This window comes from Nothobranchius furzeri, chromosome 9 (assembly GCF_043380555.1).
Source record: "Nothobranchius furzeri strain GRZ-AD chromosome 9, NfurGRZ-RIMD1, whole genome shotgun sequence".
NCBI classification, from domain to species: Eukaryota; Metazoa; Chordata; class Actinopteri; order Cyprinodontiformes; family Nothobranchiidae; genus Nothobranchius; species Nothobranchius furzeri.
In genome coordinates, this window is record NC_091749.1 from 40,671,456 (window position 1) to 40,742,492 (window position 71,037).

General features: G+C 42.5%; 3 protein-coding genes and 1 long non-coding RNA gene across 6 annotated transcripts in view; 1 reads left to right on the forward strand and 3 right to left on the reverse strand.

Annotated features, from left to right (window-relative positions):
• Positions 1-17,599: 17,599 nt before the first annotated feature.
• On the forward strand, positions 17,600-38,194 carry fn1b (fibronectin 1b). 3 transcript variants are annotated; one of them, XM_015953459.3, is made up of 46 exons: positions 17,600-17,935; positions 18,099-18,224; positions 18,404-18,535; positions 18,657-18,788; positions 18,958-19,095; positions 19,177-19,323; positions 19,407-19,562; positions 19,674-19,856; positions 19,969-20,145; positions 20,545-20,700; positions 20,798-20,926; positions 21,013-21,156; positions 23,613-23,734; positions 25,118-25,286; positions 25,370-25,546; positions 25,645-25,773; positions 25,861-25,950; positions 26,034-26,228; positions 27,315-27,593; positions 27,670-27,933; positions 28,035-28,129; positions 28,611-28,779; positions 28,935-29,021; positions 29,207-29,398; positions 30,051-30,329; positions 30,973-31,164; positions 31,243-31,332; positions 31,601-31,867; positions 32,258-32,374; positions 32,467-32,628; positions 32,714-32,869; positions 33,041-33,157; positions 33,348-33,617; positions 33,702-33,889; positions 33,978-34,065; positions 34,185-34,364; positions 34,479-34,568; positions 34,974-35,162; positions 35,278-35,367; positions 35,649-36,070; positions 36,156-36,294; positions 36,386-36,547; positions 37,033-37,158; positions 37,249-37,355; positions 37,439-37,531; positions 37,608-38,189. In XM_015953459.3, exons 1-46 carry the CDS (start codon positions 17,794-17,796, stop codon positions 37,683-37,685), a joined length of 7,332 nt encoding a protein of 2,443 aa, XP_015808945.3. In that variant the 5' UTR covers positions 17,600-17,793; the 3' UTR covers positions 37,686-38,189. The 3 variants fall into 3 exon arrangements, with proteins under 3 accessions (XP_015808945.3, XP_015808942.3, XP_015808943.3); XM_015953456.3 differs by lacking the exon at positions 30,051-30,329 and having other exon boundaries at positions 27,670-27,939; positions 37,608-38,194; XM_015953457.3 differs by lacking the exon at positions 30,051-30,329 and having other exon boundaries at positions 37,608-38,194.
• A 1,806-nt stretch (positions 38,195-40,000) lies between these two features.
• On the reverse strand, positions 40,001-45,078 carry atic (5-aminoimidazole-4-carboxamide ribonucleotide formyltransferase/IMP cyclohydrolase). Its single transcript, XM_015953460.3, has 15 exons — positions 44,921-45,078; positions 44,638-44,764; positions 44,423-44,566; positions 43,683-43,771; positions 43,383-43,534; positions 42,317-42,473; positions 41,987-42,112; positions 41,807-41,914; positions 41,649-41,734; positions 41,473-41,562; positions 41,111-41,236; positions 40,915-41,007; positions 40,669-40,851; positions 40,385-40,540; positions 40,001-40,299 (listed from the first exon to the last, which is right to left on the reverse strand). Exons 1-15 carry the CDS (start codon positions 44,937-44,939, stop codon positions 40,180-40,182), a joined length of 1,776 nt encoding a protein of 591 aa, XP_015808946.3. The 5' UTR covers positions 44,940-45,078; the 3' UTR covers positions 40,001-40,179.
• A 14,592-nt stretch (positions 45,079-59,670) lies between these two features.
• mnx2b (motor neuron and pancreas homeobox 2b) lies at positions 59,671-63,849 on the reverse strand. The gene is made up of 3 exons (XM_054732371.2): positions 63,112-63,849; positions 61,792-61,952; positions 59,671-61,218 (listed from the first exon to the last, which is right to left on the reverse strand). Exons 1-3 carry the CDS (start codon positions 63,533-63,535, stop codon positions 60,802-60,804), a joined length of 1,002 nt encoding a protein of 333 aa, XP_054588346.2. The 5' UTR covers positions 63,536-63,849; the 3' UTR covers positions 59,671-60,801.
• A 7,150-nt stretch (positions 63,850-70,999) lies between these two features.
• The window catches only part of LOC129153287 (uncharacterized), a 2,803-nt gene continuing 2,765 nt past the window's right edge, over positions 71,000-71,037 (reverse strand). Inside the window, exon 3 of the long non-coding RNA XR_008559469.2 lies at positions 71,000-71,037. This exon is cut by the window's right edge and continues 26 nt beyond it. This is a non-coding gene — a long non-coding RNA (uncharacterized lncRNA).

Sequence of the window (71,037 nt, forward strand, 5' to 3'; positions counted from 1 at the left end):
ACATCAAATTTGGTCAAATGAGCATTTCACAGATTCTGCATTACAGGAAAAAAACAAACAACTAAGTAGTACTAGACTGGCAGGCCAGGCTAAAGTAGTACAGCGGTACAAACGTGCCATGCGCCCTCTGGCGGTCGGGAATTTACTCTCAATTCATTTATTAATAGGTCATGTAAAATAAATGTATTTATTTACAAATGTATATCATGTTTGTAGTTTCTAAACAAACACATCAGTTAAAAACTAACAGTTATTTGATCAAGACCAACAACGTTCATGTTTTTAAGATCAGGCTCAAGACCCACCTTTTTAAGTTTAGCTTTTACAGTTTTTCTCAATTGTTTACACACATTTTCTGAAAGCACGCCTCATATTCTCAGAACTCTACACACAAATCCAAAAAAACACACACATTAGGCAAAACCCCTCAATTAACCTGCAAAATGAAACTTCACATTCAAAACAATGTTATTTCTCCTCACAATGTGATATGTTGTCAAATGACACACACAAACCATCATATGAATAGACATTTATAAAAACCAGCTGGGCACTTATGTGCTCAATGTAAAACACTATGATGAATGGAAAACACGTCTTCTCCATTCATCATAATGACTTAAGCCTTTTTGGTTCTGTGTTACACTAACTACAGCCAGTATATACATAAATGTGTTGTAAAATATTTCAGAATAGTGTTTTTACACTCTGAGCACACAAATACATGGAGTGGTCACTATTGTGAACAGGGGCGTCGTACTGGGGGGGGGGGGGGGGGTACCGTTTACCCAGGGCCCACTGCAGGGAGGGGCCCTGAGACAGCTTTGAATAAAAATATTTTATTGTTGTTGTTTCCCCCCCCAACTTACTTAATGTCTTAATAAACTTCTCTTTACCTGGATAAAGAGGTTAAGAAACAGAATTTCGCCTTAAAAATAATAACTGAATAATCTCTGAGGCATTTATCACCCCTTAAAAATGTGCAAAGTGGTTCAGTCCACACCTGCGGCCAGGGGCTACACAGCCGCATGTACAGCTAATGAGACATCGCAGATGCCGACAGCCAGAGCTGGAGGCAGGAGAGTCAGTCATGTCTTTTCCCAAGAAAGGGGAATCTGGCTTCCAGAAAAGAAAAGAAAAGAAGGAGAAAAAGTTAATTGAACAGAAGCAAGTATTGACTAGGTTTTTCAAGAAGGAAGGTGAGCAGCAGCAGCAGAACACAGTTTTAGCTGATATTAGCTAGCTCTCAGAAGCTGCATTCATGTTAGGTGTTCAGTGTTAAACGCCTTTAGTTTCACCATCAAGATCAAATATAAATTAATTAGTGTTATCAGTGAACACACTAATTAATATATATATATTAATCAGAATTATTATCGCGGGCGGCCGCCGCCAATTAATTCGCGGACCTCGCATTTAAAACAGGTTCACTGTGTGGATATTTCAGCTCCTTCCCAGTCATGGACCAGGACAAACTTGGTATCGATGGATTCGTGGTAATCTCAGGAATGAGAAGCTGCCACTGTTTTTCGTATAGCATGATGACACTGGTGTTAGAGGATTGTTATTGACTTGGTTAGATATTTTAAGGCCTATTTTAAATTTCTTTATATTTGATCTTGAAAACGGACAATCTCATAATTTGGCTGATAATGCAGGGATTATAAAATTTAGAGTACATTTCATTCACAGAGAGAACCTGGTTTATTTCATGTCATATGTATTTAATATATCAATACATATCAGCAAAACTTAACACCATGAACCATGACAGACATGACTGAAGAGCAGATGAAGATATCATGCCAGGCACTGATGAGAAAATATTACAAGGATCTCACAGCTGAATTTGAGAATGAGATGTTACACCTGAGAACAATTTATGGTGCCACATTTCCACACATTCGGTCTCCTCTTGAGCTGCTTAATGCCATCTACAGGATGCAATTACAGGGCATTTTTGGAGAAGTTTGTATTAAACTGAGGATTTTTTGCACACTACCTGTGACTGTTGCTGGGGGTGAACGGGCTTTTAGCAAACTGAAACTGGTGAAAAATTATTTGAGATCAACAATGTCCCAGGATAGACTGAACAGCCTAGCTCTTCTTTCTATTGAAAGCCAATTAGCCAAAGGATTGGACTTTAAAGATCTCATAAGTGATTTTGCTAACATGAAGACCCGTCAGTGGGCATTTACTGGAAAATGAATTCCAGGATTTTTGTTTGAACACATTGTTGGCAAATAAAAATAATTATATGTGAAGTCTGGGCATTTCACTTTTATTATGCTGGCATTTGTATTTGCTCAATATAGAGGTTAAACTAAGACCATATTTATTATCTTGTCTTATAGCATGACAAAACATGTGTAAGAGAGATATTAAGTAATTGAGCTTGGGGGCCCACCTAGAAGACTTGTACCTAGGGCCCAGAATTTGGTGCTACGCCCCTGATTGTGAAGCACAATCAGTATGATTATAATATGTATAATTGACTGTACACAGTGCTGAGTGTATGCATCAATTGTGGGACTCACATAGTTATATCGCAATTCTTAGACTCTTTCTGAGTTGCCATTTTCAGCGCCTTGGGCTTCCTGACAGGGTTGCGGAAGGCGCTTTATAAATAAAGCTTTGATTGATTTTCTAGTGAGAGAAGATTCCTTACCTATTCTCATTTCGGAAAGTCCGGATGATGGATGCTACAGTGTACCTGCTCAACTTTGGCTGTATCTTTGCCCAGCCTCCCTCATTGTAAGACCATGGTTGACCACATGATCAACCAAAGTGGCTCGGATCTCATCAGAGATTACGGTCCTTGGTCTTCCTCGTCCTCGTCCTCCTCCTCTTACGCTCACTCCTCTGGCTCTGCCTCTGTTTCCAATGTTGGGATCCATTGATCCAAAACAGAAGAGCTCACCTGTTGCCCTTTTATGCTAAAGCTCTGATTGCTGATTGTGAAACTATGTGATGGGTGTTTGCCCTTGTGATGAGTCAGTGTGCATATTTGTATAGCAGTGTGTTCCTTGTGAAAACAAGATATTTTCTGCATGAAAATTGTGCCAACAGCAGAGAATTGTGTGGTGTTTTGAAAAAAGTGTGTTTTAGATTTGCAGTTAGAGTGCAAAGCAGGAATTATGCTTGTAGTTTAGCAGAATTGGTTAATGGGGTTGGTGAATAGGTTACATGGTGTGGTCATTTTGTCTCAAGTACCAGATAATGTGTGTAAACAACTGAGAAAAACTAACTGATTACTATTTATTGCATTGCTTGTTTTACTTATTTATTTATTTATTTTAATTACTGTTGTGTTCCACATTTGTTGTTTTATTTGTATAAGCACATTTCATTGGATATTTTACATAATACAGTTTAGATATTTTCCATATTAGCTCTTGTTATTTTACATGTCACATATTTTAATCCTCTCATTGTTTCCTCTGTGGAGCCCTCTGCCTCAGGACCGGTGGTCAGTGGCGGTGGCTGGGGCGCTCCTAAGGTAGTGGTGGGGGTTGCCACCCTCCCTCCCAGGGCGTCCTGGATTGGTGTCTTGGCTGCTGCCGTCGATCTGCTGCTGTCAAGGCAGATGGCTCCCTTAATGGCGTGTTTTTCATTACCTGTCCAATCTGAGCTCAGCCTAGTGTTTACTGTGGTCTTTTAATGTGTTATGTGGACGAATGTGTGTGTGTGTGTGTGTGTGTGTGTGTGTGTGTGTGTGTGTGTGTGTGTGTGTGTGTGTGTGCGTGTGTGTGTGTGTGTGTGTGTGTGTGTGTGTGTGTGTGTGTGTGTGTGTGTGTGTGTGTGTGTGCCTGGTAATGGTTTGTGGATTGGTGGTGAAACTGTCACAATTATTTTAAGTGTGGGAAAGGGAGGGAATGTGGGTTATATGGGCCATTTTAATCTGTTAAGCACTTTGTGTTGCATCCTATGCATGAAAAGTGCTTTATAAATAAAGTTTGATTTGATTTGATTTGAAATTCCCAGCAGCTACACCGAAAAAACATACAAAGCGACTTTCATACAGCAATAATTCTTTAGAAAAATATACAGATTATTGTTTTCAGCAGGAAAAGCATTCTTTGTCTAAATAAACTTTTAATTACTTATAATCTGTCGTTTGATTTGTTTGATGGCCTCATACTCTGTCTACAAGGATTTCTTTGTTTTATTTAGGTCAACTGGATGGAAACGCAGATTTTTGCCAGTAAGAATTTTCCACCCTCTGCTGGAGACAAACCGTTACTACAACTTCAAAAGCTAAACTCCAGATTCCATCAAATTAAAACATACCGTTTGATTTAGGTCAACTAGATGGAAAGATGGGAACTCAGCCCTTTAAAGCTGCAATGGCTTATTTAGAAAACAAAATAGCAAAACATTTATTTCTTGCTTCCTAACCTTCTAACATTGTAAATAGTTATTGTGGAGATAAAAACGTGATTCTCTTTTATTTGTCTAAAAATATCCACCAATAACCTGACCAAAAGCAACTACTGACCATCCAGTTGTCTGTCTCACTCAACCACCTTTCTGCACTTTCGTGGGTCCTCCACTCATTTCACATATTTAGCAACAGAACACCACTGGTGTGAGAGGTTCTCTTCTCAAAAATGTCAGAGAAGGAGAAACAGACGGCTTCTGTTTCTCTGGCCTGACAAACTACCAGAGTCCCAAAAAGAAAAACACCACTTAAAGTCATGGGCGACATGAGATGTTTGGACCTAGGAAACAGCGACTGGTGTTTAGCCCTCTCTCGATTCCGCCGTCATCGCGCAGACGCGCCTCAGGGAAGATACTCAAGAGGAGGCGTGTGTGTTCCGTGACCGCGTTAGTGTTAAAAACTAGCTTGTTTGCAGATTTGGTATAACAGCTTTAATATTTGGCTTTCTTTAGAAACACATTTTTCTGCCCTCTGCTGGAGACGAGGGTTACTACAGCACCCATGATAAACGCGTAAATTCCTTCAAGGTAAAACATACCACTTATAATTACTATGACTTTTATACGTGGGTTAAAATTATAGTAATGTCTATGCTACAACCTCACTGGAAGTTTTTCATTAACCTTATTGAATGCGGGCCTTGATGCCCTCCAGTGGTGATAAAATAGAACTACACTCTGGTTCTGAGTTTAGAAGAGAAGGGAAGACCTAGCATCTCTAGCATTGTGGCTTTTCTAGACCTAAAAGTGAGTACAGCATCAGTTTGCCTCTGAAGAATCACATTTGCAGAAAATAAATTATGTTATTTCTCTTTAAAAGAGTTTATTCTACTCGTCAAAGCACACTGGGGCCTTTGCATCACTCAAAATGGCTAAAACTGGACTTTCTCTGCCAGACTAATCATGCTATTTTTGCCCAAATTCATGTCCTCCCCTCTTAAAAATAATAATTTAAAAATCTCACTCCTTCCAGTACAGACAGTTTGGACGGCAATGCACCTTCTCAGGGGGCTTCAGGTAATGAAAATCTTGTTCCTGTCCAGGATCTCTGCAAACCTCTGGAAGTGATTTAGTTTCCCTCTTGGCGTGCTCTGAATATTTTCAGTTTCCAAACGGTAAATGCACAAACTCTATGACGAGAAATGTTCTGGTCTGTAGATTTTAGACTGGAGACATGCCACGAATGCCTTCTGTCATCTGGGATAGGTGAGAATAGAAAACATTAACATGATGAGGAGAGTTTTTAGACTCAAAAGAAGAAGAAAAAATCCGAACACCTAATTAATGATAAATGATGATGTTCATGCTTTCTGAACAATGAACTATTGACTTTAGCAGCATTTGCAGATTTAGTTTCTTTTCTTTTTAAAAAGTCTAGACCTAATCTGAATTTATAAACCAGTTGGAATATGCATCATATCCTGTCATCAGTTATACTTTTCCTCAGCTGGCTGACATTTAGCTTTGAACAAAGTGGTTTTGCACATTAATTGTTCTTTGAAGCAGTGCACCTAGTGGTCGGCCATGACACACTCGCTGAAGTGCAACAGCAGCAGCTGATCTCAATAAGATGATCTCTAATGCACATTCTAGTGCTGCAGCTGGCTGATGGGGGTCTATTTCTTGTTTTGTTTCATTGCAGCCAACAGAAAGCTGTACAGGCCCTAATAAAAACCCACAAGGCTAAAATAGGCTGGGGTGAACTATTCTGTCGTATTTTTACTAATGTAAATAAAAGATCCTTTTTGATTCTAAATACAGAGACATTTTCAGACGTGGTGTAGCATATTTGTTTGAGGAAATGTCAGACGATGTCCCACTCAGATTACAGACTCAATCCAATGGAGAAGTCTCTCAGAGGATTCAGTGTTGTCATCAGTAGCTGCAATAGAGGGCTTCCTCCCAGAAACACAAATCTGAGTCAGATTTTCCCTCTGTTTTTGTCTATTTCTTTTTAAGATAAAAAGTTTAATGCAACCAGCTGACTCTTTGGCCTTTTCCCGAGTCCCCTCTGAAGCTGGTTGTGCTTTGTAGCATCCCTCCTCAGTTATTCTTCATGGCATGAGCATCAATCTCCTCATTTTCTGTTGCAAAGCGTCTTGTTGAAGGTTTAGTTCCTTGTTTCCTGAGTGGAAAACCCTTTCCAGGAAGATGAGTTAAAGAGTTGTAAACAAGGCAAAGACTTTAATAAACACTAGTGTTATTATGGCATGGTTCGAGAGGACAAATTGCTCCCATGAGGCCAACGTCAGGAACCCAACAACCTGCCCCGCCTCGCTGGATGGAATGCAGAAGATGAGATTACGGGTTTTATCTTGAGCGTTCGCTCTCGGATCTTAGTTCAAATACACTTATGAGTCTCAAACACATGTGGCTGGTTGCTTTCTGGCTGTCGTTGATAAAATGCACATTCAGAATGAACGAGGTGAGAAATGTTCACCATGCTGCACCGATGTGAGTGTTTTTGTTAATTATTGCTGATTTATCAACATTCTGACACATGCTATACAACACACATCTGGAGGAGTGTCTCTCTAATAAAACTTCCTCAAAGAACCCCAAACTGCTGTCTTTATTTACACAAAGCACTTTCTCTCCCAACTGCACTTCACTTTTCTTCACAGCCCATCAAACATGGCTGACCAGAGAGCTGTTCAGGCGTTTTATTGTCCTGTAATCTGTCGGACAGCTGTGTTAAATCAGAGAGCCTCACCATCAGTCAGCGTGCCCGTAAACTCCAGAGATCATCAGCCAAGAAATAAACATCTCTACTCTCTAGCCCGGGTGATATGTATACAATGTGTGATGAATGGTGGAAGCTAAGGTGAAACAGGAGGCATGGCATGGAGCAAATCAGAAACGTAAACTGGTTTTTCTCTGGGATTTACGGTAAACACTTAGATTTTGAGCTTTTGAAGATGTGGTCAGACTGAAACATGGGTTTCTGTGCCAGCCAGGCTTTATCTTTCATGGCGGAGTCTGCAGAACCACTGTTTCCCATAATTACTGGATGCTCTTGTAGTGTTGCACAAGCAGAGCATATGCTTCCAGTCCACACGAGAGACCGACGAACAAATAAGCTCAAGAGTTCTCTGGACATCTCTTATCTACCATTAGTAACAGAAAAACTCTCGACCCTCACAGCGTTTCTGTCAAAGCGTCTGAAGAGGCTGAACACAGCTACGTAAAGGCCATCTGAACCATTCAGAACGTGTTTTTTTAATCTGATGCAAGATTTTAGAAAAGATTTTAGAGGATGAAGCAATTTTTCTCAGATTGTTCATGCATAGCTGAGACGGTCCTCATTTCCAGAGACCAGATTTCCACTTAAAAAAAGTAATGTTACTCAGTGGTCCTGGAAGGATGATGTCACTTTCCACCACGGCAGAGCGCCTGTGGAGATGAAGTGTGTGTGTGTGTGTGTGTGTGTGTATGCATGCGTTTGCACAGGGAAAAGGGTCGTTCTGAACACAGCCACAAAGAGAAGTGCTGTTTTCACTGGTATGGTCTGCAGGGAACGGCTGTCTGGGATCGTGTTATTTAAGTCAACAGTGGACCCGAACATCCGCTCACACAAACACAACCCGAGCGTGTTCAATAACTCTACACGATCTACAGGTTTAGGTTACACTCTGTTGTAGCAGAAAACTGAGGCTCAAATGGTAAGAAGAGATCAGTGATGTTTAGACTTGTCTAAAAGTAATGAATTAATATCAGAACCTGACATTTAAGTCTGTTAAACTACCAGACAAGCCTAATCAGGGACGGGAGATGAAAATCTGCTACAACTTGTTCTGTACTGTATTGGAGGACAATGTCCCTGTTGAATAACAAATAAATAAAAATACTTTGCTTCCAGAGCAAACAGACCAATCCTTTTTGGAGCTGCAGCTGTTTTCTGATCAACTTCTTTAGATGTTGGCAGGTTCTCCCACACTTGAAACCCAAATTCAGATGATAAAGATACAGAATTTTTCCTCACTCTCTGTGCAAACTGTCTCAGTGTGGGACACATTTGCATCTGTTACGATCGAGCTGCTAGAAGGAGTTGTGATTGATAATCTGAAGAAAATGTTGGTTTATAAAAATGCAAAACCTGAACTGCTATCAGCTCCTCCTGACGCTGACTCAAAACAGCAGACAATGTTTAATCATCAGACGCCACAGAACATTTTTACAGATGGCTAATGCTCGGGGCTGCATGGCAGCATAGATAATGTACGGATGAAGTCATGTTATTATGTGAGGTGATAATAATAATAATAATAATTATTATTATTATGTGAGATAAACAAGTTTAACTTTTCATTTAAACATCTCAAACATCTGCTGCATCCTCCAAAAAGCTACAAGGGCTTAAAAAATATTAAGGAATGGAGCCTTCTGTGCATCATCCACCCACTGCTCAAAATCACGCCGCTGCGACACGTCTTTGAGCAAGGAGCAAGAATATTTTCTATATAATTTCCTGCACCTGTGTTAGATGTGCCCAGGATGTCCAACAAAAGTTCCCCAACTCAAGGTCCATATGTTTCTCGTCATGTTGACGTCCAAATGGGGTCATATTTAGACATCTGCACAGTGGACCTGGTTTGCACGTCCAACAGAAGTCGAACTTGGACTGACGGACTCTAATATAGACATGATCTGCATGTCCATGTGATGTCAATTGCTTAGTGGTCGGTGGTCCACAGCCAGTGAACACTACAAATAAGAAGCTGGAGCTCTCACGAAGGGACTCACGTTTCTACGCTGTATGTGTCTTCATCAGAGATCTCTGCAGAACGCCTCCGCGTTAGAACCTGGAAATGAAACTTGCTACTGTGCTGCGCTCTTTAACTTCCTCCTTCCATGGATTTCCTGAACATCCTGACTCTTTCACCCCAGTGACCTCCGAAAGTGTCAGAACTTCACTTTCACAACACCTCACCATGACACTGTCACTTCTGCAACCACAGACGTGTTGAGTTGTGAGTGAGTGTGTGTGTGTGTGTGTAGATAAATCAGAGGAACTTGACAAATCAACAGGACAATCGTAGGGCCATCAGTGTCTTTCTCAGTGTTTGTAGGCAGTCGTGTGAACAGCTGATCACATAAGCGTTGGTAACAAGTAAAGACGAGAGAATGTTCCAGCTCGTTACTCAAAATACACCAGCTGATGGTCTATGATGTCACGGGTGGGATGGCTTCAGGGGGAGCTACTAGTGTAATTACAGGTTAGAGACATGGTGAGGACATCAGACCTGTTTACTCTCATCGTCTGTTCAGAGCTACAAAACTTCTATGATGTTTTTGTCTTTTTGTAATGTTGCTGTAACGAATGCAGTCTAAAAATGGATGTTTATGTCATTATTAAATGAAAGAATGAAAAAAAATGTTTTGCTTGGGTTGTAATCCTTATGTCTGGGGTCAGCTGTGTAAGAGGAAAACTTTTATGGATATTTTTTCCAGGTTGCTGTTAATGTTTTCTCCCTGCTGGGAAATAATACAATAAGATCTGCGCCCGTACTCAGACCATGAGTCATTCCGTCACAGCTTTGTTATCCGACATCTCTGAACACGGGAGTCATGCCAAACCTGGACAATCAAACCAAAACTCTGATTTTATTTGTGCACATTGATCCTTTAGTTTAAAGTTGAAATATTGAGACATGCTTCAGCAGTGGTTTTGGCTGCAGAATTATGTCCGTTCTTAATAAATTTCCAGTACAAATAAAAAAAAATTAACATTTTTTTGCTCTGGAATTTGAAGTAAAATTAACCGTAATTGGATGCAAAATGAGTTTTTTTAAGTTTAACTAGTTTAAATTAGAATTTTAATTCAGTATCTGAGCACTCATGATTTTTTTTATAATGAATTTTTCCCCCAGAAAAGTGAATTTTACTCTGTTTTCACTTCAGATAAAGTCTGATGGATACTGTTTTAAACCCACTCAAGCCTGTTGCTGGACCCCATTGTCTTTTATTAGTTCTTCATAAATAAACATTATATAAAGCAAAAAAAAAAAAACCCCCAAAACAAACAAAAAACAGAAAACACTGTATCAAGTAAACTTCTATGCAACATTTATTCAAATATAACTTTGAAACTGACTTTGCAAGTTTACTGATATTTACAGTACATCCCAACCGTCCATAACAGTGAGTGAACCTGTAGAACCAGAGCCAGATAACACATTTTACATGTTTTAATCTACTTTAATTCAACTTTCCCTCCAGATTGGAGATTTGTGCATGACCCCAGTGTCAGTGGAGAACAAACAGGAATCTGCAGGCTGTGTTTGCTGAGGTGTCTGTGTGTTTCTGTGCATGTGTGTTTGTGGAAAAGTCTGAGTATGTGTGTGTGTTGGTTTGGAACGTCTGAGTGGTCTGGTCAGGTTGTTTGCTTGTCGTTGTGCAGACACCAGCCTGTGAGCCACACTGCTGAGAGTTCCCACTTTAACTCTAAACGAGATGAATCCTTTCAGTCACCTCCTGTAACATTGCTATAATGGAGATCATCAATTTCCCAAAACAGGCTGACTTCACCTGGGGTGAGGCAGTTGGGTCTCAGGTGAGCTGGCACGTCCACGCTGTCTAGACAGGAATGAGTAACGGTGACTTCTGCAGCAGAGTACACAGTTAATGATATTTATCCTCTTCACTTTGGAAAGTACATTTGCATCATCAAGCGTGATAGTCTTTGTGGGTTGCAGGCAAAATGTGTGTGTGTGTTTACTTGTTGCACATAAAATGTGTGTATTTCAGCAAATGTGAGTGGCTTTGACATAGAATGACTCTTTTATGTGATAATGGTGAACAACCGTAAAGTACAGACAGACTGAGCAAACTTTCTGGAAAGTTTTCATTTAATAGAGTCTCACAGACTTCGACCTGAGATGTTTCTGCACACTTTAGTCTCTAAATGCAGGTTAGCCCTGAAAAAATTCACTTTTTTATAGTTTAAAAACATTTTCTGAAGATAAGTCAAACTTCAGGCCTACTCAAAACACTTCTTTGTCTTCCGGGATCTTCTGAGGACAACTCGGTCTGAGACGACGTGACAAACCATTTGTCTCACATGCACGCACACACACACACACACACACACACACACACGCATTTTGAAAATCTTCCATGTGTGTGTGAAAATCGTCGCCTTTCCTCCAAATCAGGAGTTCATTAATTTGATGGAGTCAAGTCTCTGCACAAAATAATTAGCTTAAGTCGGCGTGACGAGAGGAGAACCAGAGACGCCGTCACATGGGTACCACATTCTGTTCGTGTCTGCAAAGCTAATGTTGCAGCGCTAACAAAGTGGCTATTTTTCAGCCTGGTAAATAAACAAGATGCCAGCTTGTTTCCTCTACTTTTCCCTTTACCCGTGTTAGAGTGGAGGGCACCGTCTGGGGAGTTAACTCTGTGGGAAAAGAACAACTTCTCTGGGGCCAGACTGTGAGCACAGATCAAACCTGCAGAGAGACGTCGCTTCCACTTTTTGATCAAACCCAACGTTCTCTAAACCTCTCATGAAAACATTCTGATTCAATGCAAAGAAGGAAACAAATTTGCCTCCTCAGGGTGTGCTTATTTACACCTGAGAACACGGACGGGGTTTCCAAAGCTCTGGCTGAAAGAGCAATGGCATGGACTGCCATCCTGGGAACTGGTGCAAGTGTAAACCATGACTGACCTGAGGGAACACAGCTGTCTGGGAAGGAGAAGGGTGTGGTGTAGCATGCTGAAACCCTGAGAAAGGTCAGACGGACCACGAAGCAATAACTGATCCTCATTACCTTAAAATAAAAATAGTTGGAACAACAAATTTACCGGCTAACAAAACCTGCTTGCAGCTTAAACCTAATTTTTAACCTCTTTTCTCGTTCTTCAGCATAACTGTTGAGTCATGCACAAGTGACACATTTTCCAAAATGCTGTGAGTTTTTTCAGTTTTATTTAGATGTTTATTCAGTCAAATTGAAACTGTGCTGAACTGTGCTTTCAATTGCATCCAGTCAACATTTAGACATTAAATTTTATTTTATCTTCTGTGTTTAAACAAATTAAGGTAGAAGAAAAACACCAACATGTCTTTGAATCACTGCTTCATGTGTTAAAGGTACTACCGATTCAATAAAATACCATTTTATCAGAGCAGTGTGTGTGTGTGTGTGTGTGTGTGTGTGTGTGAGTGTGTGTGTGTGTGTGAGTGTGTGTGCTCCTCTGGACACTGACATTGTCTCACAGGAGTGTGCAGTGTCTTGTGTGACTCGGGATTAGTGGATGACGAGTCTCCATCAGGACCCAAACCCTCACTGTCACTCCAGGAGTGACCCTACCCCACCTGGTTTCCATGGCAACGCTGTTTTGTTGCACCATGTTGTGGAATCTTTGGTAAGTGCGACGTCAAAGTGCTCGTCTCTGCAGGAGCCGCCTACCCAGAGCCCCTTCTAACGCGCTAACAGCTGAACAACAAACGCTGTTCACATCCTGAGCAGAAAGTTCTCACTGATTCAGCGGTTATGACGCCAATCAGGGAAAATGCTGACAGACTTAACATGCATTGCTCAACTGTTTCAGAGACTGGGGCATGAACCTCTGCAGGCTTATAGTTTCTTTACATGCATTTTTCTTCTTATCTTCTAAGCTGCAGATTCAGCTTCTCTTTAGACAGAACAGCCCTCCACGGGTGTGACAGAGAGACAGTTATGGATGCTGTTCGTCAGACCCTCCTCCCTCCAACTGGATACATTTCTTCTGCTCCAAACCATCTCAGCTAACCCTCTTTTATTACTTCACCCCCTCTCCATCCTTCACTCCCTCCCTCGGCTCTCCCATTCAGCTGTGGCCATCTGGCTCTCCCTCTCTGGAGCCGAGGTTGACTGAATTTAGGGTGGAGAAGCAAGCTTTAATATCAAGCAGTCCCGAGGCTCTCTATCTCTCTGGAATGCAGAAACTTTAGCAGATATTGGGATTGTTGGCTAATCCTCACAACTGTACTTAGTCTCTTGTGTAAGCAGTTGACAGAACGTGAAAGTACTGTTCTGTTACTGAGATGAGACATTTTTATTTGACTCGTCTGTTGAAAGATTGTCCTGTAAGGGAATTTGCCAAGCAGACTGAAACACTTCCAAACAAAACCGTTGATCCAGTTTCACACTTGAATTTTCTTTTAACCAGTTTCTGACTAAAATGATTTTTGTTAATGTCAACAGTGGTGAGGTTTTAGTGGATTATGTGGTGTCAAACATCTGCAGAAATAATCTTACTTTACCTCACACGGCTGTTTCAGACAGAACCCACATCAGAAGTTGTTTATTGGAGCTGTGGTTTTCATTAAACCAAAGATATTATGTTGGTTATTTAACTGCACAGCTTGAAATTAAACACGCTAAAATGCTGCCGACTTCATTTGTCAAAGTTTACACATAATTGGTTAGAGTTGTAAATGTGAATTCAATGTCAGTCACTCGTATTGAGAAGGATGGAGGGGGAAAACTGTGGAACGAGCTTCTGGTCCGGGTGGATCTCACGAGGGAGCAGAATTAGTCAGGGATGAGAGGAGTACTCTGTAATCTTAGCTGTTCACTTCCTGGTCCTGGAGCTGCAAATGTCCTGGAATAAGGGCAGATGACAGCCAACCACCTTCTCATGGGCAGTGAGGAGAGGTCACACAGAACCAGATTCAGAATCTGCATTGAACAACTGGAGGTTAAGAAGACAGGAAACAGACCTAAACCAACAATAGTAGATGTGTCAAACATCTCACAGAGAGACAGAAGAAAACACAACTTTGCAACAATGGGAAACTTTTTCAAGGTGATCTTGTCCATCCGGGGTCAGGTTGTGGGAGCTGCAGCCTAAGTGGAGTGGTCCAACTTCCCTCTCCCCAGCTACTTGATCCAGCTCCTCGGGGAAATCCTAAGGCGTTCCCTGGCCAGCCGAGAGACACAGTCCCTCCAGTGTGTCCTGGGTCTTCCTTTAGGTTTCCTTTGGTTGGACATGCCGGGAAAACATCACCAGGGAGGCGTCCAGGAGGCATCCCAACAACATGCACTGAGCAACTTCAACTGGCTTCTCTAGACATGGAGGAGCACCATATCTCTAAGGGAGAGCCCAGACACCCTGCAAAGAAGACTCATTTCAGATGCTTGTATCTGCAGTCTTGTTCTTTCGGTCACTACCCAAAGCCCATGACTATAGGCGAGGGTTGGAATGTAGATCAACTGATGAAGAGAGAGCTGAGCCTGAAGGCCAGAAGGCAAAGCTCTCGAATTACAACAGATTGGTACAATGCATCACTGTAGACCTAGCACCAATCTTTCTATTGATCTCCATCCTTCCCTCACTCGTGAGCAAGATCCTGAGATACTTGAAGCAGGACCTCATCCAAGACCTGGAGAAGGCATTCTACCCTTTTCCGACTGAAGACCATGGTCTCGCATTTAGAGGAGCTGATTCTCATCCCAGCTGCTTCACACTTGGCTGCGAACCGCTCCAAAGAAAGCTGGAGATCATGTTCTGATGACGCCAGCAGGACCACATCATCTGCAAAAAGCAGAGACCTGATCCTCAGGCCACCAAAACAAATTCCCTCAACACCTTGGCTGTGCCTAGAAATCCTGTCCATAAAAGTTATGAACAGAAACTGTGGCAAAGGGCAGCCTTCGCGAACTCTCACGAGGAATAAGTCCGACTTACTGCCAGCATTGACCTAACAGTCTGTATCGGAGGGCCTGGTGGACTGGCCTTTCTGGCATTCTGGCACCGTCCCAGTGGGCCGCTTAGCCAAATGGCCTGCTTGCCCAGCTTGGGCCAACACTATACAGTTGCTGATCTGCAGAACATTAGCTACATGGTAACCCAAAGCTAACAGAGTTTTTCCAGGCGTTTTTAGCAAGAAAAAGGCAGTAGAGCGATGACATAGGAGTTGTTTTACAGCGTTAGCATGTAGCTAATGCCCCACTGATCTCTGCCCGTGGAGAATGAGCTGATCTGGAAGGCCAGGGCTCCCGGTTGCAGCAGTCTGGCCCTGCTTGTAATTTTACAGTCCCAGTCCATTTTAGATCTCACATTCAGCCTTGGGACGAGTCCGCGGGTGGCAATACCCCCCACCCCCACCACTCTCCCAATGGGGAGGGCTGACTGAGGGCCGGCGATTTGTAAAAATACCAGGGCCGAATTTTGGTCCCAGTCCACCATGAAGTACCCCCCACAGGAATCTCAGAGATGCGGTAGAATGTCTTCTCCAAATCCACAAAACACATGCAGATTGATTGGGTGAACTACCACACACCCTCCAGAACCCCCTAAATGTACAGAACTGGTCCAGTGTTCCAGGAATGCACCTCTCCTCCTGAATCCAAGGTTAGACAATCAGACGGAACCTCCTCTCCAGAACCCTTGAATAAACTTTACCGGCTCAGGGGTGTGATCCCCCTGTAGTTGCAACACACCCTGCGGTTCCCTTTTTTAAGTAGGGGACCATCTCCCTAGTCTGCCAATCCAGTGAAACCGCCCCCATCAACCAACAAAACCCCCAAATCATCCAGAACCTTAAGAAACTCCTGGCAGATCTCTTCCACCCCCTGGGTCCCTGCCACCAAGGAGCCTTCTGACCCGTGAATGTGATACAACTTTGACAACAATAAGCACGGTGGACACGTTGTCCAATCCAACTCGAGCTGGATTTTGTATTTTGATGTTCATAAAAAGGAAAACAGACATAAAAATAGAAGGAAGACATAAACAGCTCCACCATCTCTCTCAGCCCATTCTAGTTTCACATTAATCACTGCAAAACCATCCAGAGTGGTGACGATTTCAGGTTTATGGTATGTTGGCAAAACAGGAATAAGGAGAAAAGCAGAGAAGAGATGAATTACTTGACCGAAGCCAGGCTTCCTTCCAGAGAGCTCCACAAGAACGGTTAAACATGTAGCGGGGTTGACCGAGGAAATGAAGTCACACCAAAAATACACCTTTATGGTAAGTGTGTGCATTAATGTGCTCTTTCCCCCCACTCGCTCATGTGTACAGCTCGAGTGCACTTCCAGGAAGCCTGCTGTCCGGCATCGGTGAATCTGGAAGCAGCAGTGAGGTAATAAAGCTTGAAGGAGTGTGTTTTCATCCTCCATGCTTTAGGACTGTTTGACAAATGGAAAACATCTGAAGGCTTTTTCCACACGGGAGAGATTTGTGACTCAGTAAAAACAACAGAGTTTTTGCTGTTTTCTCCCTTTGTTTCCCCAAAAGTTTGGCTTCGTGTTCAGCATGTTCGGGCACAGCTTGTTCCGTGAGTTCTCTGACAGGAACTGTTAAACCACAATGTCCATGGATGCTATTGACTTAGACAATCAGTATATTCCTGTAAAAGGAAAGTTTGATGATTAAAACAGCCATATTTGTTTTCTCTCTCTGACACACTGAACTCAACCAGACAGATGAAAAATGGAGAACAGGAAAAAGGCACAATGGAAACTGTTTGGATTTGAGTTTTCTTACTTTCATTTGATCTTTTGATAGTAAAACCAGACAGCAGGGACTGACTGTCCTCCTGGGAACTAAAACCTGTCTCTATGAGGTAAATATGGAGTTTGCATTTTCAACATTCAGGAAACTGAAGGATATTAATCGTACTTGCAAGATTATATTAAATTTTAAAAGAATTACATTTGCTGCTTTGTCATTTTGAGTTGAAAATTTTCCTTTTGAATTGCTGGAAAAAGATTTTATGAGAAACATATTTCAGTAGAACATGAAATTACTCAAAAAGCATCAGATATAAACTAAACGAAACAGTGGAATAACTTCTGTTCTTTCTTGTTTTGATTTGTAAATATTAAATAAAAGAAGTGTAATTTCCAAAAGTAGAACAAATATCAGCTCTGGCAAATAAACGACAATTTAAGATTTTGGATTAAGTCGTTTTAAAATGATACACTAATGACTAAAATGATCCCCCAGAGGCTCAACACCAGTAAAGATCTTGTGTTTAGTTTTAATGTGCGGTAGTTTAAAGACAGACTTTATTTTTGCACTTCAGCTTTTTTCTAGTCCACTTTTTGTTTTTGCTTCTTTCATGAATTGGAAGTGAGGGGAGGACACAGTATTGCTCATAGGCAGGGTGATCCAATAAAGTCCAGTCAAGTCCCTCCCCAGGACTCGGTGGTATAAAACCAGTGCGCTCCCGTCTCCTCAGTCTGGCGCAGCAGCTGCGGGGCGGCAGACCTGGAACATCTGCCGCAGAGCGCAAAAGATAAGGGACAGATCTCTCCAGGCTTTAATCCCGCACACTTCTCTCTTTTCCCTGTATCACATTTTCCTCTTTGCGTTTAATTTTAGTTTTTTTTTTTCTTGTCACCAGTCCTCAAAATGACTGGTGCCCCACTGACTGGGTTACTGGTTGCGCTGTGCGTAAGCAGCGCGGTGCACGGCGCACCGAAGAAGAGCAGGAGACAGACGGGCCAGTATCAGGTGTACCCGGACCTTGGTGACACCGCTGCTCTCACTCCAGGTCAGTGACAGTGCGATTGTTATATTTAATCCATTCATAAACACGAAGGCACCAGAGGAGGGTGTCTTATGAACTTTGGTAAGCCATAGTGATTGTGTAAAGCTTACTAAATTTTGAATGTTTTAATCTTATTTCGTGGTTAATAATGTTGCTTTTTTTGCAGTCAGCTGTGAGGAAAACGGTCGCTCCTACAGACAGAACGAGCAGTGGGAGAAATCTTACCGCGGCAGCTCGATGCTTTGTACCTGCAATGGTGCTGCAGGCGTCAAATGTAAAACCAAACCTGAAGGTTAGTCACCCTCTAACGCGGACTTCCACCCAATTCAGCTAGTTGTTTACTTTGTTTAATCTTATTAAATGTGAGTTAAATAAGCTACATCCTGATTTTGTGCGCTTTTACGCAGCAACCGCGTCTCCAACTGAGGCACACAAACACACTCTTGACCTTTTTTAATGTTTCCTCTGCAGCGGAGGAGACCTGTTATGACAAGGACAATGGCCGGACATACCGGGTCGGTGACACCTATGAGAGACCAAAGGACGGCTTGATGTGGGACTGCACCTGTATCGGATCTGGGAAGATCACCTGTACCATTGCAAGTGAGTTCCTCGACTAGTAAGGTGTTTGTTATGAGTTTTAAATAAAACAGGAAATAAAAGAAATCCTGAATTGATGATGCATATATTAACTGAGGGATTTGGGTCATTCTGTGGTTGACAGATCGTTGCCATGATGGAGGACGGTCTTATAGAATCGGGGACACTTGGCAGAAGCCTCACGAGAGTGGTGACTCCATGTTAGAGTGTGTTTGTCTTGGAAACAACAAGGGAGAGTGGACGTGCAAACCAGTGGGTGGGTAACACATCCGTCCTCAGCTTGTGAATTATTACTGAAATTGTTTTTTAATCACAAAATGTTTCCTTTTCACTTGATCCGTCTTTTTAGGAAACATCCAATGTTTCTGTGATTCTGTGATTTCGATGACAATCTGATAACCTTTCATCCACATTTTCTCTGTCAGCTGAACGTTGCTATGACAACTACGCTGCATCATCATTTGTCGTCGGGGACACCTGGGAGAGACCATACCAAGGCTGGATGATGCTGGACTGTACCTGCCTCGGAGAAGGGAATGGACGTGTCAAATGTTCCGCAAGAAGTGAGGGAGACACAAACATTGATGAAGAATTTTTTTTAAAGTTTCCTGAGCAGCTGCTAAATGATATCATTCCCCAACCAGACCGCTGCAACGATCCGATAACCAAGACGTCCTACCGTATTGGAGAAACTTGGACGAAGGCTGACTCAAGGGGAAACCCTATGCAGTGTGTGTGTTTAGGAAACGGCCGTGGACAGTCCAGCTGTGAAAGACACTCTGCAGGCCAAAGTATGTTTTTTAACAGCATTCTGACAAACTTTAGTCTGACATTCTGATCCCTGACATTTATCACGCTTGTGATTGGTTTACAGCACAGTCCCTGTTGTATCAAGTTCCCACCTCTGAGGGAACCTGCCGTACAGATTCTGGTGCCTCCTACTTTGACAGTCAGCGCTGGATTGGGAGCCAGGGCAGCAAGCAGATGCTGTGCACCTGTCTAGGCAACGGAGTCAGCTGCCAGGAATGGGGTGAGAACAAAGATTAAATTGTTACAAATTTAACTTCTCTTGCAGCATTTATTGATTCAGCGCTCATTGCTCAGTTTCATTTGTGACATTTTCTTCTTCCTGTTGGTTTAGAGGCCAGAAGCCATGTGTATGGTGGCAATTCTAATGGTCAGCCATGCGTGTTCCCATTTGTCTTCATGGGGAAGACGTACTACTCTTGCACTTCAGATGGACGCAGTGATGGACAGCTCTGGTGCTCCACAACCTCAGACTATGAAAGAGATCAGCAGTATTCTTTCTGCACGGAAAAATTTGGTGAATCACTGCTTCACATGTCCCACCTGTCACAGACATAACAGTGACATAAAATACAGTAGCCCAATGGGGGCAAATCATTAAGTACGTTTTATTTCTGTTCAAATTCCAGCAATTGTAGCAACGCGAGGTGGAAACTCCAACGGCGCCTTGTGCCACTTCCCATTTCTCTACAGTGGTCGTAACTACACTGACTGCACTGCTGATGGGCGCCGTGATGGGATGAGGTGGTGCGGCACCACCCACAACTATGATGCAGAGCACCGCTATGGGTTCTGCCCAATGGCTGGTGAGTCTGCTTTGTCAGTTCTGCCCTATGGAAACACCTGCTGTACAAATGTCAAGGCACGTGTGCAACCTCAAAAAATACTTAAAATAAATGGCCTCATCTTGTTATGGGATGTTTTATTTTGTTTAGGGTGAGTGGATATGAAATGGTCTGAATGTGCTCTTGTGAGAATAAGGACTGTTATATAATGTTAAGTCCACAGATTTGACTCTAGAATGATTTGAACCAAACAAAGTTCCTAGTCTGGCACACACACACACACACACACACACACACACACACACACACACACACACACACACACACACACACACACACACACACACACACACACACACAGGTGTAAGAATGCAATCATTAAATGGTTGAAGTCCCAACTGTCCTTCCTTTCTCAATCAGCCCATGAAGAGGTATGTTCCACCAGTGAAGGAGCGATGTACCGTGTAGGGGACAAGTGGGACAAACGCCATGACACCATGGGTCACATGATGGAGTGCACATGCCTGGGAAATGGTCGTGGGGAGTGGAACTGCATTGCTCATGCAACACTACGAGGTTGGAAGATTGACTCCACTAAACTGTTCAATAGTAACCTTGATTTTGAGTTTTGACCCGAGTATTAAAGAAAACATTTTTGCGATTGTCTTGCCAGATCACTGTGTTGTCGATGGCTTAACCTATGAAGTCAACCAGCAGTTCTCCAAACGCCACTCAGAGGGTCACATGATGAACTGCACCTGCTTTGGACAGGGACGCGGGCGCTGGAAGTGTGATCCAATTGGTGTGTTTGTTACTCGTTAGGTTGCCTGTTAGATTACAAACAACATATTCTCTGTTGCGCCTGCTCAACATTGATTCCTCTAACAGATCAGTGTCAAGAGCCAGAAAACAAGGTGTTCTATCAGATTGGTGACCAGTGGGACAAAGTAATCAGCGGAATCCACTACCGATGCTATTGCTATGGCAACGGGAATGGAGAAATGAGATGTGAACCCATGCAGACCTTCCCAGGTAATGAAAAGAATCAGAAAATGTTGGGAATTCTCTCTTATTTTGTTTGGTGTTTATGTGGCACATTAGTTATTTGACTTGCTCATCTTATTAAATGAATACTTTGCAACTTTTTCATATATTTAAACAATTTTCTTGAGCCAGCGTGTGCTAATATGATCCTTTGGGTTAATGAAATGTCACTCAAACCCCCACTGCCCCCTGTGGCCAGAATATGCACTTGCAACTTTAGAGTGGTGGTCCGCCACCTGTGGAAAATTTAGAGCTGACTTGCCTGCAGTCTGCTTTCAGCACGTTTACTGCATGTTTTAGATTGTGTACACAGCTGATTTGGTTAATTTAGTGATGAACCAAAGCTGTGGACACTAATGAAGGCTGAGGAGACATTTCAGCTGTTAGAATAAGGTGTTAAAAAGACAAATGCAGAGTTAGGAGATACGTTTTTCTTCTGGTTGCACTAAATGAACACTGGGGGTGCTAAAACTGAGTCAAAACTTTCAAGTGTGACAAGCGGACAAAGAATGCAGTTGATCAGCAATCTAAAACACTGCTTTGAATCTCTAAAGCCCCCTTCAGACAGGCCATGAAAAACGGAAATGTTCGAGACTCTGTCCTTAAGACCTTTGTGTCTGAATACAAACATCCGGATAACCTTTTCCGTAATTAAACCGGACGATGCCCCTAGTAACAGGACCGGACTTGTCACGGACAAAGTGGCTGCTTCAGACTGGTGAGGTCGAGTTCCGGACAGGGAGGAGGAGGGGACCGGGGAACGCTGTGCGCACCTAGATAGCTCGCTCCTGTAGCATGCGGCGAACCATGGCAGCTCGCCTCCTACGGTACCGTCTCCTAGACGCGCGACGGAGCGCTTCACACCGCTTCCGTGATTCCTTTATTAGCTATTGAGCTTCATCATCCAGGTCTCTTATGCGTCTTCGTGTGAGCAGAATTATGCTTAACATAAGTCCGATCAGTGAGAGGAATTCTATCTCTTCGTCGGCCATGTTTGACTGAATAGTTTTGTTTGGGTAAATGATGCATGTACGCCCACCGCACTATGTTTACACAATATCCGGGTACAGCCTTGCCACCCCCTCCCCCTCAGACATCTGGAACTTTTCCCTGCTGTGTGAAGGCAGCCGAAAGGACAAGTTCAGGTACAAAAGCGGTGTGTCTGAAAACACAGTTCTGGTTAAAAACCGGACTGAATTGTCCACACATATTCCAGAATGCCAATCTGAAAAGGGCTTAAGAAGCAAAAGAACACTTGGTCAGGGTATGAATATGCTAATGAGCTGCTTGCTGATTGGTTTAAACCAGAAGTCCTCAAACACAGAAGACTGCAGATTAGAGGAGGAAGGGCTCCACATTTAGACGTTTTTATGAGAGGTTTCTCAGAAAATACGTTTTTCTCTGGTATTTTAAAACTTTTTAATTGACATACAAAGTAGGTCAAACATGGCTTAGACTTTTTGGCATGCTGCTTTTGACTACCCAAGCCGTCTTTATTCACAAACAAAAAAAAGTTGGTTTGGATACTTTGTCCCCTTTAAACTGTTGCATAAATGAAAATTTTTACTTTTATCATAGCTCCTTTGATAAAGTACATCTAAAACTCTGTAAATCATGACTAAAAATCACATATTTTTCCAACTGATTTGATGTAACGTTAAAGGTCGTAATGTAACTTTTAGGGGAAACTAGTCACCCAGTGTTTCTTTAGACTCCTCTGTGTTTCTCTACTGTGTAAATCTTGTCAAAATATATATAAAAGGTCAAAGCACACTGTGAGTTCATGTGGTAAGAAGGCAAAATGACAAGTTAATGAGCGGAGTGTTGAGACAGTTATGAATAACATCACAGCCGAGTGTTATTTGCTGCACTCGTTCAACTCTCTGCTCTCTCACATGCATGCTGCTCTTATTAAGGAATAAATCATTTGTCCAGTTAGCACAGAGCTAGGGTTTAGTCTTCTAGCCAGAATTTAAAGATTTGTCATGAGGAAATCACAAACAGTCACTTCCTGTCCCCGGATAAAATCTGCCTTGATTAGCACTTTGCACCGAGCCGTGGACCAAATGTTGACCTAAGAGGTTACAGTTGTGATGTTTGTCTTCCGATCAAAAGGAGCTGGGGACAGTGTGGGCGGCGGAGAGGGCTGAGAGTCTACGTGTGTGTGTTCAAAAGGCAGCAGAGACCAGATAAATGTGAGGAAAATGGTGCTGAGGTGTCACTTCAGCCTGTGAGATGCTAGCAGGTGTTGATCTGGTTTAGCACCGTCTGGTGGTTTGATTCTGTCCCAAAGTGCCGAATCGTCTGGTTGTAACTTGTCATAAAGTTGCCAGTTCTCACTGACTCTCTAAAATCTGCAAGCCATTTTCAGATTTACTTTTTGTGAACAGCATGTTTGTCATCCCTTACATGACGTTTCATTAACTGATGTTCAAACTCTTCAGGCGGCTCCAGACCTGTCCAGGTGATCATCTCAGAGGCAGGAAAACAGCCAGACTCCCACCCCATTCAGTGGAACGCTCCTTCATCCACCCATGTTACACAGTACATCCTCAAATGGAGACTTGTGAGTCACACTTGGGTTTTCTAATACAACTCATGAATTGCCTGTTTCAGTCCATTTTTTTCTTGGAAAAAACCCCAAATGACCCCAAGAACCTGGAGCGTTATCAAAGGTGAATGCAAGCTCTGATTGAGGTCATGAGTTTTTTCCTGATTTTATCCAAAGTTTATCCTCAACAAACAGGGCGATTAAGGGGCACACAGACTCCTTTACAGTTTGTATATACAAATAGTGTTTTTCTAGTTGACTTCAAAATAAAATCTCACTAGTCTGGAGGTTTTCTCCTCAACCATCTGCTCCACTTTGAGGGTCTTAAAAGTCGTCATTGATTGAAACATTTATGTACAAGACTTCAAGTCAAACACGTTTCCTCTTAAGTTGTTTTCCTGAACATAATAAACAAAGTGTTCAACTGGCCTTTGAGGGGACGTGGATATTTTTGTAATGGAAAAACATTCTTGACTCAGTGTTTATTGATTTATTAACCTTTATGTGCATTGAGGCAGTGTCGGCACATTAGACTCTACTATGTCACTCAGTTTTAAAAATATATGGTAATAAAAATGTTAAAGTCAAAGAGCGTTTTCATAATGAAAATTCAATGTATTTTTCAAGCCCAAAGATTTATAAAATCATATGAATAAAAGGGTTACAAAGTAACATAAATACTAGATTTATTTTCACTTCTAAAATATTTATTACATAAACATTTGGTCACAGTGGGATCATACATTTAAAACAATAAGTAAACGGGGCTAAGTAATTATGTGCCGGAGTCACTAATGCATTCAGAGTAAAATGCACCTAAACATAATTTACCTTAACTAAGATAAATTAGTGCAATTTATTCAAAAGTTGCTTACTTCTTACTAGTGAAGTACTAGTTCAGGAAGCTAATTTCTAAGTACTTTGTATTAGTTTGTCTTAGTTAATATAACTAGCATTTAGGTGTATTTTACTTTGTAACTATTAGTACCTCCAACACATAATGACCTTGTCCTGTGTGTGTATTATTTTAAATGCAATCAGTTTGCATTTTTTTCCCAAATATGCAGAACTGATCAGATTTGACATGTCATGACATGTCCCCCCACTTTGTCCAAAGTAAATTTCAGTCTCCTTCACCTTTTCCTGTCCAAAAGCAATATTACGCTATATTTAATAGAAGCTGGTTGAGCACTGGGACCAAGTGGAAAACAACCGCATATTACATATTTTTTGTATACTACCATAAAGATCCCCCTCTTGCCGGTTGTGTTGTGTGTCCCCCCCCCCCCCCCCACCACCACCACACACACACACACACACGGACACGGACACACAAAAGGTAAATCTACATCCATGTTATGAACAGAAATGAATTTCTTTTATTCTTATTTTCTGTAGAAAGACAGCCGCACCCCCTGGAGGGAGGTCACCATCCCCGGCCACGTCAACTCCTACACCATCAGTTGGCTTCGTCCAGGCGTTACTTACGAGGGTCAGCTGATCAGCATCATGCGCTACGGGCGTCGTGAGGTCACGCGCTTTGATTTCACCACCGCTCACGGCTCCTGTAAGTGAACTACAGCCTCCTTCTAATGTCTCACACCTGAAAGGAATTAACTGAGAAGCACAATTTCTTGTTCACCTCTCAAGTGGAGACATGGGAGGGAGAGACGACTGCTCCTCCACCGATAGTGGAGATGTTTGAGTCAGTGACAGAAATCACCTCAAACAGCTTCGTTGTGTCCTGGAATTCAGCTTCTTCTACCATCTCGGGCTTCAGGTTGGAGTACGAGCTCATTGAGGAGGGCGCTAAGACAAATGTCCTGGGTGAGAGTCTTTGGACGTCAGTCTACCAGTGACATAATGCACCTTGGAATAGATTAATAGTTTATTTTAATCTTTCTAACACCCATTTTTCTCCCCAGATATTCCTCGCACCACCACTTCTGTCGTCATCCGTGATCTCCTGCCAGGACGCAGATACAACGTCAGTGTCTACGAGCTGCCAGAGGACGGACAACCAAACCTAATCCTGACCACCTCACAGACTACAGGTAAATAAACATTCTCCGTCTTCGTTTTGTGACACAAATCTCCCATTTTTTATTCAGCTTTCCCAAATAACTTGTTTCTTCCACCAGCTCCTGATGCCCCCACTCAGCCTGCTGTTCATGATGTTCAAGAGACCTCCATTGGAATCAGATGGACCAGACCTCAGGCTCCCATCACTGGTAGGAACTGTCCTTGTGTTTGCAGGATTTAGATGTTTAGGAGAGCGGATGCAACAAAACCAACTTCATGCGCATCCCTGCAGGTTACCGTGTGGTGTACACCCCCTCAGAAGAAGGCAGCAGCACTGAGCTGATTCTGCCAGACTCTGAGACTTCAGTAACTCTGGTGGACCTGCAGCCTGGCCTCCTCTACAACATCAGCCTCTATGCTGTGGAGGAGAATTTAGAGAGTGAGCCTATTTCTGTGCAGGTCACCACTGCTGGATCTGCCAAACAAGGTACATGTTTTTGCAGTTTGAGATAAAATCTGGTGCATAGATGAAACATTTAGAGCTTCATAAACTGTCAGTGATTTACTTTTCTCATAACATGTTGTATTATATGCTTTATTTTTTTAGATATTGCCTCTTGGCTGTTAGTTTAAGCCTATCAGCTTGAGATGTGATGGATCGCCTACTTTATCATTTAAAAGGGCCTATTTCTGACTCTCAAAGAACCTGTAATTAAATTTGGTCTGAGAAGCATCTCTTCAGCCAACGCCCCACACTTAAGCACAAGTCTCTCATAAATCCTTGTTTCATAGAAGATTAACATTTTTGACTCTTTGGGTCAGGAAACACTGGAACGGCTTCACGATGCATGAAAAATAAAAACAGATGTTTCTCTGAGCAGCTGTAAATCTATAAACATTTCAGCCTGGTTATCTTAGAGCAGGGGTGTCAAACTCATTTTAGCTCAGGGGCCACATTGAGGGAAATCTAGTCCCAAGTGGGCCGAAGCGGTAAATTAAAAAAAAAAAACTTCAGATTGTTTTCTTTGTTTTAATACAATCAATGTTAAACAAGGCTGGAGCCTGAGGACAGTGTAGTACAAGTACAACACCTGAAGTGTACTTGAAAATTTGAAAAAAATAAAAAAAATCAACAAATAAAAAAAACATTCCTTAGTGATTCAAAGAGCTTACAGATCACATGGCAAGATCAGTTTCATGCAGCACTTAAAGTTTATTTGACTCATTTTACTTTACATCTTTTAGCTTTCACCAGCACATCAATATCAGAAGTCACATCCTGAGTGGCGGCCAACTTCAGGATGTGATTCAAGTTCTTGTGTGAGCCTTGAGCGCAGCTTTGTTTTATTTATACTCAATACAGAGAAAACTTGCTCACAAAGATAAGTTTATTTTCACTCTACATTGTAAAGTATGAAAATAAAGTTTACACAACCATCTCGCGGGCCGAATTTAACCCGCTTGCGGGCCGGATGCGGCCCGCGGGCCGCATGTTTGACACCCCTGTCTTAGAGGCTTGGTAAAAAAAAAAAAAGAAACAATGTAATGTTAGATGAATAAATCTTCTCCACAGAGGCGATCCCAGCTCCAACAGACCTCCAGTTCTTTGAAGTCTCAGATGTTAAGATCACTATCATCTGGGTCGGTCCTCCAGCTGAAGTCACTGGTTACAGAGTGGTCTTCTCCCCAATGGGTCAGGACGGCACAGAGCTCCGCCCCCTACAGCTGCCCATCTCACCCAACGCCTTCGCTGAACTCACCCACCTGCAGCCCGGCACACTCTACCGCTTCTACATCTACGCCATTAAAGGCGACGTGGAGAGCGAGCCTCTCGTTGGGGAAAAGTCTACCAGTAAGCCTCACCATTACGAGGTATTATAAAGCACACGTGCTCTTGATTACATTTGGGATGTTCTCTCTCGTTGCAGAGCCCGATGCTCCCACAGACGTGCGTTTCACTGACATTGGACCCAACAGTGCGTTGATCATCTGGGAGGCTCCTCGGGCCGTTGTTTCCGGTTTCCGTCTTTTCCTGAGCACTGAGGGCTCCAGCCCCGTAGAGAAGAGAATTCCTGTTGGGGTCTCTCAGTACCCTTTAAAGAATTTGCGCCCAGACACACATTACACTGCCACCCTGCACTCGGAGCAGGACAGTGTGCTCAGCGAGGGCATCACCTCATATTTCACCACCAGTCAGTGTTAGTGGAACGAGATCTTTAGCAGAAATAGATGCTAGATTTGTATGTATATTTTAGAATGAGTCACGTTTTCTCCTTCTCTGTTTTGTTTCCAGCTCCCCAGATAGGTAACACTCCCCCCTTCAGCACCGAGGTCACTGATACGTCCATCATCATCACATGGATACCCCTCCGCAGGTTCAGCTACAAGGTATCACTAAAAATACCTTGTGGAGCTGTGGAGTTTTACGTTTTCGATATTACTAAAAAATAAAATGCTATTTTTAAGAATAACAGAAGTAAATACAACTCCGTGAAGCTTAATAACCTCTGGAGCATTTCAGTGTATTTTGGTTCTACAGCCTATAAATTACAAGTTTGGATCAGTTTACCAGCATCCAGAATTGCTTACAGCTGGAACTGAACATTCAGTTTATTTATACAGAGCCAATTTGCATTAAAGTCATCTCGGGGAGCGAGGTTTACCACCAAGCATCAGATTGGAGCAACGGGGTTTAGGAGGTGAACAGTCTGACATCACTGCCAGGTGCTACTGGAAAATAAAACAGCCAGTAAATTAGTCCTAAATTAACCAGATGGCTGCTATTATTTGGAGTTAATGATTCTGCTGTTTGATGTGTTTCCTGCAGCTCTAAGCTGATTCCAGGTTGACTCGTCTTCCTTTTCTCCAGCTTTCTGTGCTCCCCAGTGAGCAAGGCGAGTCTCCCAGAGAAGAGACCTCGGACTCCGGACGTATTCACATCGATGGTCTGATTCCTGGAACCCAGTACGTCTACAGCGTTCAGCCCATTTTCAACGGTCGCAACCGTGGAAACCCCATCTCTCGCAACGTTGTGACTTGTGCGTGAATTTTTCATTTAAACTGACAAAAGAGTAATGATGATGCCTGCTCTACATTTCTTCTTCTAAAATGATATTTTCATTGATGATGATGTGATGGTACAACGAGCCAACTCAGAAGCTATTTGGGTTAAGTTTTCTATTTTCCTACGCAGCTCTTTCTCCTCCCACCGATCTCAGACTGGTGTCCAATCCCTACACGGGAGATCTAACTGTCTACTGGGAGGCTTCCAGAACACCAGGTAAATATTTGCACCCCACATCGGTTGGATCAATCTAGACTTTGGCCTTTGAATGGTATTTTTTTTCTTCACTAGACTCAAGGTCTTTTTCTGGTATTTTTACTTTGTTACTCAAGAAATTTCAAAACACTTTAATAAAACTTTCAGCCCTATAATTTATCTCGTTTTCCCTCTTTTCTTCGCAGGAATCACTGGTTACCGAGTAACAGGCACACCAACCAATGGTCACAGAGGGAATTTATTGGAACAGTTTGTTTCAGAGGATCAGACCTCGTGCACCCTGGAGAATCTTTACTTGGGCGTCGAATACAACATCAGTGTTTTTGCCACCAAGGGTCACCTGGAAAGTGTGCCAGTGTCTACAGTTGCCAGACCAGGTAGAGACACCGGGAGGGCATTCAAACAAGTTAAACACACAGATGTGTCTGCAGAAAAGGTCTTTTTAGGGGGAAGGTATGAAAATTGGTGAGTGTAAAACTCAATCCTTTGGTCAATGTTTCCTCCTCAAGTTCCTGAAAACAGGGTTTACTTGCTCTTTGAAACATTGATCCGTTACACACACACACACACACACACACACACACACACACACACACACACACACACACACACACACACACACACACACACACACACACACACACACACACACACACATGCATGCACGAGTGGAAATGATTTACTAAAACCTGGAACTTCGAGCTAAAATGCAGACGTGATGCTTTAACAGTATCTTGTTACCTTTATCTAAACTATGATTGTTCACCAACATGATCGCTGACTATTGCATGAACGCCACATGAATAATGATCAAATCAATCGTTTTAGCATGAGTAGTAATATTTCTAATTGCCTGCACTGTGCCTTTTATTAATTAATGTATTCTAATCTCTTTTTGTTACCTCACATTATTACTGATACATTATAATTGCCTGTTTGCTTTATTAGAAATGAAATGTGTACTTCTAAAAATGTTTTCCCTTTCTGATTAATTTTGCTTGGGCTTTGCGCTTGATCTAACCCTTTCAGAACTCCCCAAACCAACTCACATTGACTTTGTCGACATTACTGACACCACCATTGGCCTGCGCTGGATCCTTCTAAACTGTACCACCATTACTGCTTACCGGATAACAGTAGCAGCCGCAGGCGAGAGCCTACCCTTTTACCAAGATATGGTGGATGCATCTGCTGGTCATTACACCATTTGGGGTTTGGAGCCCGGTGTGGACTATGACATCAGTGTGGTTGCTGTTACAGAGGAGGGAGAGAGCGAGCCGACCACACACACAAAGCAAACACATGCTGGTGATTTTGCTTTTTCACTATGAAAACGCAACATTAATGCAATATTTACTACATATTGGAGAAAGCTTCCTGAATGGCCTGTGTTCAGAGAAATGGTCACTGTCAGGATGAATGAGCTGATGACTAGTCTGCAAAAAGCCACGACTAAAGAATATTGCTGGCAACTTAAAACAACTGCAATGTACAACGTTTACAGCTGTTTATTTTATAAACTGCAGTCGGTTTAGTAGAAAAAAATAAAATTTCTGCAGAGCTTGACCCTTGGATGTTTTGGGGGTGCTACATTTAGCTGATGCTGTTGATATTTATTCAAACCAAAGGGTCAGCAGTGTAAAGGTTTGCAAATTAATGTCTGTGTGAACAGCTGTAGAAGATAGAAGCTGCTTTAATACTGCAGCAATGCAAAGGCTACTAAAACAGTCCTTATGCAAATCTATTCAAATACATCAAAATATTTGTTATTCCTACGTATCCTGTAAGTCTCAAAAAAGCAAAACTGTTCAGATATCAGTATGTTGGCTTGAAAATGTGCATGTTATCTCTACTTTAATGTGCGACTTGTTGCATTAAATTTCCGACTTCATCTGTTTTCTTTAAGTGCTTCCTTGTTCTCATTTTGACCTTTAACCTCTGCTTTTCCCAGCCATGCCAGCTCCCACCAACCTGCAGTTCGGAGGGGTGGGCCCCGACCACATCAGAGTGACGTGGACGATCCCCAACATTGCCACACCGAGTCAAATCTCTCGATTTGTAATTCGCTATCACCCTGTGGCCTCAGATGATGATATTAGAGAGGTTAATGTGGGCGGAGCCACCAATACCTTCCTGTTACAGAGTAAGAGGATGTAAACTGCTCAGAATTGTTTGTCTTAATCAGTATTTCTAACAGTATCTCCAATTTTTTTCCTTGAAGACCTGCAGCCAAACACTGAGTACCGCATCAGCGTGGTGTGTGTTTACAGTGACCAAGAGAGTGCACCAGCCACAGGGAATCAGCACACAAGTGAGTGTGATGCTGCTTCTCACAGCAAAGTGCCTCGGTGAAGATCGGAGGATGGAAAACTGTCTTTTTAATTGATGAAACATCTGATAAAAATAAGCAAATGTGCAAAATGTAGTGATTTTAAATATTGTTTGATAAAACTGAGAATATAGGAATTTTTATTAAAGGTTTTTCAACAGATATTTATTTTTTATTCTCTCGCAGTGCTGTGACAGTTTACAAAAATTTTAACTCACAGTTCCAACCCATTTCTCCTTTTTTCTTCCAGCTCTGGACTCCCCGACAGACTTGAACTTCTCTGAAATACGGACCAACTCCTTCAAAGTTCACTGGGTGCCTCCGACATCTCCCATCACCGGTTACAGGATCCACTATCAGATGACAAGTGGTGGGCCATCAAGGGATCAAAGGCTTTCACCATCAAAGAACTTCTTCACTTTGACCGGACTGAAACCAGAGACAGAGTACATGATATATGTGTACGCTGTCGGCCACAATCAGGAGAGTCAGCCTCTGACTGGCACACAGGCCACCAGTGAGTTTCTACAACTTTTGGTCTCAACCCTGTTCAACAAGGCTGCCCTCCAAACCCAACAATGGCTACTTTACAGTCACCTCTATAGATACTGAGCTCCAATCTGATGTGGTAGTGTCTGAGAGTCTTTCACAACACATAGTCCAAGCGTGAACACCTTGTGTAAGCTCTTGCAATATCTCATGTGGTAACTTAAGTTCCAAGATTTGACTAAAACAGCTGTAAAAAGACTAAAACTCAATAGTTTGTCAACAAAAAAAAAGATCTTTGTTTAAATCTGGTGTATGACAGGTGGAGTGACATTTAAGGGATGCAAGGCTTATCGTTTCTGTCAGAATTTTGTTTATTAATGAACTTATGAATATCCCTCTCTCTGCTAATGCATTTCAGTCTCTGATTCTCCCACTGATCTGGAAGTAGTGTCATCCACCTCCACCAGCATCACCATCCGCTGGGATGCACCCTCTGTTGATGTTTCTAACTACAGGATCACCTATAAAGGAGAAAGTGTGTGCTGCAATTTTATTCATATGTTCCTCTAAATTGTAACAAAATATTTTATTTCAAACCTATTTGTTTATTTATTTTTTTTTTTGTAGGTGGTGAAGCTTCTCAGGAGTTAACAATCCCAGGAACCCAGACAACTGCCACCATAACCAAGCTTCAGCCTGGCACTGACTACACCATCACAGTCAGTGCAGTCACAACACGAGGAGATAACCCTGCTTCCAAAAGACCCGTCTACATAACTCACAGAACTGGTGTGCAATGAGGGAAAAATAGAATACAGTGATATAAACAGAGGCAAGGTGGGAGTAAAGGTTGTCATGCATCATGTCTTTTTAGATACTGAGTCCCCCACTGACATGAAAGTCACAGATGTGAGTGATAACGCCATGACGGTGCGCTGGTCTCCGGCTCAGGGACCAATCAGAGGCTACAGAGTCACAAGTGTCCCTAAGAATGGCTTGGGACCTTCCTACTCAGAGGTTGTGGCCCCCGGTAAGCCATGCACAAATATATATATATATATATATATATATATATATATATATATATATATATATATATATATATATATATATATTTGTTTGTTTGTTTGTTTGTTTGTTTGTTTTTTCCCCAATACCCAACTCTGATTTCATTAGTCTTTTTCTTGCTTCATTGGTCCAGACCAGACAGAAATAACATTCTCAGGACTGATGCCCACTGTTGAGTATGTTGTGAGTGTGTTTGCATTGGGCAACGATGGACAACCATCCTCTCCTGCAGTGGAAAACGCCATCACTGGTAGGGTTGGCTCAAATTAATCATTAATCATATGGTAATGTTGAAGAGGTTTTCTTGATGGTGCATCATTTATTTAGCAACATTTGCAAGCGGAATATCAACGAGACAAAGCAAATCTGAGGTTTGGCTGAAACGTGATTGTATGAGAAGCACTACTGGGAAAAATGTTCTTGTTTTTCCCTTTCTGCAGCGATGGACCACCCTAAGGACCTGGCCTTCTCTGACATCGACTCCACCTCTATGCGCATCACTTGGGACAGACCAGACGGGACAGTGACTTCATACCGCGTCCTGTACTCCAGCTCAGAGGAGGGCGAGAGAGAATTGCGTCCAGCACCCAGAAGGGATCAGGACAGCGCGGTGCTGACAGGCCTTCGCCCCGGGACAGAGTACACTGTAAAAGTCATCGCCTTTAATGGCCGAACACCCAGCACACCGTTAGAAGGAACACAAGCCACAGGTAGACTCACAAAAAAACATCAACATATTCTGGAGTTTAACTGTTCATGTTAAATGTTGGTTTTCTTTCTGTTTTCTGTTTCAGTCATCCCAACACCAACCAACTTGATAATCTCAGAGGTCGGCCCATCCTTCTTCACGGTGTCATGGCGACCCTCAAATGCACGGTTGACAGGTTATCGTGTGGTCATCATCCCTAAAAACATCAACAGCCCTCACAAAGAAATGAATGTTGCCCCAGACACCACTCGTGTTGTAGTACCAGGGCTTATGGTGAATGCCGATTTTCTCTTGCATGAACAGATGGATGAAACAATAGTGATCAGGAAGTAAATACCAGCTGTGTTTCTGTGTACTATAGGTGGCTACAACATATCAGATACAGGTCTATGCCTTGAAGAACTCTGTCACAAGCAGACCCCTAGAAGGGGAAGCAACCACGCTGGAAGGTAACCAAGTAACTGCAACAAAAACGCACATGTTCACCATTTCCAGCAGGTGTTAGTGTATTTCCTGTGTATGAATGTGTTTGTGGGTGAGGCTAAGCCTTTAACTTTTCTCCATGTAGAAGTGAGTGCTCCTCGGCGTGTTCGTGTCCTCGATATAAAGGATACTTCTTTCAGCCTGTCCTGGCGCTACAAGGTGGAACCTATCACTGGGTTCCTCATTGAGGCCACGCCCATAAGTGGCTCACATGCTCCCATCAGGAAGACCATCCAAGGAGAAACAACTAGCTACACTTTCACTGGTAAACCTCCCTTTTTGGTTCAGAAGAACATTTGAAAACTCCTTCATCTTTTATTTTCCGAGGGGAATTGGTTTTCTGATAGTTGCTTCACGGCGTGTTTTTGTGGTTTTTCAGGTCTTCAACCAGGCACCGCGTACTCTGTTAGCTTGTACACCCTAAACGGCAACACAAAGAGCCCCCCATTTACACTCAGGGTGGAAACAGGTACAAAACACATCTAATTTCTTAGAAAGTTAAAAAAAAAGGTTAGACATTACATTTTATTTTTTAGTCTAAAAAGAAAAAAGTTCTCTAGAAAAATTTGCGTTTCTTAAAACAAGGTAAATCTTGAATATGATTCACATTTTCTTGCTTTTAGTATAATAATCTGTCAGTGGGGTAAACAACTTTTGCTTGGCTAAAATTCCTAAAATTAACAAATAAATAAATATTTATATGGGTTATTTTGTTAGTTTTAAGAACTGCAAAGGAGATTTTTTTTCTTTTTAGACTAAAATTAAGATAAAATGTCTATAAATTAATTTTTGTTTTCTACTTTGTTAGAAATCAGCTTTTGCAGTGTGTTCACTGTTTTCAGAAAGTAATGTAACATGATGTTTTTGTTTGTAGAGAGACCTTTGGTCCAGGCTCCCACCAACCTCCAGTTCACAACTCTGACTCACAATTCCATCTCCTTCACCTGGCAACCACCCGCCACACACATCACTGGATACCACATCACCTATGAGGAGTCTGGGAAAGCACCGAGGGAGCTCATCCCGCGACCCCACGCTGGACAAAACTACGCCACCATAACTGGTATGTCTGTTTTTACTGACATTCATGATGGAACAAAACCTTTAAGTTTATAGCGAGAGACGGTCAAATGCTGTAAGTTTAAGTTAACTGATTTTGATTGCTTCTTTCTGTCCAGGTCTGAGACCAGCCACAGAATACATCATCAAAATCATTGCCATCCAAAACACAGAGAGGAGCACTCCTCTAGTGGGCAGCACCAGGACTCGTAAGCGTTCAGAGATTCACTTTTTATAGAGAAACAAGAGATATTGGTAAAAGGCTGTGCTTTTGCTGGAAGAAGCCTTCACTCAGCAAGCGTTTAGCTTCTAAAACCTTAATGCAAAGTTTTATTTTGAATGTCTTCATAAATTTCATTCAAAATTTCTGCATGTTTGTGGTGATTTTTTAAACAGTTGCTTGTTTGAGCTGAAATGTCTTAGAGCAGCTTTACCTTACCCGCGCCTCATCTAACCAGCTTGCTTCCCTAACATCGTCTCTCCCGCCCAGAGCCAGACTCCATGCTTCCCATGCCTCTGCCCCCGCCTCACCGCGCCGGGGTTGTCGACAAGCTGGATGTGCCTGAAACTGAATTGGACAACAAAGTCCAGTTAGTAGGCTCCAACCAAGATGGAGTTGGTGGTCAGAGCCAACATGTGGAGTACACAGAGTACAACAACGGAGGCAACCCCCAGTCTCCTTATGAGCAAGTCCGTGAGCCGCTGGTCTTTGTCCCCCTCCCTGATGCAGAAGGCCGTAGAAACCCTATTGTGAAGCTTAGACTACCCATTGGATCCTCAATTTATAACCAGACGGGAGTTCCTCAGGAAGCCCAAACTCAAACCAGCATCTCCTGGAGGCCTTACAGTCAGAGCAATGCTTACCTGGTGTCCTGTTACCCTCTTTCACATGCTAATGAGAAGATGTTCCAGGTAAGAGAGACCACATCTGAAACATTTAGCCTGCTCATAGCATGCTGCCCAAACTTACTTAACATGAAACTGTTTCATTCTGCAGGTCCGTCTGCCAGGAACAGCCACCACCGCCACCCTGATTGGACTCACCCCGGGAGCGAACTACAACGTGATCGTGGAGGCAATACTGGGGGCGCTTAAACACAAGATTCTGGAGCAGGCTGTCACAGTTGGAAACACAAGTAAGTGTCCCACAGAAACAACTTTTAACTCACAAAGCACACGTTTCAGTAAAGTTTATTTATTCAAGGTTGTTTTTCCTTCTTCTCATAGTCCAAAATGGAGGTCCACCCAGTAAAGACCTTTGCTACGATGCCTTCACTGCCACCTACCATGAGGTTGGTGGTGAATGGGAGCGGATGTCTGAAACAGGCTTCAAGTTGTGGTGCAAGTGTTTGGGACTGGGCAGCGGCCACTTCAGATGTGATTCATCCAGTACGTTTTTTGGAACATCAACACAACCATGAGAATACTTGTTCATATTTAAAGGGATGCTATGAATGTCACTTTCTTGAGCCAGTACAGTGTGTGCTAAAATTACCCTTACAGGGTTGATGAAAAATCACTCAGACCCCTGTCACCCCCTGTGGTCAGAATACCACATTTGCAACTTCAGAGTGCCTGTCCGGCACCTATTACACTTGAGCTCACATACCTGGCTGCAATCTGCTTCCAGCATGTTTTCAGCTTGTTTTAGATCACGAACCCAGCTGATTTGTCAGATTTAGTAAAGAATCACTCCTGTAGACACTAAGGAAGGCTGGGGAGATGTTTCAGCAGTTCAGCTGTGTTACAAAAACAAACGCACAGCGAGGGGAAAGGTTTTGCTTTGACCACAGATAATAACGGACACTAGCAGGTACTTAAAGCAGGCAAAACTGCCAACTGTTGCCCAGAATTACATAATATCTCATCAACAGAGTGGTGCCATGACAACGGCGTCAACCATCGTGTCGGAGAACAGTGGGACCGCCGTGCTGAGAACGGACACCTGATGAGCTGCACTTGTTTGGGAAACGGCAAAGGAGAATTCAAATGTGAACCACGTAAGGCCTCTCTTACTCCCACAGAAACCGTCATGGCCATCTGAGGCGGTTTAAGAGCTGCGTGTGAATTTGAATGTGTGCTCCACACAGATCACTCTGTATGTTACGATGATGGTAAAACCTACCAGGCGGGCAACCAGTGGCAGAAGGAGTACCTAGGTGCCATCTGCACCTGCACTTGCTATGGAGGACAACAGGTAACCTACACCAGCCTCTTTAAGGGCGTGGTATCTTTATCTGAGCCTTATTAAGTATTTAAGTGTGTGTTTTGTCTCATCAGGGATGGCGGTGTGAGAATTGTCGCAGACCAGGCGCTGATGTTGATGCAGGTCTGCTGCAGCCTATTAGATACGGAGAGAACACCCTGCGAAATGTGAGTGGAAGGGTTAACATGTTTATTTTACCTCATGTATTATTGCACCGGTTAATCCTTACCGCTATCTTCCCAGAATATTCACTGCCCCATTGAATGCCTTCGACCCAGCCTGCTAGCAGATGGCATCGCGCCTCAAAACTCTCAGAAGTAACGGATCGGTGGTTTGACGTTGGCTTAGCTCCCCCACCATCCAGTTGCTGCACTGTCTCACCTTATAGAAGCCACGCTGTCTGTGTGATCAAACTTTCATCACTTTTTCTGACACGTTTATAAAGTTTACTGCCCTGCTGTCTCATCAGTCCTCAACATTTTCTATCAAGCCAGTTTTTTCACTGTTTCTAAATTCAAAACTGTTAAAACATGAAAAACACGTAAGACTCAAGATACTAAAGACTTTGTTTTTAAAAGGTAAGCACTGTGATAAAGAATGTTACTGTTTTATTTCTAAATTCTCCGTTTTCTCTTCTATTACTGAAGGACGTGACTGACACATTCTCATCACTAACATTTCCCTTTAATCTCAGCTGAATGTCTGAATCAGGATGTGAGAATATGAACCATTCTATTTTTGTACTTTGTTGTTGGTGTCGTTGTTTCTACCTTTGACTAAAGAAGTCCCTTATTTTAATAAAGCTGGAGAGATCCTAACATGAAACTAAAGTTTGTTTAGTATTTATTTTGGAGGTTATTTTTTAATTGATTTTTAAAATGACAAATGTGATTTGCTACTACTGCTCCTGTCTTCTCTCAGTGAAAAACAAAACAAAAAACACTTTCCCTCCAAGTTTAAGTAGGTAATACTGAATGTTTCAAACAACTTTCAAGAAAGTTTGAAGTTTATATGCGAGTAGATACTTAAACCCATACTATGCATCTTATTCCTTGAGCCAGTATGTGCCTGAAGGACCCTTTACTGCAGGGGTATTCAATTCCAGTCCTGGAGGGCAGTAAACGTGACGTAGTGATTTCTTCACTCCACACTAGATTCAGTGGCCTAGTGGTAGAATGTTCGCCATGAGTCTGGGAGATCAGGGGTTCGATTCCTGGCCGGGTCATAACAAAGACTTTGAAAAAATGGGACCCAATGCCTCCCTACTTGACACTCAGCATTACGGGGTTAAATTGGGGGGTTAAACCACCAAATAGTTCCGCTCCCCCAGGGGATGGGTCAAATGTGGAGAACAAATTTCGCACACACACAACTAATGGGACTTTAACTTTAACCTGTGCAGAAGCTTGTCAGCAGAAGTCTGTTAATCACCTGCTGATTGAAATCAGGTGTGTTAACACAGTCAAAACTGAAACGTTTGGCCAGAATTGAACACCCCTGCGTTATAAGGTTGATGAAATATCACTCAGACTTCCACCGCCCCCTATGTGACCAGAATACTGCACTTGGAACTTCAAACTGGTGCTGCAGTCTGTTTCCAGCTTGTTTTAGATCATGAACACAGCTGCTTTGTTAGATTTAGTGATAAACACTCCTGTAGACACTAAGGAAGACTGGGGAGACATTTCAGCTGTTACATTAAGGTGTTAAAATTAGGGGCCGACCAATAGAGTATTTTAAAGGCTGATACCAATACCGATTATCAAAGAATTTTGTTGTCAATGGCACAATTCTAAAGTCAATTATTAAGGCCGATATAAACACGTTTTAGCAGCACATTGACACACTCACTGTGTGCAATAAATTAAATAAGTCAATAAATCTTTTAATATCTATTGAACTTCAAATCTAAAACAACTTCAAAACTTTTTAAAAAACAGTGTGTCGGAGTTCTTCAGGTCCTTTCTTTGGTCTAGTAGTGGCAGCAGTTGGCCACACAGGTGCCCGATTTTAATTTGTTTTTTTTTAATCGGCCTTAAAAAAATAATTTCTTCCGATGGCCAATATTGGCTAAATGGCTGCCTCTGGATTAAAAGACGAATGTACAGCGAGGAGACAAGTGTCATATTCAGTTTACCCAGTGAACTACTAAACGACACTAGGAGGTGCTGAATGCAAGCAAAACTGCCAAGTGTGCCTTTAACCTTCATATTTTCAACGGTTTCGATCGTTTATTTTTAATTGGAGCATGTTGTTGTTGAAGGCACATTTGTTTTATTTATGCAACACATCTTATGCACAGAGAAAATTCAATGTGCTTTGAAGAATATGTCCGTTTTCTCACTTTGAGAACTATAACAGGTCAAATTAGAACTTATTTTGTGCCAAATTCTATGTTGAATAAGTTTACTACATCCAAACATTGTCTGATTTTAAAACCAAAGTTACTGAATGGAAACTGCAGCCTAATGTGAACTCAAAGACAGCTGACTGTATTTTTATCGCTGTCAGCTGGTTAATTTATTTATTATATGAAAATCATACATTTCACCAGAGTTGTGGAGAAAAAGCAGAAATATTTCACAAAGATCTCAAGTACTGTCACAGTCATTTAACAAATGAGTCAAAACAAACACTGCAGATCTTTAGTTTATTACACTTGAGCTGAGATAAACCTTCACAACTACATTAATGCTCACTCGTGTGACGATACAGGGTCAGAAAATCAGTAGCGTGCTACAAAAACAGATGTCAGGGATTTCTACACTTCAGCAAGAGAACAGTAGGAATGTCTGAGTGTCATTTTTAGTGTTGCTCAGTGATGGAAGAGTCGCAGGCCGGTGTGAACCAGAGTGATGCCCATCTCATTGCAGGCATTAATCACAACCTCATCAGCAGCAGAGCCTGCAGGAGCAGCGATGAACTCAACACCACTCTACACAAACACAAGAAGCACGGCAGGGGTTGGAAAGTCTGCAAATAAACTGCAGCAGATGTGTGATCATCAGTCAGGAATTTACCCGCTTGGCCCGATCAATGTTATCTCTGAAGGGGAAGAAAGCATCGGAGCTAACGGCGACAGACTGCAGGGTGCTGATCCAGTTCTTCCTCTCGGTTTCTGGCAGGGGAACTGGAACCTCCTCATACATGGACTTCCACACATCTAAATCTGGACCCTGCAAACACAAAACACACAACAAAAGGGTCTCTCTCTCGTCTTATGTTGCTGCTTTGATCCAAATGTGAGGAGGAGTGTTGTGCGACTGTAGACTGAACGAAAACTAAACACCACCATGCCCGTTACCTCTCCGATGGTGTCGCTGACGAACTGATCGATGGCGTTGGCCATCTCTGCTCGCTTCACTCCACTGCGAAACCTCATGTTCAGGACAACCGGGTGGTGCCTCAGCCACCAGTTATCCGCCTTGTCGCCTGCCAGCCGCATGCAGTGGATACGGGACTGCTGACCCGCTCCAATCCCAATAACCTGTACGAGGAGGAAGCATGAGCGGAGTCCCTCAGGGCACCTCCCTTTAATATTTGTTCTTACCTGTCCATCTTTAGCGTAGCAGACAGAGTTGGACTGAGTGTACTTGACAGCAATGGTGGCCACTGTGAGGTCACGCAAAGCGGTCTCAGTGAGCTTGTAGCGACAGAAGAGTGAATTAGTTTTATGGTTCATCCTACAATAAAAGGGCTAACTAAATGTACAAGAATAAATCAAAAAGTCCACCACAGTGACTCACCGAGCCCTTGGAAACTACGTTCCTGAAGAATTCCTTATTGATTTGAGCTCCGTTCCTCTTTTGTTTTAAGTAGAGACCAAACAGCACTCTCACCTCAGAGTCATCAGGCTCGTAATCTGGATCCATCTGGAATCAGGTCGTGTTTAGAAAATTCTCTCGGCTAATAAAATCACAGTTTTAAAGAATTACATGACCTGAAGGATTTCTATCAGTGTTTCATCGATACAGTAATCAAAGACATTTATAGCATGATTAAAACAAACTTTACAAAATAAAAAGATCAGTGCTAAAATGTGACTCTTAATGAACAAAGTCAGGTTTGTAAGTTCTGCCTCACTCAGTCCCGACCACACCACTCTCACCTGAAGCACACAGTAGTTGCCATTTTTCTTTTTGGAAAGGATTTTGAGCGCCTCCTCCTCATAACCTGGAGCAATGATGCCATCAGACACCTGCGAGATTGAATCAGTGTAAAGAACAAATATTAGGTTTTAAACAGAATCAGGTCACTCCTTTTCACCTGCGTTTATGTTCCCACCTCTCTGGATATGATCTTAGCAGTAGGAACATCACATATGTCCGACAGAGCAATAAAATCTCCAAATGATGACATCCTGTCCGAGCCTGGAGATGCATAAAGAGATCGGTCAACATCACGCCAAAAGCTTGAGACATAAAAGTGTTTGTGTGTTTGACCTCTTGCTCTTGCGTAAGCTGTGGCCAGCGGGGTGAGGTCCTTCATCAGGTCATGCACCATGCACACTCTGGCTTCCTCCTCAGTCAGGGGGACTCCAACTGCAGCTCCTTCAGACACAGAGAGGACACAGATGTGATATTTATGTCTAATCTGAGAATAAAATAAAAGTCTCACGTTACCAGCGGGGCTGACGTGTTTGAAGGAAGTAGCAGCAGCCATGCCGAGGGCGCCTTTCAGCTCTCGGACCAGCTGCCAAGCGTTCAGGGCGTCACAAAGGTTGATGAAGCCGGGAGAACCATTGACCACTAAGAGACATAAAAATACCCGATTACCACATTCTGACTCACCATACTTCCACGTTCAGCAGAGTTAACCCTATTTAACCCCCATTAAGAGCATGTTTGGGTTTCCTCTTGGGAACACCATTCCTGTGTACATGGGTTTCCCTTATAGGGAAACTTTTATTTTGAAACCAAATGCCCCTGTAAGCTGAGATGCGAAGCAGTCACCTTTGAGAGGAAGCTCCGAGCGCAGTGTGTAGATCTGGGCAGGGGCCTGATGGGGGTTCATGCCGTAACGGAGAGGCAGCTGGGAAACGCCACGACTGTACTGTCCTCGGAAGTAGTCGGATATGGCCTCATCATACTGCGCTGTGAGTGTGAAGGCCTGAGCAGCATGGACAACAACAGACGATTACATGATGAAACATATATGAGGATTTTACTAGAAGTTGTTGTTTGTTCTGATTTTACCAGATAAATTCAGAAATGCAACAAATTTCAACTAAAACTAAACTCAGACAGCAGGTATGGTCGAAAGGTCACAAGGCCCAAACTGTGTGACATATTTCAACACTTTGATAAACTTTGGTCTGGACTAAACCAGAGAAAATAAACACAAGAACAGTAACGTCCTTACGGACTGTTCTGGTGAGTCACCTAGTTAAACTAACAAAACTCCAACATAAACAATCATTCTCTCTGAATCCTCACATGCTTTTTAATATTTCACAACACAATGGATAGTTGCTCACAAACACTTGCTCAAACATATTTGATCTTTTAGTCCCAAACTGAATCTTCCCTTCAGGAGACACGTCCGAGCAGTGAAACGGCTGACTAATGCTGAAATTAGAGATGATCTAATGACTATTCAGGACATAATTTGCACCCACTGGATTAGGGTTGCACAATACATCACCTGTATATCGTCATCGGGATATCTACATGTGCAATACGCATATCGCAATAAACAGGTAAACAACCCACAAGGAATGGTCAGTTCAAACGTTTGTTACACATAATGCATTCTGTCAAACGAAGCATGAAGTTTTTGACAAATCAAATAGAGCTCTTCACCTATTTGACCAATCAGGTGGGTCCTAATAGGTTAGATTCCCACCCCCTAGGCCCTTCATTTGGTTGGTTAGCAAACACCTGAGTTAGCTTTGTTCTGCCGATTCTGCTTTTCCAGTCCACTGCTTGCCTTTTCTTGTTCATTTTCTTTTTCCCTTAAAACCAGAAACAGGAAAACAGACCCGACAGAACGAGTCGGGACTAAAACAAACACACTCACTTTGAGGGCTAAAGTCTTGCGTGTTTCTAGGGTTGTGTCTTTGTCGCCTGAGCTCTCCATCTCCTTGGCAACAAGCGAGTAGTCAGCAGGATCACACACGACGGAGACCCGAGCGTGGTTCTTAGCTGCTGCTCTCAGCAGAGTCACACCACCTAAACAACAATCGAGGGCTTTTCTTAACATTAAAAGCTTCCACTTATTATGGGATTTCAGTGCATTATTTAGCAACTCATTTAATATTTGTTAGAATGTATTCTAAGTAACGTTTGTATTAAAGCATCAGACATTAGGCAGATTTACCGATGTCAATCTGCTCGACTGCATCCTCCACGGTGACGCCTGGATTAGACACGGTCTTTATAAACGGGTAGAGGTTACACACCACCACTCTTCAAATGAGAAACAGACAATAAATGAGTACTCATCCTCTGAATAGAAGCATATTTGAGATTAAATAAATGCACAAAATGCTTCTGAATAATCGCATCAGTGTGAGTCAGGAAGGCAAAAACTTTGGTTAATTTGGCGACAGAAACGCTTTTTGAAACTTTGCATTTAGCAAATCTGAGCAATTTTTCTTCAAAACTGGCATCAGCGCTGCCAGAGGTAAGTTCTCATCAAGTCAGGATATATAAACTACTGTAAAAACTTCAATAAGACCAAAACTTTGTACTTTTTGAAAATGGAAGGTGCGTGTTGTTCCACCAGAACAGAGGAGAAAAGCTGCATCTTTGTCAGGCCTCAACTCAATGTGTTGCTTCATTATTTATGGATAGACAGCAGGATCTGTGATTTAATCACATTCTTCTCCTCCCGAGTCAATAAGAGTCACAAGATGATCACCAGTGCTCCCAATTATCAAGATATTAAATGGAATGCACATGCTTCCAGATCAAAAAACCCTGTGATCCGATAAAAACAACTGCCACGTGCATCTGGATGGTTTATTTTTAATTAATTTAATCCTACATGTTCCTGCTGCACAGACCTAATATTAGGACATATGATTTGTATGCATGGTGTTGATGTTTCCCACTCACCTAACCAGGCTGTAGCCCAGCTTCTCCATGTCAGCCGAGTCTGAGGGGCCTTTTCTGGCCAGGATGCCTCCGTGGACAGCCGGATGCAGAGTCTTTACTCTGCCTCCCAGCATCTCTGGATGTCCAGTCAGCTCAGACACGTCCCTGACGCACAGCAGAGGCACAGGCAGGTCAGGTCAGGAAGGACGTTTCTGACTAGCTTTACCTGAACTCACCTCACAGCCAGCCCAGCATCACGCAGAACTTTGGCTGTGCCCCCTGAAGCCACCAGAGACAGTCCCACATCCACCAGCCTTCTGGAAAACTCCACCAGTCCGCTTTTGTCCGACACACTCAAGAGTGCTGCGTTGGAGGGGAGACATTTCGTTCACTTTACACTCAGAAAAGTCGAGAAACGACTTCCACGCGGGCTAATGCTAACCGCGGAGCTAACGCATGTGGCAGAGCAGGACTTTACTGAGGACAGAAACTGGATAAAAGCCTCCCAAAGTCTCTTACCAAGCTCAGAGGAGGCCATCTTCTCAGTCTGGGTGTCAGCGGACTTTCGCTGCTGGAGATTTGTTGCTTGTTGCAAACAATTTGCTGCAACGTGAGATTCCAAACTTGAAAGCCCCGCCCCTTCCAAACCCGGCGGCTAGCCCTGATGCTCGCCCCTCATCACGAGCGCACCCAGAAGAGCCTGAAAATGCGCATTCTATACTCTAAATGCGGCAGTGAAGAGCTTTATTCACCATTTGTTTCAATTTGCCTTTTTGTGTGCACTAACATCGTTCATCTGATAAAAGTCAGAAGGCTTTTTGTGCAAGTTTAAATTACAAATTGTTCATTTCAAAAGTGTGTGTGTGTTTATTAGACTATTTGTAATTGCTACAAACCCCATCCTGTTCTCAAACAGAATGCATTTACGTGTAAAAATAAATTCAGAGAATCTGCACAAAAGTCAATTTGAGAAATTAGACCCTGTCTGGCTGTGAAGCAAACAGAATTAACCTCTGAATGCTGGTGACAAGCCTTACAGATTTACTCTCAGATGGAGCATCAAAACTTCTGCTTTTAATGCCACTCGTGATACTTAAACCTTTAGTTTACTTAGACAGTAAACCTTACTGCAGTAGTTAAAACAAAGTTGAAACAAAACAAACAAAAAAAAAACTGAACAGACATTGCTGCATATCAATCATTGATATCTAGACACTCCTGTCTGTCTGCCCACATACTTTCAACAACATCACAGCAAATGTCAGCTCTATCGATGCATTGGGGAAAGTATCTTCTGGAGTGTCGAATCCACCCTCTGCAGGACTCTGCTGTGATGTCATCACAAGCTGCATCCATAGCTGATAACAGGGTCATTTCGGCAAGTGGATGCCTGTCATATATCTTCCACCTCCAAGAAGAGAAAAACTCCTCAATTGGATTTAGGAATGGAGTGTAAGGAGGAAGAAACTCCATAAGCATCCTGTCGTGTGCTGCAAACCGCTGCCTGACTACAGCAGAGTGATGGAAGCTAACATTATCCCAAACCACTAGATTGTCCGATTGTCACCAGGATCATCCCTTTCATTTTGTGGGATTAGGTCCCTATAGAGAGCGTCCAGAAAAGCCAACAGGTGTTGTGTATTGTATGCACCAATACGAGGAATATGGGTGTGAATGCCATTTTCTGAGATTGCTGCACACATTGTAATATTTCCTCCTCGTTGGCCTGGGACATCAGTGGTGGCTCTTTCTCTAATGAATATTTCCTCCTCGTTGGCCTGGGACATCAGTGGTGGCTCTTTCTCTAATGTGATTTCGTCCACGCCGTCTGCCTTTTGCGAGACTGAATCCCGCTTCGTAAAGATATACAAACGTGTGCAGGGGTTCCCTGGCCTCCAATTCCCGGATACTGTATGCTATACAAAGGATGAGAATAAAAAGTCTGTAATGGTGCATTTGACACAACAGATTGTACAGTTTGAATTGTAAATAGGATTACAGTAACATGCACAACAGATTGTACAGTTTGAATTGTAAATAGGATTACAGTAACATGTGTAAATGTAAGTGCAGTACATGGCCCAAACTTTTACAGTAAACAGAGGTACATATGCAAACATGTTTTACCTGTACATACTCCTTCACTCGATCACTGTTCCGTTCAAATGGTGCTTTGTACAATTGCTTCATGGGCATTTCATTCCGTCTGAGGACTCTGTCTATGGTGGACATTGATATTGACTGAATATTTCCGAAGATGGTGTCATCTTCTACAACAGTTCTTTGTATTTCTCTCAGTCTCAAAGCGTTGTTTGCAGCCACAATTGCACAAATTCTTTCCTCTTGCTGCGGAGTCAAAAGTGGACCTTTTCCACCTCTTCTAGGTTGTCTGGCAGTCCTTTTGGAGATGCAGATGAAAAAACACAAACATAAATAAGCGCAAACATGCTTACAGTAATTGATGCAGGACAATCATTCAAAACTCCATTCTTTACAGCATTACTGTATTGTACCACAGCACACTATGCCACACCAGGGCCAAGTCTGCGCTTCAGTTACAGTACGTCTATACAGGGAGTGCAGAATTATTAGGCAAGTTGTATTTTTGAGGAATTTTATTATTGAACAACCATGTTCTCAATGAACCCAAAAAAACCTCATTAATATCAAAGCTGAAGGTTTTTGGAAGTAGTTTTTAGTTTTAGCTATTTTAGGGGGATATCTGTGTGTGCAGGTGACTATTACTGTGCATAATTATTAGGCAACTTAACAAAAAACAAATATATTCCCATTTCAATTTATTTTTACCAGTGAAACCATTAGAACATCTCCACATTCCCAAATATACATTTCTGGCATTCAAAAAACAACACAAAAACAAATCAGCGACCAATATAGCCACCTTTCTTTGCAAGGACACTCAAAAGCCTGCCATCCATGGATTCTGTCAGTGTTTTGATCTGTTCACCATCAACATTGCGTGCAGCAGCAACCACAGCCTCCCAGACACTGTTCAGAGAGGTGTGCTGTTTTCCCTCCTTGTAAATCTCACATTTGATGATGGACCACAGGTTCTCAATGGGGTTCAGATCAGGTGAACAAGTAGGCCATGTCATTAGTTTTTCTTCTTTTATACCCTTTCTTGCCAGCCACGCTGTGGAGTACTTGGACGCGTGTGATGGAGCATTGTTCTGCATGAAAATCATGTTTTTCTTGAAGGATGCAGACTTCTTCCTGTACCACTGCTTGAAGAAGGTGTCTTCCAGAAACTGGCAGTAGGACTGGGAGGGGAGCTTGACTCCATCCTCAACCCGAAAAGGCCCCACAAGCTCATCTTTGATGATACCAGCCCAAACCAGTACTCCACCTCCACCTTGCTGGCGTCTGAGTCGGACTGGAGCTCTCTGCCCTTTACCAGTCCAGCCACGGGCCCATCCATCTGGCCCATCAAGACTCACTCTCATTTCATCAGTCCATAAAACCTTAGAAAAATCAGTCTTGAGATATTTGTTGGCCCAGTCTTGACGTTTCAGCTTGTGAGTCTTGTTCAGTGGTGGTCGTCTTTCAGTCTTTCTTACCTTGGCCATGTCTCTGAGTATTGCACACCTTGTGCTTTTGGGCACTCCAGTGATGTTGCAGCTCTGAAATATGGCCAAACTGGTGGCAAGTGGCATCTTGGCAGCTGCACTCTTGACTTTTCTCAGTTCATGAGCAGTTATTTTGCGCCTTGGTTTTGCCACACGCTACTTGCGACCCTGTTGACTATTTTGAATGAAATGCTTGATTGTTCGATGATCACGCTTCAGAAGCTTTGCAGTTTTAAGACTGCTGCATCCCTCTGCAAGACATCTCACTATTTTTGACCATTCTGAGCCTGTCAAGTCCTTCTTTTGACCCATTTTGCCAAAGGAAAGGAAGATGCCTAATAATTATGCACACCTGATATAGGGTGTTGATGTCATTAGACCACACCCCTTATCATTACAGAGATGCTTATCACCTAATATGCTTAATTGGTAGTAGGCTTTCGAGCCTATGCAGCTTGGAGTAAGACAACATGCATGAAGAGGATGATGTGGATAAAATACTCATTTGCCTAATAATTCTGCACTCCCTGTATGTAAAGATCTATAAGGTCATGTCCTAATGCAAGTCTCCTGTATGACTATGAAAGTGCAGAGCAAATTAGTTTGTGCTGAATATCTACATTACAGTATGCTCACCTGTTTTCCCGATGAAATGTCTGAATACAGTTTTTTCTCAGTTGCTTTGGTGCATTTCTCACAACAGAATTGATCTCTGCACCACTACTGAGGCTCTTCTCAAAACAATTAGCGCAAACTGCAAAACATGGTGGATAACTTGCAAAAGTGAGTCACTTCATCAAAAAGAAATGTCAGTTGTTCAAAAGCAAGTCAGTTGCTCAAAATAAGTAGTCAATGCTTCAAAAGCAAGTCACTTAATCAAAACAGATAATATATTCATCAAATATATTCATCAAAAGCAAGTACTTATATCAATCAAAGTGTCAGGGCTGTCACAATTACAAGTCATTACACCAGCACCTTTGGTCACAAAATCAAATGGTTTGAACATGTTCTCCTTGTGACGGATTTCTTTGTAGGTGCTTCCCAATGACATGTCAAGTCGGGACAGCATGCACGGCATAATGAAAACCATAAATTGTAAAGGAAAATCAAGACACTTCATCTGCCTGACTACAGCAGAGTGATGGAAGCTAACATGATCCCAAACCACTACATACATTGTCCGGTTGTCACCAGGACACACACCAATTTTCATTAGTGTGAGATAAGGTTCACCTGAGAAAAGTAATTTATGGAGATTTCCATGGCAACTCCTGAAAAATAGGGTTTTCAAAATGGGTGTACAAATTGTTTGACAACATGTTCAACAATTTTGAGTGCAATGACACAAGCAATGAAATGAAGACTATTAGTTGTAAGGACAATGACTATTCAGCCGGTACAAGTATAAATAATTGTGACATTCATGATAAAAGCAAGGAGATAGTGATGAATAGCAAGTCAAAAGTGACCATTCTTTAGACATTTGTACTTACTCAACTGCTTCATGTCCAAAGGCAAATGCCTTTGGACAGTCCAGGTTGAACTAACTGTTGTGCAAAGTTTAATTCTGTTGTGAGAAATGCACCAAAGCCACTGAGAAAAGCTGTAAACAGAACACAGATACAAAATGTGCACCCCAACAAATAAGACAACTGACACCCACATCTGTCAGCCAGAACCGGCCCGCCAGCAGTAAGATTTCACCCAGCAAATTATTTTGTATTTTCACTTTTTCTTAACTTTTGTTTTCTTATTTATTGACTTTGCTTTATTAATTATAAGCTCTTTGGAAATGCTTTCTGACAAAGTTAGGAAATAATCAAAAGATAGATTAGGTTAATAAATAAATAAGATAGATGGATAATGGATTGATCTTGTGAAGGAGATTTTTAACATTCATAAAACCAGATAAACAATGTATAGAAGGAGGTAGCAGCAGCAATGGAACAGCTGGTTCAAATTTTTTTATTTACATAAAAACAATTAACAGACTGAATCATGTACAAATGTAGGTTTTCTTTGCAACAGTTACAGATGACAGGTGATCCCACGTTGTCTCAATTTGGCACAGCGGCGATTCGAGCATCCGTAGGCTGCACAAAGTCAGGCATGTTGACCCTCAAACTTCACAATTATTAAAGGTGTATTTCAGCAAACATAAATCCAGAAATATCCTGTTTATCATGTTCCTGGGCAGAGGTGAGTCACACCATCTCCTCTCACCAGACTCTGAGCTAATTCTCCACAGGTGAGGAGCAGGGGGAGCGGCAGCTGCAGGAGATTTTCCAATCAGGGATGCGGGTTCAAAAGGAAGATGGAGACACATCACTTTGATGGATGATTGCACCAGTTTAGGTAGCACCAGCCACCCGACTCTGAACGTTGATCTTGTAAAGTCGTGTTTTTGACTTGCCTTTGACTGTTGGATTTATGACCTTGGATTGTATTTTGGAATTGGATTATCCCTTACACCTGTTTTTGTCTCGCTCAGGATTTCATCATCATCTACTCACCCTCGCTGTCTTCGTTTTCTGGAATATACTCATCACGTCCCATCCTCCTCCGCCGTTCCTGTTTGGCTTTCCTTCTGCTCCCTAACCTCTCCTGGACCTCTCACCCTCTGCCCAGAGTCCTTCCCGGCTTCCCCTCATCTCCTGATTAACCTGAGCACCTCAGAGACTCGAGCCGTATTGCTTATCCCCACAGGACTTCCCTGTGCGGTTTCAGTTACAGTTATTATAATAAAGACATTTTACTTTACTGCTCTGGACTGCGTGTGATGATTCTGCATGTCTTGGGTTAGGCACTTACCTCGAGTCTTGACACTGTTTTAATATATCCCAATATAAGTTTTGTGTAACAAACCAAGACGCTTAAAAATCACGGGCAGTTTAGCATTAATTTACTTAAAATAAAACAAGCAACACCTACTGAGGTAAATGGTCAGCTTTGTTTTGCTAAGCAGTGCACCTCGTCATCTCTAAGCCAAGTTAGAAAGATAAATACAAAAACATCCATAAACACAGCCATTTACACAACAATTGGGCTGTCGTAATAAAGTCGTTATTGGTTTTGTAGAACCGCATAAAATATCGATTGTGGTCTCAAACTGAATAACATGCAGATAGCCTAGGTGGGACACATGGTTCACAATTAAGTCACTTTCAAAAGCAAAAGCGTTACTTTCAACAAGTGCAAGTATGATGTCTCAAGCCCATGTGTTCTAAGGTTTGTAATAAGGCAAACCGCTTGTAAATCCGTTAATATTTCATCGAGTTAAGGATGTTTTTGTTTAAGCTGATCACTCACCTTTCAGCTGCTACCACTGAGAGCAGAGGGGTCTGTTGTCTGAGACGGCTGCCGCTTTTGCCATCTAGTGTTTGTATACATATCTATGGTGTGAGGGGCCACAGAGCTGCCCCCCAAAGATGCGTAGGAGATGGAAGGAGCTCCAAGTCTCAGAGATCCAGGAGCACCCCAGAGCGCAGGTACCCCAGGGAGACTGCAACCAGAAAATCCCCTGCCCCCTCAAGAGGCGCAGAGGATTGCCCCGGGGGGCCACAACCATCAGCTGGCAGAGTCCCGGGGGACATCAGCGGCAAGCCCACAGGCCCGCCCGCAGCATCCGACCCCCAAGCCGGCCAAGCCCGGAACCCAGCGACCCAGGACCCGGGGGCGACCAGCCCTGCCGGGGACCCAACAGAGCCCAGGGACCCAGATCCCACCAGGCAGCCACCGGTATTAATCAGGCAGACGCTAAAAATCTTAAACCCCCTGACCAGGGAGCCGCAAACACTCAGGCAGACCAAGGCACCACACTCCACACCAAGAGTGATGGGGGAGGGGAGGCGAAGATGTATAGCATCAAAAGAAGTCCCAGGAGAGGGGAGGAGTCAAAGGCCCCACCTGACCATATACAGTCATACATAAACACAGTCACACACTCCCTCCCTCATGCTCACACATGCACATACAACCCAAGACTTACAAAAATGCACGCCAGACACCCACTCATTCTCCCCATACACACCCTATTCACTCTGGTCCTGGTACTGCTGCACAAAGGGTACAACCATCACCGGTTCCCAGAGTTCGACCCTTTCTGCTGGGGTACTGATGAGTGGGCTCCCCCGCCCAACGCCGAACAAAGCAACTCACCACCCAGACCCCAGCCAGACAGCCAGATCCCCCTCCTAGCCTCCAGCCCCGGGAAGCCAAGCGACAACAGAGGTGTGCTAAGACCCCTAGTCTCCCTCCGCCTGCTCCAATTTAGTGTTGGTGCGTGTTGATGAGGTGTATTCGTGGCTGTGGTGAGCGGGCAGTGCAGGTCTCGCCTGACCTGCGTCAGCTGATGCCAACACACCATCCCTCTTCCCCCCACAGCCCTCTGTGTCTAAGTGCAGATTAAAATCGGAAGTGGGCACCGTCACTTGGGATGAGGATGAAAGATCCCCTTGCCCAATGCCGTTGTATGTGTTTACTCCCAAGGCCCTAAGTGTGTGTTTGCGTGGAATGTCATTGGTGGAAGTGCTTAATGTGCAAATAAAATTGTGGGGGCAGGCTGCCACAGGAATGCGGAAATGGGGTCCATACCCGCACTCCCTGACTTGTCCACCCCCCAAAGTCCTATCTGCATGTTTGTCTGATGATATGAGGGAGCGGGAGGAGAAAAATGTGTGGGGATGGGGAGGAATGGCTGGTTCGCCTAAGGGAGCCAGCTCCCCACTGGCCCCAATAGGCACCTCCACTGCCAAAATGCCATTCAGGGCATGGAGACCCCAGCCCATCTTGCCAGGGCCCAAAGCAGCAACACTGCAGAGCTCCACGGAGTCCGAGGGAGCCAACGCAGCCCCACCCCAGCAGAATATCTGCTCCCATCCCTGCATTTGCACAGCTTCCAGAATATATAAGACAAAGTACATTCAGATAAGCTTGGGTCCTCCCCCTCCTGGACATCCCCTCCCCCGTGATGGACAGCAGAGGAGCCAAGGTCTACCTGAGGTCCCTGAGCCCGGGCCAGGCTCTGCCGCATGTTCCCGCCTTCTTCCCGGCAGCATACATGTCAGGACCCGACCTCCAAGGCCCCGCCCAGATCCCTACACGGGGCCGGCCAACCCCACACCCCACACCCCGAGCCCCCACCCAGACCTACTTAGGGGCATTGCAGCCGCCAGGCAGTAACCCATGGCCACCGCCAAGACCCCCAAGGGGCCCCACTCACAACCACCAGTGGTCCACTCCCCGAGGCAACCCAAGCACCTCCAGAGGGGGGCAGCAGCTCCCCAGCCCCAGACGCCCCCAGTGAACCCACCCTCAGGGAACGTCCGGATACTACAAACTCAGACCCTCCACCCCCCACCCACATCATCCCGCAGGACAATATCAATGACCCCCCATCATCGCTATGTGATGGAATCGATCAAAGGAGCCCAGAGAGATTGACTTGAAGTGGAAGCAGAGGCTGCATCAAGTGCAATATGATCTAACAAAATATTTCTATACTGGTTAATGCAGAGAGTTTCTCTATTTTTCCAATTCAAGAGGATTGTTTTCTTAGCGATGCAGTTGGCAGTCAGAACCAAAGATGTTTCAATTGGGACATTGTCCAGGTTTCCCAGCAAACAAAGAGAGGGGGAAGTTGGGTCATGACATTTCAGAGACTTTGACAGGTCTTCACACACTCTACCCCAAAATTCCTGGACAGGTGGACCGGACCACAGTGCATGAATGTAATTGTCAGGAACGTTGTTTGTGCAGTGTGTACAGGTGTCAGACGACACAAACCCCATCTTGAACATCCGATGACCTGTATAGTGTACTCTGTGTAGAATTTTGTACTGAATTAATTGTAAATTGGAGTGTCTGATCATTTTAAAAGTTTTTAAACAAGTTTGGGACCAGAAGTTCTGGTCAAAGCTGTCTGATAGATCCACCTCCCATTTTTCAAAAGGGATTGCTATTCTATCGTCTATTTCTGACAGTGTCTTATAAACTTTAGACAGTAGTTTGGGGGGTTTGAGATTATAGAAGTCTAATACCCTTGGTGGTGTTTCTAATTGTATTTTATTGAGCTTAAATTTTTGTTTTACTACAGATTTAATTTGGTGGTATTCTAAAAAGCTATTCTTATCTATTCCAAATTGGGAGACTATTCTGTTAAATGGGATGAAGTCCAATCCTTCATATATGTGTTCCAGGTATAGGATTCCTTTACTTTTCCAGTCCGAAAGGTTCATCATTTTATTATTTTGCAAAATATCAGGATTGTTCCAGATAGGTGTGTGTCTGCATGGTACTAGTGAAAACTCTGTCATTTTAAGATACTCCCACCATGCTGTCAGCGAGGTGCTGATACTAATACCTTTGAAGCCTTCATGTTTTCTTATGCTTGAGCTAATAAATGGTAAGTCTGAAAGCTCTATCGTATTGCAAAGTGTCTGTTCTATATCTAACCAGGACTCACCTAGTGGGTTATCTTGCAACCATCTTGGTATATATTGCAGCCTGTTGGCTAAGAAATAATAATAAACGTTGGGTAGATCCAGTCCTCCTCTATCTTTGGTCTTCTGAAGTGTTTTTAAGCTAATTCGTGGAGGTTTATCCTGCCAAAGGAAGTTGGTAATTGAGGAGTCCAGAGATCTAAACCAGTCAGCTGGTGGTTTGTTTGGGATCACTGAAAATAATTAATTTATTCTGGGTAAGACCATCATTTTAATTGTAGCAACCCTCCCCATGAGTGATGTCGGTAAGGATTTCCATCTTGCAAGATCATCTTCCACTTTCTTTAAAAGTGGGATGTAGTTTAGTTTGGTTAGATCTGTCAACTTCGGAGAGATATTAATTCCCAGCTATGTGATATTCCCTGACTCCAATTGTGTATTAAGTAAATTGACAAAAAATAAATTAATTGGTAGAACTGTGGATTTTAACCAGTTTATTGAGTAATCTGAAACTCTTGAAAAAGAGTTTATCAGTTCTATTGAATGGGAGAGAGAGGATTGAGAATTCTGGAGAAAGAGTAAAACATCATCTGCATAAAGACTGATGTTTCTTATGTTCTATTTTCTTACACTTTATGCCTTTAGTATCTGATGTTTGCGTAATTGCTACTGCTAGTGGTTCGATAAATATAGCAAACAGTGAGGGGGAGAGTGGGCATCAGTTTGAGACGTACTTAGTGTCCAGTTAAATTGCTTATTCATTGTTTGTTTGTAATTACATTGTTAGAGTCTGGGATAACTTTTAAAACATCCTCGCTATGTGCTAGAGCAGTGGCTCCCAGACCCACAAAGATCAGCTGTCAAAACAAGCAACCTCAGATGTCTGATATCAGGCTCATATTCCCTTATATCTATTTATAACCACTCGGTTGAGTTTTGTAGCTTGAAATATAGTGTCTGTAACAGTTTTTTAATTTTATTTTGACAACCATAACTTTGGGAATCACAGGACCTAAGAGGAGCTGCTTTGAAGGTGGAGGGTGGACACATCATTTGAACTGATTCAGAATTTTCTTCTTTCTCGTTTTGTTGTAAATTCATTAGAATTTAATTAGAATTGTGAAATTATTTTATTCTATTATTCTACTAAGAGCATTTCACCTCACCTTAATAAATTTTCACAGCTGGACTGTGACAGAATTATCACTTACACAGCATATACGAACACTTACGGAATTATGAAGAAAATCAACTTGATTTAACAACAAAAATAAAAATAACCAAATATTTATTTACTCTTTCTATGAATCAGGTGTGGTGTTTTCTTTGATTTAGCCACTAGGTGGCAACATAAACTTTATCTTCAAATATTTGGGTTCAGTAAACGTGGAAGCCAATTCATGCCACTCTTATTAAAACAATCGTGTATCTCATAACTATAAGATACACGATTTTTTTTTATCAGAGGGGTTCAATCAATGTTGCTAAGTATAAATATCACCCCCAAAAGCTGTAGTTTTATTAATACATAACAGAAATAAACAAAGTCATTCCACATTTAAGAAGCTTAAATTTTACATGTAACTGTTTCAAATCTGAAACTGCTGAGTCAGGTTTAGTAAGTAAGTAAATTTTATTTATATAGCACCTATCACAGTCATAGAATCGCAAAGTGCTTCACATAGATCAAAACAAAATAAAACAGTCATACATTCATAATGATCTCAATGCATAAATAGATTAACATCAGAAAATATAAAGTCTTAAAATTCTAAAATTTCATAAACAGATGAAAGATTACAAATTTGCATTAAAAATAAGAAAATAAAAGATTTAGGTAAAAGCAGCTTTAAATAAAAGGGCCTTTAGCTGTTATTTAAAAGTGTCCAGACTGCCAATGCTGCCTAAGGATAAAGGAAGATCATTCCAAAGTCAAGGTGCAACAGTCTGGAAGGAGCGATCGCCTCGACTTTTATATCTGGTCTTTGGAACTCCTAGAAGGTTCTGGTGTGCGGACCTGAGGGCTCGGGTTGGAGCACAAGGCTTTAACAGTTCAGTAATCTAGGGAGGAGCTTGACCATGTCGGATTAAAAGTTAGTACCTGGAAAGGGGCAGTTAAGCAGGCCTGTTGTTGAACTGATGTGCTCTTCTTCATTGATATTGGTTTGGATATTCTGCATACCAAAACCACATGATGTGTAAACCACATGCAATGCTTCTATAAATAGAAAAAATGAATAAATAAAAAAACAGTGGGAATAAACGATTCAAATTAAAATAGGCAAAGCACCTAAAGAGTTTGTTTTTTGACGCTGGTTAAATGTTTCTTCAGATCTGCATGAATTGAAGGTTACCCTGACATTAAGATTGGTACTACTCTCACTATAATTGGTGAAACACCTGTAACACACCTTTCCTGCAACAATAAATGACTCTCGTGAATACATTCACCCTGAACACGCCTTTTCATTAAAGTTTACTGGCAAAAACGCTGCGTTTTTCATGCTTCAGAGCAGCATTTGAAGCGGGACAGATGTGAATTTATTGGGCCCTGCCACTCACAGCCGCACTTGTCCATTAGTTAAGTGACAGGACAGAGCCCAGAGAAAGCTGCAGCAATACGTGTGATTATGTTAAAAGATCACACAATCTGTTCATATTTACGTAATGAGCTCGACATTTTTCTGATTGATTAAACTACAGGGTGTAAATATTTTAAGGGGCCCCTGATTTATGCTCCAACAAAGCAAAAAGAGGCCAATTTATTTGTGTAACTATGAAAATGGGGATTTCTGGTAACCGCTCAGACATCTCAGGGGTGACTTGAGTGATTCAATAGACAGTGAAACGTTTTTATGGCAAGACACGGGCTCACTATGCATTATTGGCTGAAAAAATGAAAGAAAAAGGGAGCCGTCAGCACTTTTGTCAGCCGGCTGTTGAGAAATCTGACAGCATTATCAGCAGTAATTTACAGAGAGAATTTTAATCAACATGACTGCTGTATTCAGATTAAATTAGAGGAGTAACAGAATCAATGACCTCCATATATTGCTCCGCTGCCTGATCAATTAGCTGTGAGTTTTGTTCCATGTCAGAGAGGCCTTTCATCATGCGGATGACAAGTCACACAACTAAACGAGGTCCTGTTGATTCATATGATTTTTCATCAGCCAAATTAAAAAGTGTCATTTAACAAAGGTTCAGTCTGCAAGCCGGCATTGTAGTCGCTCGTTTTAAATCCAAAACTGTGTATATGGGTTATTTAAGCCACGGCTGCAAAGTCAAAGTTGGTCCAGAATTTTTAAACTTTTATTTTCTTCTTTTCTCTCCTCATTTTCCTCTTCCTGTGACTCACATGTCCTAGCTGCAGGTCTTTATTTGACCCCTTTGCTCCTGTCTGAGGAGATTGGAAGTAAAGAGTCAAACATCTTTTACGTGTTCAGATGAGGAATGCTAGCACCCAAAAGCTGATCTAGATGTTACCCATAACTTCATCAAAAGATGAAAATAGTTAGTGTTGTTTTTTTTTATTCTTTGTAAAATCCAAATCCAAAATAATGTTTGTGAGATTAGAAAAATAGAGGTGCTAATCATGCTAAAATGGTAAGTAAAGTAGAGACAACAACGTTCAGGACTGGTTCTGTTGCAGTTTTTGCTGTTGTGCTTTTTGCATTTTGTTGAACCTTCTAGGCCACCATAACTGTATTTTAACCATAACCATATTTTATTAATTAACTGAAAAGGAACAGCAGGGTGTGTTCCAAATACAGGGGGATCACACTCCTGAGCCTTAAGGTCTATTCAGGGGTTCTGGAGAGGAGGGTCCGTCGGATTGTTGAACCTCAGATTCAGGAGGAGCAATGTTGTTTTTGTCCTGGCCGTGGAACACTGGACCAGCTCTATACCCTTAGGGGGATCCTGGAGGCTGCGTGGGAATTTGCCCAACCAGTCTACATGTGTTTTATGGATTTGGAGAAGGCGTTTGACCGCGTCCCTCAGGGAGCCCTGTGGGGGGTACTCCGGGAGTATGGTGTACCAGGCCCTCTGATACGGGCTGTTAGGTCCCTGTATGACCGGTATCAGAGCTTGGTCTGCATTGCCGGCAGTAAGTCGGGCTCGTTCCCAGTGAGAGTTGGACTCCACCAAGGCTGCCCTTCGTCACCGATTCTGTTCATAACCTTTATGGACAGGATTTCTAGGTGCAGCCAAGGTGTGGAGGGCATCCGTTTTGGTGGCCTGAGGATCAGGTCTCTGCTTTTTGCAGATGATGTGGTCCTGTTGGCTTCATCAGAACATGATCTTCAGCTTTTGCTGGAGCGGTTCGCAGCTGAGTGTGAAGCAGCTGGGATGAGAATCAGCTCCTCTAAATCTGAGACCATGGTCTTGATTCGGAAAAGGGTAGAATGCCTTCTCCGGGTCAGGAATGAGGTCCTGCCCCAAGTGGAGGAGTTTATCTCGGGGTCTTGTTCACGAGTGAGGGAAAACTGGAGCGTGAGATCGATAGGCGGATTGGTGCTGCATCTGCAGTGATGCTGGCGTTGTACCGGTCTGTCGTGGTGAAGAGAGAGCTGAGTCTGAACGCGAAGCTCTCGATTTACCGGTCGATCTACGTTCCTACCCTCACCTATGGTCATGAGCTTTGGGTAGTGACCGAAAGAACGAGATCGCGGATACCAGCGGCCGAATGATGATGATGGAAATTAAACCTTAAATAGTCAAATTGGCAGAAAAATAAAGTTCTAATACTTATAGATAATTTATCAAAAGGTCAACTAAGCAGTGGCAGCCTGCAGAAAATTGCTGACCAGTGTTCTTTAATGATTCATATTAATGTTCACACAACTATAAATTCACATTATTCAATCAGAAATAACCCAATAAAAATATACAGTTAAAGAGTAAATAATATGAATAAAAAATGTCTTTCCTGCTCACCATTTTCAAAACTTTATCTTCATGGTTTTTCTGGTGAAAACAGCAAAAGGTGAATTAAAGTATTTTAAAATTCCACAATATATTTTAAAATAACATTCCAAATTACTGTTTGAAATGTCTTAAAATTTGTGTTCTATGAAAATTATCTGGGGGCTCCACTGCAGTTAAGAGTAAGAAAATATCACACACACACACACACACACACACACACACACACACACACACACACACACACACACACACACACACACACACACACACACACACACACACACACACACACACACACACACACACACACAGAATCCTGTTAAAACGCTCAGCTGCTGCTGCCCTGCGCGTCTCGTCACCATCAGGATTTTGATTGCTTGACTTCCTGTTCATTAGCTTAATTATCTGGCTATCAGTACCCCCCCCCCTCAGTGATTAATATCTGAGAGCTTTGGTTGTAAATTAAAATTGTGAAATGAAAAATGCATTGGTTTGCTTTACAACATCAGGAAGCAGCTCAAAGGGGGCGTAAAACCGACGTTATTAATAAATCCACAGACAAGTCTTTTATTGAGATTCCAACAACCACATGGCCACATTTCTTCTTCTTATCAGGACACAAAAAGCTGATGAGCAGATGTTTCCTCCTGGAGCCCAAAAGATACTGGACTCCACCTCCATGTGGGCCCTGTGGCTGTGCAGGTCAAGGAAGGGACTCCTCTTTAGTCTGCTTCACTTTAGGGACAAGCCTATGTGTTCTCGTTCATGTGTTCACTGTTCATTCATTCAGTGACATGAAAAATCATGATGGTTTTCATGTAAGAAGCATATTAAAAATTAGTGTGGTTATAATTTGTTGCTTTTACATTTTTTATTTCACAGCTGAACCACAAATAAGTTTCAGATAAATACATGAATAACATTTTTTTCAGTCATTCAAATAAATTAAGTCCATCACTTGCCATATAAACCACAGGAACAAATTCCTAAACTTTATGAAGGACACAAAAACAAGTATATTTACAAGCGATGCACCAAATTAAAGGCAACACGCTACAGATTTTCTACCAGAAACCATCAGATGTGTCAGCGCTCAGTCTCATGATGCTGCTGTCACTCGTCATCATCACTTGTCTTAATTCACGTTCTTTGCTTAAAGAACGTTTGAGAGCCGGAGCTCCGGCTGGCAGCAGATAGAACAAACACAACGTTGTTGAAAAAAGCCGATATTCATGACAACAGTCTCGTTTCGTTGCTGCATGCTGAGTTTAAACGTGGGTTATTGTCCAGTGTGTGTTTTTATCAGTGGTTTCATCAGAAAAGTTCCTGACCTTTTTCTCCCAGACAAATGTTCAGATTTGGAAATCATCTTTTCAAGTAAACACGTGTTTGACCACATTTGTGGAGTGAAGCTTCTGGCACGTGTAACCAGGATATCGTTTCACAGACTTGCACCGATCTTCCTCTCTCCTCCTCCCAGTTGAACCCCCTCCAGCTCGTCATCGGAGAACGGGCTGTGGGAGTCGTAGCCCAGCTTACTGCTGTGCTGCAAGAAGTCTGTGGACCGAGGCATTTTGATCCTGTTACTCATAGAAAGAGAAAACCCATGTTGGGGTTCCTCCTCTTCTTCCTCCATCTCTTCTTCCTCATCCTCTACCTCCTCTCCATCCTCCAAGGCAAAATCTGCCCCTCTGCTGTCTGGATTCACACCTCGTCTACCGTCATCGGATTTGTCGGAGGCTGTCTTCCCTCCGCTGCGTAGCCGCTCTTTTTCAGCCTGGTTGGAGGTGGAAGCCTGCTCCTTGGCCTTCCGGCTGCGCTTCCACTTCATCCTCCGATTCTGAAACCAGATCTTCACCTGCAAACAGAAGGCACAACACAAATGTGTTCAATGTAGAGCCATGAGATTTATTTTCCATTGCAATGACATTTGCATCCCCAGTTGACTCGAATCTTCCCGAGGTAATAGTTTGCATCTTATGTTGAAAGAAAATCTAATCTGATGTATTATTCTCTTTGGCAGAAACATAGAGAAAATAATTTTAATTGGTGAATCTTATGAAAAAGAGCACAAACCTAAAGTCTTGATTATTTTAGAGGCCTGATATTTGTTGCTGTCTATGAATGAAAATGTCAACGATATCAGAATTATTTAGAAGTACCAACAAAATGAGGCTCATCTTTGATAAACACACAAACATGTTTGATGTGTGTGAATATTTGACTACACGTTTTATCATTTATAACAGTCAAAAATGGATCAAAGAGCAAAACTTTGCTAGTCAAATAAAGGTAAGAAACTCCGACTTCTGGGACTTATTCACTTAATAAGGTTAACGTCTAACTAGATCACACATCAATGTCAGAAAAGAAGAGTTTTTAAGAAATCTCGTTTAGATCAACCTTTCACTGTGGAGCCTGCAGGAATTACCTGTGTTTCAGTCAGCATGAGGGAGGTGGCCACCTCGAAGCGTTTGGGCCGGGACAGGTATTTGTTGAGTTTGAACTGGTTCTCCAGCTCCAGCAGCTGCTGGCTGGTGAAAGCGGTGCGAGGCCTTCTGCATTTCCCCAACAGGCCGGACTGAGGGCCCGCTGCAAGAGGAAGAGCAAAAAAATAAAAATAATAAAAAGATCTGCTATTTCTCATTTCTTCGTAAAACCTCTAAACATATCTGGTGCAGTTTGTTTCATGCAAAGGGACTGCATACTTTGTTGAAGTTTTAATGAACTGCCAGCTGAAAACCACTTGGTTATAGACTAGCTGTGTTTATAAAACACCAAGGACACGAGAAGTTCACCGTGATGCTGTGGGTGGGAACAGAGACACATATGCCAGCACTCTCTGGCCATCATTAACTATAATAGCTTTACTCCAGTTTATTGTTGACGGAGGGACATGGCGCAGAGGCCATAAAAACACAGGCATGCCATTAACTTAATGAAAATTCAATGAAGGCTTTTGGGCTTTTATTGATGAACTACAGTACGTTTTAGGTGTTTGTTTATTGTTATTTCGTCACACAAAGACAATTTCCATCTTCTTGGCGTTTATGGATGTATAAATGAGTCAAAATTAAAATATGACACAGATAAGCAGTAAAACTGATGCTGTGAGGGACAATGACAGGAACTCCTTGAAGTAAATATTACACAAAGGAACTGAAAAGGTTTGTACTGCAATGGTAAAACCAAAGAGAAATACAAAAAGTAATAAAGGAAACAATTATTGGTGTTTTTTAATTAATTTTAAATGAGGAAAGAAGGAGTAGATGGGCTAATCTTAACTTTTGTGTCAGTCATTTGTTTATGGGGCTAAACTGGCAGTGCAAGTGTAGTCAATGTGTAAAGAAAATAATAACGAAGACAAGCTATTATTATTATATTATTATTAATAATAATAAATATTGTAATAGGGTAAAATCGTAAACATACTATATGAACAACTTAACAACAACAATAATAATAATAATAATAATAATAATAATAATTTAATGATAATAAAATATTGAAATATGGTAAAATCGTAAACATACGAACAACTTAATAACAACAACAACAACAATAATAATAATAATAATAATAATAATAATAATAATAATAATAATAATTAATAATCGTTTTTTTATCCTTATTTCCTTTGTCCTATAGCTGTTTTTGAAACTCTGCATTTTACAACACTTCATCATGTCCCAGTTTTCTTCCAGACTTTGGATGTTTAGTAAAATAATCTCAGCCGATATGATGTACTCACAGCTGTAATCCGGCATCCGCGGTATCATGATGCCGGCACGGATCCAGTGCTCCAGGGGCAGGGATCCCGTCATGGCAGCCGCCTTCAGGTGGTCTGGGTAGGTCTGCGTGAGCTGCGTGAAGCCGGTGTAGGCGAAAGCGGGATGCCCGCCCAGAGCCGTCAGAGGGTACGGAGCGGGGTACATACCGGGGATTGCACCCTGAGGCAGAGAGGCAAGTCCTGGATGGGGGAGATTTAGCACACTTGGTTTGGGGATTACTCCGGTGTGAAGTTGTGCGCTCCGCGGGGAGGGGGGATCCGCGCGGCGGCACGAAACCGGGCTGCCGGGGCTGTCGCTGCCCAGACCCGGTGAGAGCTCCCGGCCACCGCGGTTGGTCTCATCAGCAAGCAGAGCGTCAATTCTGAAGTTTTTCGATTTTTCCATGACAGCTTCGGTTAAAGAAGAATTTTGAATAAACACACACAGAAGGCGCACACCTGTTGCGTCAGCGCGCAAACTATCTTTGCCTTTTCATTAAAAACGCGCACTACTGGAGCATCGGTTAGGCGCAGACTCAATGCCACTCGCATTCCTCCATCGTTTTCCTCGGAGTGCACCTCGACAGTAACCGAGGTGTGTGTTTGTGTGTGTGTGTGTGTGTGTGTGTGTGTGTGTGTGTGTGTGTGTGTGTGTGTGTGTGTGTGTGTGTGTGTGTGTGTGTGTGTGTGTGTGTGTGTGTATGTGTGTGTGTGTGTGTGTGCCTCTCCGTCAGCATCCACCTCTGGAGGCCGCTGCGCGCTGGGATTGGCTGGAGGCTGAACTGCTCTGACGGGCCTCTAATCAGCTAATTACTCGCTCGTTTCTCCCTCCAGAAAACATTCAGAGTGAGGTAATGTCCAACCCTTGTCCTGCCTGCAAACACCTTCAGCTGCATCAAAGCGCCGCCGAGGTACATTAGAAGATTGAACAATTGTGTTTTCACTCTCTTATCTGCAGCAGAGATAACAGCAGACAGACAACTCTTTGATGTCAAACGCCTCAAAACGCTTTCTGACTTTTAAAATAGTGGCTCCGGGTCGTTTAGAAATCAATCTGCTCATCATTTACATTTTAATATGAATTCTCATACTAAGGGCACACCAGCGCCATTAAAGTTTACGAGCAAGAATTGCACACAAACCATATAAAAGTGTAATGAGTTGGCAGATGAGGCTATAAGTTAATTGGCTCTATGCTTAATGTGGACTAATGCTGTTTTAAGACCCGGAAAAGCCGGAGGGCAGCAGTACATCTGAACCAGCGATAAAATAAAATATTTTAAAAATATACATTTATTCATGTTTTTGGTTTCTGATTTCACATTTTCTTTCAAAAGGACCACACCGCAGTTTTTGTTGAGCAAACCTCATCTAATTTCCTCTATCACTAAATTACCCACGTTTTTGAATTAACAAAGGCAAGTGTGTGTAAAAAAACACCTTCAGAGTAAAAGACACTTTCTGAAAACATGTTTCATATAAATAAATAAATAAATAAATAAGCGATTCCACAGATTGATTTTTTTCTTCTTGAGCCATAAGCAGCACCTGGATTTGTGGTTTAGATGATGTGCAACATTTGGCGACCTCCAGCTGATTGAAGCGCTGTTGCGGTCCGCCCACCTTCTCCTCCACCTGCTTGTCTCTCATCTCTTTATCTCACCTGTCACCCTCCCGCGTTGATAAAGAACTTTGCTTCAGAGAAATCTGTCTTTTGCCTCCACAGCCTCGTTTTCTTGTTTTTATTATTTGAGGGTAATTTAAATGTAGCCAGGCCTGAGGGAGCCTGTTGGGGCTCAGATTAAATTGAATTGAAGCCTCCAGTGCCTGCTGCTTTAGATTTATTGCACGTGCTGTATTATTGTATTTTTATTTTAAAGTCAATGATTATTACAGCAGAAGTTTTTCCATATATTTAAGGGCCTTAGACTCGTCAGACTTAAATAATATTTAAAATTATATTTATTTAAATAAAATGATTATAAACCTCTATTATAAACATTTTCAGGAATAATTGCCATTAAAAGATGGTGCTTTGTAAAAATTTGTTCATTTATCTTAAAGACATGCAACTTCATGACTAATCAATCGTTAAAACATATTTACTAATCTGCAAACCAACCAACTTCAGCGTGCCCCACGTGTGCTTAACAAACAGTAACGGATGTGGTTGCACACTGACTGATGAAAAGATATATCATTTTATTTTCCACAATAACAGTGACAGAAAATCTGTTGCAAAATTCTTTTTCAGCGTTTGTTGCTTCAGTCGTTTTGACTTTGATTGAACAGATGCTTGTTTCGGTTTGTTTCTCTTGGCAACAGTTTAGTTAGGGATTGAAAGCTGTGTCTCCCTTTTTCTTCACAGCAAAACGATCACCTGGATTATAATAAAAGCTTTGAAAATCTTTTAATTTGGATCTAATCTGACGTGAATCTACTTTGCCTCCTTTTCATTCTTTCTGTCTCATTAACACCTCCAACACACACACACACACACACACACACACACACACACACACACACACACACACACACACACACACGCACGCACGCACACACACACACACACACACACACACACACACACACACACACACACACACACACACACACACCCTGGCCACCTTTCACACTGTGAGAGGACAATCAGTTCAAAGAAGCCGCGTTGAGTTTATCGAGGAGTTATACGTCAGTAAAGTCAGTGGCCAACCGGAGTTTACTGAAACATTACAGAGCTTATCAGTAATTACAGGCATATTTTTCAATCATTACCATGGCTCTGAGGCAGCGTGCCCCAAACCAGGTCTGCTCTGATGTTCTCTGGTCCTTCCACTGGTCACAGTTTCCCACTGATTCTAGGTAACTGATAGGAAATGAGCTGAAGATTCGACACAAAAGACCTGAAACTTTAAATAAGAAGAAAAATGAAGTCAATCTTCAGACAAACTGACTGATTTATATTTTACTGATTCTTTGCTTGGCGGTTGGACGGTGTGTGTGCTCATTCCTGTGACTTTATTTCCTCCCTGCATGTTGTGACACATAAAGCTTTCATGAACCCTGCCGTCCAGCTTTCCCAGCATGTCCTACAGCCACAGCACTGGGCTTCAGCAGTGATAAATGATCTGAGTGCACAATGGGTTTTCTGTGATGTGAACATCAGCTCTCCATACTCCTGGCAATTAGACTAATTCCCACAGAGCTAAACGTGTGATAAATCAGCTTGCTTTCTGCCAGACCTTGGGACCAAAATTAGCGTTGTCTCATTATTGAGATAAAGTGTAATTTATTAGAGTTTTACTTCTCTTTTCAGTCCCACCTTGTCCTCAACATTTATTAACCAATATTGAGCTATGCCATATGACATCTAGCCCACTGGACATGAATCTCTGTCTGCTTCTTTGGACCTTTCCCACTCCCCTCTCGTCAGACGAGCTTGGGCATTTCCATGAGCTGCAGGCAAAGAAAGGGTAAACGGCTGCTTTTAATCACAAGTAGCAACAACCAAGTGCAGCTGGGGGCATGAGGTATCTTTAGAAAGGTTGGACAAAAAATATGGATTAGTGCGAAAACATTTACATTTTTTATTATCTCTGCTAGAAAATACAGCACAAAATTGTTGTGATCCTTATAGTGGCAGAACATTGTTTATTTACAAGTAAAAACAATGCGTTGAGCTTCTATAAACATTTTTAGGGCTCATAACTGACCCAGGAGCCCTGATGAATGACCAAATTAAAATCCATGAATAAGCTTTACAATGAAAATGTGCAAGTATGTGTGTGTGTACTTGTTTAACTATCCTACATAGGATTAAAACTGGCATATTCACTAATTTCCTGAAGACTGATGGGCCTTATTAGGACCAAAACCCAGTCCAGTAGACCCCCTGTTTCACGCTTAGGGGTGAGGTTTAGCAGCAGTGTTGGGAAAGTTATTTTTAAAAAGTAATTAGTTATAGTTACTAATTACTTTGTCAAAAAAAGTAACTCAGTTACTAACTGAGTTACGAGATTATAAAAGTAACTAATTACCAAGAAAAATAACTACTTAGTTGCTTTTTTCATTAAAGAAAGATGGGTTAATTGAACTTTCTTAATTTACAATAAATTACTACAATAGTAAAATATAAATGACTAATGACTGGAACATAATAAATTGTATGTCCAAATGTTATTATAAACCTTAATAATTTAAATAAATAAGCACTTAACAGGAGGACCTTCTAACAGTACACTTATCTAGACTATTAAAAGGTCACTGTGTGGTATTTAACAAGACCCCAATCAGCTAAAATTTAAAATTGCAAATAGAAACACCTGTAAAGGTTCCCGAGCCTTTAAATGGTCTCTCAGTCTAGTTAAATTACAGAAATGAATGTAATTTTGCACAGCATTTTTTCCAGCTTCACATAATTGTGTGTTTTAGTAGCATTTCTGTTGCTGCTAATCTAGTAATTGTTAAATAAATAAATAAATCCTTTAAAATGAAACTAGAAGAGGCACAAGCCTGATGGAGGACTTACATTTACTAACTTGGGTCAGAAGCAAACACAGAAGAGCTGAAGCTGGGTGGTAAACACACACAGGTAGTTCTGATAACACCTGAGCTCCATGATGTCTGAGACTGATGCATCAGTGTTACAGTGGGACTAAACATGATCAGAAATGGGTTACAGCTGGATGATCTAGGAAAGTAGAAGATCGTGACGTTTGAGCGGTGAACAGGTGAGCGGACCTTCAGGACGTCCCGCTGTCACGCTAAGGGCACGGCTGCAGATCCACACCTGCAGCTGTAGACCATTCATCACATCTTCCTCGTTCTTCACGGGCCGTGATGCACTTGGATGAAAACATCTACCTCTTTAGCTCATGATCAGCTGATGACAGCTTCAACACACCACACTGCTTAATGCACGCATTTTCTTATCAGTAACAGAAATGACGTTTTGATAAAAGAAGACAGTAATTAATTAGATTGCTTGTTACTGAAAAAAATATTTTTTTTAGTAACGCGGTTATTTAAAATTATGATTATTCCCATCACTGCTCTGTTGTGTGTACAGCATGCAGTGACAGAGACAGTGAGAACACTAAGAGTCTCCGCCCACCCGGCCAATCATCATCGTGTTTGTAAGTGTGTTACCGACACCTCTCTTTCCCTGGCTGCAGCTGAAGTGTGGCGGCCAGAAAGCCTCACACTGTTGCTCAACGTTCGACAAGCACATAGTAACGCACGACTTTCTGTCCCCAGTAACGGTAACGGTGTTGCAACGGCGGGAAAAGTAATTAGATTACCCAAAAAAAGAACGTCGTTAGTAACGCCGTTATTTTACATGGCGTTATTCCCATCACTGTTTGGCAGTAAAATGTGAATTGAGTTTTTGTAGTTTCTCATCTCTTCTAGTCTTCTTCTGCCTATCCGGGTCCGGGTCGCGGGGGCAGCATCCCAACTAGGGAGTTCCAGAACATCCTCCACCAGCTCCTCCGGGAGGACCCCAAGGCGTTCCCTGGCCAGTTCGGAGATGTATTTTCTGCAACGTGTCCTGGGTCGACCAGGGGGCCTTCTGCCGGCAGGACATGCCTGAAACACCTCCCTGGGGATGCGTCCATGAAGGCATCCTAACAAGATGCCCAAACCATCTCAACTGACTCCTTTCAATATGGAGGAGCAGCAGCTCTACTCCGAGTCTCTCCCGAATGTCAGAGATCCTCATCCTATCTCTAAGGCTGAGCCCAGCCACCCCGCGGAGAAAACTAGTTTTGGCCGCTTGTATCCGCAATCTTGTTTTTTCGGTCATTACCCAAATGAATTGTTACAGTTAGGTTTAGGAATACACTGAGTATGGTTAGGGTAAGGATTTGGGTTAAACAAATGCAGTTACTGAAATAAATGGAAGTCAACACAAAGTCTTAATAGAAAAACAAACATGTGTGTGTGTGTGTGTGTGTGTATTTGTGTGTGTGTGTGTGTGGGAGGGAGGGAGAGAGGGGGGCTTGAGAATGTGTAGGGAAGAAGGAGGAACGAGGACGTTGTCTTTCCAGCTGTTGAAGGGGTAAGTGCTAAGGAAGCCACTGTCATTGGTGTCATTGGTGGAGTGGTTGTTTGATGATAAACATGAAAGTAAATGTCCAAGAAAATCCTGGAAAGTTAGTTCTTCAACAACCTTCTGTGTTTTCCTTGCATCCACAAGGACATTGGCAGTTTCTCGGCCTAGCATTAGCAGTAGCTCAGGGTACCAATTGCACAGACTGTGGAGACAGCAGTAGCTCAGGCTGGGGCGTTAGCTGTAGCTCAGCCTATGGTGATGGCAGTGGTTCCGGCTAGGGTGATAGCAGGAGCTCAGGCTGGTGTTTGTAGTAGCTCAAGTTGGTGTTTGCAGTAGTTTGGTCTACTTGTCCTGTGGTTACCATTACCCTGTCCAGCGTTTATATATTGCTGACGGTTAAGTGGGTTGGAACCATCGACATAAATAGACTGGACATCTCCTTTCCATAGGCTCCAATATCACGTTTTTGTACTAAAATGGGAGGTGGTCACCACCGCCATTTTGACCGTGTCACAGGTTCCGTCAAGCCCAGACAATTCCAAAAAAGGGAAGAGAGGTGGAGCTGAGGGTGGGGCTGTATGGCTGGGATCAACTGACGACACCCGGTCGAACTAGCTACAAGCTAACCCAAAGCTAATGCGGAGGTGGGAGCTAAGCTAACAGAGGTAGCAACCTAACTACAACCAGAGTTAACTGCACAACACCAGAGCTTCTGAGTCAGAGATACGCCGGGCTGACCGCTGGGTAAAACCGGGTGGAACACAGAGGTCAGACAGAGATGCACCGGGCTGCGGGGAGGGGAGAATGGGTGGAAAACATCGGTCTCTCGAGAGCTCCACAAGCCGACAGTCGGAACCCAGCTCCACCAACATGTTATATTTCAACCCTCTTTCTAAAGTGCAGCATTATGTTAAATGCACTGGGTTTTACCCTATTAAATTTACATTTCATGGTTAAACAGTACATGTTAAAATCTAAGCTCAGCTCGGCAGTGACCTAAAATACATAAATATAATTTTACTTACCAAAAAAATGAAGTGGAGCCTCCTTGGACGCTCTATTAGTGCAATTAATGCCACAGCAAGTCATTTTGTCCAACAATTGCACAAATAATATCCAAAAAACAATACACAAACACAGAGACTCAAAATCCCGGAACAGTTTCCAAGCCAGACCGAGGCTCTACTGAGGCCTTTCCACGGAGCAAGCTCTGCGGTCACGTGGGTCTGAGGCGGCGGTCACGTGGGTCTGATGCTCATTAATTATACAGAATTTTAGGCTTTTAATACACTTAAACAGAAGAGTGAGAAAAAAATTCACCCCCCTCAGAGTTGTCATGAGTGTAAACTAGATCATTTAAACAAAAAACATGTTTTGGTACCAGGCCGTAAACATGTTTATTTCTGCTGTGAAATTGGTATTTTTAACATGGGAGTCAATGAGTATTTGCTCGCTTCTGACACCAGCCCTCAGCGGATGAGGGTGGAACTGCAATTTTAGGTACTTCCGGGTTGGGCCCAATTTTAGAGCAGCATTGTGGGGGCTTGGTTGGAACGTGCAGATGTAAACAGGCGTGGATTTCTTATTACATGTTGACATAAGCTTTTCTGTGAACCAACTGTCTTTCCCTTGCCTTTTCAAGATGACAAATTTAAATTGAAAGCAGTTAAGCTACAGCTCTGACTTTTTGGTATGCTACATCTTACCACCCAGGCGCCCTGTATTAAAAAGTGTGTTTTTGTCATGATCCCGAATGAGTGACTCTTAAGCAGACACAGCACACTCAGACTCAGAAACAAGTTTTACTTAAAACAGTTTATTTTCTTCTGGACCAGAGGAATCGAGAGACTAAGAGG

Excerpts from the sequence above, each read along its gene's own strand:
- fn1b (XM_015953459.3), top strand. The coding sequence starts at position 17,794 with ATGACTGGTGCCCCACTGACTGGGTTACTGGTTGCGCTGTGCGTAAGC. Across the intron at positions 20,701-20,797 it reads TGCTCATGCAACACTACGAG|ATCACTGTGTTGTCGATGGC; the intron begins GTTGGAAGATTG and ends TTGTCTTGCCAG. Across the intron at positions 29,022-29,206 it reads GGAGGCTTCCAGAACACCAG|GAATCACTGGTTACCGAGTA; the intron begins GTAAATATTTGC and ends TTTTCTTCGCAG.
- atic (XM_015953460.3), bottom strand. Across the intron at positions 42,474-43,382 it reads GCAAGACTTTAGCCCTCAAA|GCCTTCACACTCACAGCGCA; the intron begins GTGAGTGTGTTT and ends CATGCTGCTCAG. Across the intron at positions 41,237-41,472 it reads GCAACTACTGTGTGCTTCAG|ATGGATCCAGATTACGAGCC; the intron begins GTGAGAGTGGTG and ends ACCTGATTCCAG.
- mnx2b (XM_054732371.2), bottom strand. The coding sequence starts at position 63,535 with ATGGAAAAATCGAAAAACTTCAGAATTGACGCTCTGCTTGCTGATGAG. Across the intron at positions 61,953-63,111 it reads GCGGATGCCGGATTACAGCT|CGGGCCCTCAGTCCGGCCTG; the intron begins GTGAGTACATCA and ends TTCCTCTTGCAG. Across the intron at positions 61,219-61,791 it reads TCATGCTGACTGAAACACAG|GTGAAGATCTGGTTTCAGAA; the intron begins GTAATTCCTGCA and ends TTCTGTTTGCAG.